Below are 71,610 nucleotides of genomic sequence, written 5' to 3'. Positions count from 1 at the left end.
GCTGGATATTTTCACAACCCACAGCAACCCTTTATCTCTGTGTATGCCAAGAACAGAAGCTACACACAGTTTTTAATGTATTTCAGTACAGCGAGTGCTGGGGAAAGTGTCATAAATATAAAGGGAAGGGTAAACCCCTTTAAAATCCCTCCTGGCCAGAGGAAAAATCCTCTCACCTGTAAAGGGTTAAGAAGCTAAAGGTAACCTCGCTGGCACCTGACCAAAATGACCAATGAGGAGACAAGATACTTTCAAAAGATGGGAGGAGGGAGAAAAACAAAGGGTCTGGGTCTGTCTGTGTGATGCTTTTGCCGGGGATAGAACAGGAATGGAGTCTTAGAACTTAGTAAGTAATCTAGCTAAGTATGTGTTAGATTATGATTTCTTTAAATGGCTAAGAAAATATCTGTGCTGAATAGAATGAATATTCCTGTCTGTGTGTCTTTTTTGTAACTTAAGGTTTTGCCTAGAGGGATTCTCTATGTTTTGAATCTAATTACCCTGTAAGGTATTCACCATCCTGATTTTACAGAGGTGATTCTCTTCTTTTTACTTCTATTAAAAGACTTCTTGTAAGAAAACTGAATGCTTTTTCATTGTTCTAAGATCCAAGTGTTTGGGTCTGTGGTCAGTTGTCACGGAGTGTGGGGGAGTCCAGGCCCTGCACCCCTCTTCCTGGGATTCACTGAGACTCTCAGCCAGCCAGTAAAACAGAAGGTTTATTGGACAACAGGAACACAGTCCAAAACAGAGCTTGTGGGTACACCCAGGACCCCTCAGTGAAGTCCTTCTGGGGGAGCAGGGAGCTTAGACCCCAGCCCTGGGGTTCCCTGTGTTCCTCCACCCAGCCCCAAACTGAAACTAAACCCACCGAGCAGGTTCCCTGCTGCAGCCTCCGTCCACATTCCTGGGCAGAGGTGTCACCTCCCCCTCCCCCTCCTGGCTCAGGTGACAGGCTCTCAGGTCTCCCGTCCCCAGGGCACATTCCCAGGTCAACACTCTCCCCTCCCTGCTGCGTCACATCGTCACAGGTCACCTATGCAAATTGGTGAGAATTTTTACCAAACCTTCCCCAGGAAGTGGGTTTGGAGGATTCTGGGGGGAAAGACGTGTCCAAACTCCGCTTTTTCAGGAACCCAAATAAAGTTTGGTGGTGGCAGTGGAAATCCAAGGGCAAAGGGTAAAATTAATTTGTACCTTGGGGAAGTTTTAACCTAAGCTGGTAAAAGTAAGCTTAGGAGGTTTTCATGCAGGTCCCCACATCTGTACCCTAGAGTTCAGAGTGGGGAAGGAACCTTGACAGAAAGTGAGTCTCTTTAGCATGAATACAGATTCTCCCCACACACTACTGGCTAAATAACTCTGGTAACAGCTGGAGGAGCTCTCCTGCTCCACTGAGAGCTGGAACTGATGCACAGAATTAGGATGAAGGTAAATGCCCCTGACTCTGCTCTGAATGTCATTTCTCAGGGTGGGGCAGGGTGGCAGCAGCTGAGCACGACGTTGCCCTAGCGTTTTCTCTGCGGAACAAACAGCTTGGGATCAGGATCACAGCCCCACGAGCAGGATGATTCTTCACCGTGCAATCTGCAAACACGTGCCCCAGCCTGCGGCCCCTGCTACCGCTTTCCCCTGTGGTTATCGACGTCCCCCAGCATCGCTAAGGCTCCATTTGTGGCTGGTGCTTCTACCCGTGACACTGGAGCTTTATCACAACGTAGAATCTGGGACTGACATACGTGGAGCACAGGGGGACAGCTGGTGTCTCAGCAGGTAGCAAGAGGACAAGTGGGGAGGCCGGTCCCCAAGGCCTGGGTTAGAATAGCTGCCAGCGGTCTCTGGATGTTGGCTGGCACAGCAGTTACTAGGGTGGGCTTTAGAAACCCACATGGCCCCAGCCAAACCAGGGCTATTGGCAGTGCTGCACTTTCTGATATAACAGCCAGGTCTGGCCAGCTCGGGTTTGTAAAGAGAAAGGGCCACACTGAGGCCAGGGGTAAGCAGTGCCCTGCCACTCCATTCATTGCCATAGATGTGCCCCCGCTCGCCCCAGCTCTGAATCCAGCTCAGAATTAGTGTCTCCTGGTGACCTGACATTTCCCTTAGAATCCTAGCACCTGATTCACCATTCATCTTCCAGAGCCATTCACCCCAATGCACTCCCTTTGCACTGCTGGGAATGGCTACACAAGGGGCAGGACAGCAGGGAGTCTGGCCCAGGGAGGAGTCTAAGGCAATGCAGAGGTTGGGAGTGTCAAACTCTCCTGCAGGGACTAAGGGGCCTGAGTCTCAACTTCAGCGCAGACTGTTAGGAGCCAGGGCACAAACCCCAAACTGGCTGTGAGTTCTATACTTTCAGCAACCTCTTACCGAGTGTAAACTTCTCAGGCACTGTAACACCTTACCATGGAGTCACATACAGTCCCTTTAGGTACGCTGTCTGTCTTGACACCTGCGTGAGCTTACCTTTGTGATAGATGGTCCCTTACACCAAGCATCAGAGCAATATGCAGGTTACTCCCAGTCCCAAAAGACTAGTCACTTACCCTAGATCAACTGACTTTAGATCTCACACCAAAGACAATGCATGTAGGCGATCCTATAATTAACTAGCTAAAGATTTAGTGTATAAGAAAAGGAAGCAAGAGAGTTTCTTACAAGGTTAAAGCAGGGAAAATATAGATACACACAAATGAGTTCCCAATCTTCAGTTTCAAAAAGTAATAGAACCTTCTATACTAAGCAAGCTCTGTGTGGCCTTTAGGGCTAACCCAGGCTAAACACTGGGATCTTTTTGCTTATGCCTAGTAATCCTTGACCCCTACCGTTCAAGGAGCATACAATTCCAGATCCTCCTAATTAGGGGGGTTTATTTATTCCCTTCTCTCTTCTGCTTTGAGTTGCAAACTCAGCTGATGGGAGAGATTCACTTGCAAGTTTCCTCTTCATGGTGTGTGTGGGGAGAGTAAACAATCAAGTCTTTGCTCCCTTTTAATCATAGAATCATAGAAGATTAGTGTTGGAAGAGACCTCAGGAGGTATCTAGTCCAACCCACTGCTCAAAGCGGGACCAACCCCAACTAAATCATCCCAGTCAGGGCTTTGTCAAGCTGGGCCTTAAAAATCTCTAGTGATGGAGATTCCACCACTTCCCTAGGTAACCCATTCCAGTGCTTCACCACCCTCCTAGTGAAATAGTTTTTCCTAATATCCAACCTAGACCTCCCCCACTGCAACTTGAGACCATTACTCCTTGTTCTGTCATCTGCCACCACTGAGAACAGTCTAGATCCATCCTCTTTGGAACCCCCTTTCAGGTAGTTGAAAGCAGCTAGCAAATCCCCCCTCATTCTTCTCTTCCGCAGACTAAACAATCCCAGTTCCCTCACCCTCTCCTCAGAAGTCATGTTCCCCAGCCCCCTAATCATTTTTGTTGCCCTCCGCTGGACTCTCTCCAATTTGTCCACATCCTTTCTGTAGTGGGGGCCCCAAAAATGGATGTAATACTCCAGATGAGGCCTCACCAGTGCCAAATAGAGGGGAATAATCACGTCCCTCAATCTGCTGGCAATGCTCCTACTAATGCAACTCAATATGCTATTAGCCTTCTTGGCAACAAGGGCACACTGCTGACTCATATCCAGCTTCTTGTCTATTGTAATCCCCAGGTCCTTTTCTGCAGAACTGCCATTTAGCCAGTCGGTCCCTAGTCTCTGGCGGTGCATGGGATTCTTCCATCCTAAGTGCAGGACTCTGCACTTGTCCTTGTTGAACTTCATCAGATTTCTTTTGGCCCAATCCTCCAATTTGTCTAGGTCACTCTGGACCTTATACCTACCCTCCAGCGTATCTACTAAATATTACCGTACAACATGGGACACAGCTGGTGTATGTGAGATGAATGCCGGCAGCAACTAACTCCGAAGCATTGAATAAAGTCTAAACCCTCAGCACAGTTGTATAATTCTAATACCTGTTTTAACAACCCTAACACCCAGGTGAGCCAGCCTGGTCCAGCTCTGTATTGTCAGTGGAGACATGGGGATCTTGGCAAGAGCTGGCCCCGGTCTGCAAGCACCATAGTCAGCCTGAGTGACAAGGGGGGAAATAATATTTCCAATAGTTCCCACGTGTTAAGGCCAGATGGGTCTGATCTCCTGTAAAACAGGCCAGAGAATCTCCCCTGCTGAGTGTGGCAGGAAGCCCATATCTTGTGGCTGAGCTAGAGCATTAAGGTGCTAGAGAAGGGGTGGGGCTGGAGGAAAGGTGGGGTGCTCCGTGAGGTGGCAGCAGGAAGAGATGTCAGAGAGACAGCTGGAGACTTGGGCTTGACTCGGGGAAGAGAGATAGGTGAGGAGTCACTGGCTGAACGCCAGACACCAACCATCAGCAAATATTGACCTGCTTTGCACTGCAGTTAAATCACGGCATTTGCCTACAGAATCTTCATCATTCCTCTGCTTCTCAGGGCTGATTATGCGGCTACCAGCCTTTCATAGAATCATAGAATCATAGAATATCAGGGTTGGAAGGGACCCCAGAAGGTCATCTAGTCCAACCCCCTGCTCGAAGCAGGACCAATTCCCAGTTAAATCATCCCAGCCAGGGCTTTGTCAAGCCTGACCTTTAAAACCTCTAAGGAAGGAGATTCTACCACCTCCCTAGGTAACGCATTCCAGTGTTTCACCACCCTCTTAGTGAAAAAGTTTTTCCTAATATCCAATCTAAACCTCCCCCACTGCAACTTGAGACCATTACTCCTCGTTCTGTCATCTGCTACCATTGAGAACAGTCTAGAGCCATCCTCTTTGGAACCCCCTTTCAGGTAGTTGAAAGCAGCTATCAAATCCCCCCTCATTCTTCTCTTCTGCAGACTAAACAATCCCAGCTCCCTCAGCCTCTCTTCATAAGTCATGTGCTCTAGACCCCTAATCATTTTTGTTGCCCTTCGCTGGACTCTCTCCAATTTATCCACATCCTTCTTGTAGTGTGGGGCCCAAAACTGGACACAGTACTCCAGATGAGGCCTCACCAGTGTCGAATAGAGGGGAACGATCACGTCCCTCGATCTGCTCGCTATGCCCCTACTTATACATCCCAAAATGCCATTGGCCTTCTTGGCAACAAGGGCACACTGTTGACTCATATCCAGCTTCTCGTCCACTGTCCCCCTAGATCCTTTTCTGCAGAACTGCTGCCTAGCCATTCGGTCCCTTTCTTAGAAACTAAGCTGCTGTTGATTTAAGGGGCACATGATCCAACCCTAAATCACCCCTAAATCAGCATTATGAACAATTTGACTATTGAGGATAGAATTTAAAACTCTATGGCCTCCCCGGCCATGTTTTTTACAACCATCACAACAATGTCCCATCCACGTGCATCTCTCTATTACGCTGTAATGCCTTTGAGGTCTGATTTAAGAAATCCTCAGCAGACAGCTCATCCCTAGTTCTTCTTACCGAAAACGAAGGGTTGGTTAAATTATGACTCTCCAAACGTAACGTAATCGTCAGGGGCTAGCCTACTGTTATCGTCAAGAATTAATTGTAGCCCCCTGTGTACAGCTTCAATGACCTGCTGAGCTGAATTTATTCGCTCAAGATTGACAAAATGAAATTCCTCACAATACACCGAACCCCCAAATCTAGGTAATTCCCGTTGCCACTTCTCACTCGCTCCATATATGCATCTTTTTGGGGGTCTGCATCTGCATTTTCAGTGTTACTTTGGGGTTCCTCTACGGGACCATCAGCTGGGTCTTCTATGTCAGACGCTACTTGCGAGTCAGACTCCGAGGGGCCACTGTGAGGATCATCAGGAGGAGACGGGGACCCATCTAGAGAGCTTTCTGAGGAATTTTCTAAATCAGACTCTCTCTGAGAATCACCACCGCCCAGCCGGAGCCCAGGGTCAGATTCCGCTTCCCCATTCTCAGACACACCAGTTTGAGAGCCTCCAATAGGGGGCATCTCTTTTTGTTTTTTTCTCCTCATCACCTCTTTAGCCTTTTTTAAATTTTTTACAGCAACCCTGGCCCGTAACTTTTGGGCAGCCATCCGTTTATCCCCCAAACGCTGTCCCCCCTTTTGTTTACGCCTGAACTGATATGGACCCTTGAGGGTGCCCCTTTTACCCAGGCCCCTTTCCACGACTAGTCAGGCTTGCTCGGAGCCCCCCTCTGGAAAAACTGAAGTGTTTTTCAAAAAGTCACCAGCTAGAGCTTTTGCATTTTGGATGTAGTTTCCAGTCCTCCTTTCTTTAAGAACCCCCAAGGTTACAGCTTCCATCAGCTTTCTGAACAAAGAATCATATTTTCCCCAAATCTTTTTAGAATACCGAAGAGCTGTGCCAAGCTTATTGTGTTGGGAGGATGGTTAGCAATAATTTTCAGATACTTCATAAGGAGATACCCCAGCATCCTTGGGTTTTTATTCACAACCCCTAAAGTGCGTGCTCCGGGTTTGTGAATGTATGTGTTTTCGCTCAGAATTTTCTCAGGGTTTGGGGTGGTGTCTACCGCTGAGGAACTGGAGTTGTGTTTGCGTTGTTGCTTTTTACCAGAGTCTTTTGCTTTGTCCTTAGGTTTGTGAAGCAAGGAGATTCTTTTCCCCAAGAATTAGGCAGGCACAGACAACACAGAAGAGGTTTATTTACAGTACCGGGAAGACTGATAAACAGCTTCAAAAATATGGTGCCACAGTGACCAATTATATACTTGTTTTTTATGACTTTATTTGCATTTGTTTTGTACTTACAGAGACAAACATTGTTTTAGAGAGAGAGAGAGAGAGAGATAACACTGAACATGATAATGACAGGAGCAGAACATACGCATAAAACTATTTTGATCACATCAATTATTTATAAAAAGAAAAGGAGGACTTGTGGCACCTTAGAGACTAACCAATTTATTTGAGCATAAGCTTTCGTGAGCTACAGCTCACTTCATCTGATGCATACTGTGGAAACTGCAGAAGACATTATATACACAGAGACCATGAAACAATACCTCCTCCCACCCCACTCTCCTGCTGGTAATAGCTTATCTAAAGTGATCATCAAGATGGGCCATTTCCAGCACAAATCCAGGTTTTCTCACCCTCCGCCCCCCCACAGACAAACTCACTCTCCTGCTGGTAATAGCCCATCCAAAGTGACCACTCCCTTTACAATGTGTATGATAATCAAGGTGGGCCATTTCCAGCACAAATCCAGGTTTTCTCACCCCCCCCACACACAAACTCACTCTCCTGCTGGTAATAGCTCATCCAGCAGGAGAGTGAGTTTGTGGGGGGGGTGAGAAAACCTGGATTTGTGCTGGAAATGGCCCACCTTGATTATTATGCACATTGTAGGGAGAGTGGTCACTTTGGATGAGCTATTACCAGCAGGAGAGTGAGTTTGTGTGTGTATGGGGGTGGGGGGGTGAGAAAACCTGGATTTGTGCTGGAAATGGCCCACCTTGATTATCATGCACATTGTAGGGAGAGTGGTCACTTTGGATAAGCTATTACCAGCAGGAGAGTGAGTTTGTGTGTGTGTGTTTTGGAGGGGGGGTGAGAAAACCTGGATTTGTGCTGGAAATGGCCCACCTTGATTATCATACACATTGTGAAGGGAGTGGTCACTTTGGATGGGCTATTACCAGCAGGAGAGTGAGTTTGTGGGGGGGGGGGGCGGAGGGTGAGAAAACCTGGATTTGTGCTGGAAATGGCCCAACTTGATTATCATACACATTGTAAGGAGAGTGATCACTTTAGATAAGCTATTACCAGCAGGAGAGTGGGGTGGGAGGAGGTATTGTTTCATGGTCTCTGTGTATATAATGTCTTCTGCAGTTTCCACAGTATGCATCCGATGAAGTGAGCTGTAGCTCACGAAAGCTCATGCTCAAATAAATTGGTTAGTCTCTAAGGTGCCACAAGTACTCCTTTTCTTTTTGCGAATACAGACTAACATGGCTGTTACTCTGAAACCTATCAATTATTTATGACTACCTTAAGGCCAAGGGGCGGGGTGGGAGTGAGCGTGCACAGATATCCGGAGAGCTGTGCGGGGGGGGTTGTACTGTTCTTTCTTACCGAGAGGCTGAGTTACTGGGCGGACATCTGGCCATGTAAGTCTATCAAGTGTTTACAGTGGCCACTGTCCTTGGGCCTCTGGTATTCCTGCTTGTTAGTTACGTGGGTTTCTGTCTCAGCTGCTAACTGAATTTTTAACTCCTGCCTAACAGGTTCGACGTATCTAAGCTTTGGACTATCCTGATGCTTCGTCTGGGCTCTTCTGCTGTTTTGCCTCGGCGTTGTTGTTAAAGGTCTCAGAGCAGATTCCTGGTTCTTTGGGGGTTCTGGTGGAGGTGTCCCGTAGCTCCAACTATGACTTCGTCAGGAGAGCTGCCCGTGCCTGATTAGGAAAAAAAACAGAAATGTTCCAAGTTACCGTCAAATAAACATTTTACAAAATTCACCAAAACATAAAGCTTAACTTTACCATCTTTCTCGCCCACACCTATGTATTTGCTTAAAATACAAAACCTCGTAAAATAACCGAACCAATAAGCAAAATATATTTACTGGGCTTCATCCATCCATCAGCCATTGATGCTGGTGAATTTTCCCTTTCAGCTGTCTCTTTCCTTTTTCTTCTGTGCTTGTTTACCCTCTGGTCTAAGGGTCTCTCATGTTTTGACCGTACTGTGGAGCAGACAGCATTATTATCAAATGCATGAAACAGTTTTGTGAACTTAAAAATAAAATACTCATTAGGGTGTTTTCCTATTTAAAAAGTCATAGCTTTAAACAAAATAATCCATTTCAGGCTGTTTTTTATACCATCCTAACTCTTTGTTTCAAACAAAAGTCAAAGTCTGTAGTTAGCAGGATGATTTGATCACTACAACTCTTAATTAATAGATACTTAAGGAATTTAGGCACTCCTCCCCAAACATTCTCTTTTGTGATCTGGGGGGTGAAATTAATTTGCCTACACAACTGGGATGCTTTTGGCTAATGTTTTTTCTTTCAGTTAGAATACAGTTTCCTCTTTCAATGAAAAAACAGAGCACTGTAGGGCCTTCTTACAGTATTAAACAGTAAATCACCATATACGATAATCCTTAATGTCACTGTACCCTCTCTTGAGTGGGGGCACCTTGTAGATATCAATGAATGTCTTGGGATTTTTTTTAAAACATGTGTCTTTCATGCTTAAAGTTTTGGTTTGTTTTGAAATAAAATGGATTTATCACAACCATAGTAAACCCCCTACAAATACTCAGAGCTTTTAAATGTTTGATTGTTCTTACATCAAACGCTTATTTTTATAAAAGTATGGTGGAGGTTTGCGAACCCTTGAAACATTTCAGTTTTGGGTTAGACCCTTCTTTATGTTTGTAAATATATTATTTTAAACTGACTTTGAGTTGCCAGAAAGACTGATGCATAGCATTCAACGAACTCCTGAGGTTATATATAAACTGTCCAATACTATTCTACAAACCCCTGGGGTTATATTTAAACTGTCCAATAGTGTCTACAAACTCCTGAGGTTTTATTTCATTAAATATTAATCAGAACTCATCATCCCCACCAACCCGTCAAACTTAATTACTGGTCACTAAAACGTTTTAACCCTGATGGAAACAAGGGTGGATAATCACATCTGGACCGAGACCAACAGACTCACTGAAGGCAGTAGTGGGAGGGTGTGTGTGGTTCAACAGGGTGAGTCAGTTCGATTGTACTCCAGCACACGTCTTGAACATCCCTGTTTTATACACAATACAGTGGCTTTTTTGCTTTATTTTAAACACATTTTTTTGGTTTTGTTTTCCCCCAGCATTCTACTACCCACAGTGCAGCTTTTTGCTGTAAACAGGTCTCTTTACACAAAGACACAAGAGCTGGGATCTCACAAACTTTAAAAGACATTCAGCCCCTTGAAAACAAACCAAGATGCTCCATCAAAACTTTTATTTTAGGGCCACACAGATCTTCTAACAGAAACACAGATAGTCACAAAGCCTTTTTCAATAGATATGTGTATTTACAGCTACGAAGTTTTACATCACGTGATTGTTCCCTCCCCATTCTCTACCTTAATCCTTTTAGATTGCTTACAAATAGTCTTTCTTAAGCAGGGGTCTGTAACTTTTTGTGCGGACCAGACAGTCAATGTAACACGCTAAGCAGGTATCCTCCAGTTTGGTCATTTTCTTTAAAACACTGTCAGGCTCTCAAGTGCTTTGCGGAGCACAACCTATGGCAATATCAACGTTTAATAAGCTTTCCAAAACCAGGTCAATGCACAGGTCCCGGAGCTTGCAGCCCTCACAATCTTCGAAAAGCTTCTCCCTAAGGCAGCGATTAAGGACAGCATAAACAGCAACATGTACAATCGATTGCATGACTTTTTTACGCTCACAACGTGGCACTGGAAAACGTATAAGTAACATCGGTGGATTTAAGTCTAACTTTTCTACGCACAGGGTTGTAGTTCGTGACCACCTCAGGTGCTCCAGCATGATGAGCCCTGGTACTGTTCATATGATCTAGACCAGGGATCTCAAACTCAAATCACCACAAGGGCCACATGAGGACTAGTACATTGGCCCGAGGGCCGCATCACTGACACCTTTTCATATAGATACAAAAGCCCCCGCCCTCTGTCCCCGGCCCTGCCCCCACTCCACCCCTTCCATGAGGCCCCGACCCTGCCCCGCCTCTTCCCCACCCCCATTCCAACCCCTTCCCCAAAGTCCCCACCCCAACTCCTCCCCCTCCCTGCCCCTATTCCAACCCCTTCCCCAAATCCCTGCCCCTGCCCCACCTCTTCTCCGCCTCCTCTCCCAAGCGCGCAGGTACCCACCTCTCCCCCCTCCCTCCTGGAAAGCCGCCAAACAACTGTTTGGCGGTGGGAAGCGCCTGGAGGTAGTCAGAGGAGCGGGGATGCAGCACGCTGGGGAGGGCGAGTGTGGGTGGTGGATTAGGGGAGCTTGGCAGCCACAGGAAATAACTCCAGGTGGGTGGGAAGCTTGGCGGACTACAGCAAATAACTCCGCGGGCTGTGTGTTTGAGACCCCTGATCTAGTAATTCAGGTATGGACGAGTAATAATCCCAATGTAGATTGAAACTCCGTGTCTTATCTCCAAAGGTGATTTCGAAACTGCCTTCTTCGTTGATACTGGGAGCTCTGACCAACGCCCACCCGCTGAGCTTCTGACCCCAATGACTCCAATCGCCCTACACCAGACTGTACCCGCTGGGGATCCCGCCCACTGACTTCAGTGGGGCTCCAGCTGATTTATACTCCCTGGGGATCTGCCTGGAACTTTTCACTTGACAAGATGGATGGGAGCAGTTGAGCCAGTCAGGACCAGGGCACGATAGCTCCCAACAGGGACACTGATCTCAGGGCTGACAGACGGTGGGGAGGGAACAGCTCTTATTTTGTCTGTTATCTGAGCCCTGCCAAGTACTTCTTCCTGGTCACCTCCCGGCTTGTGGCTTGGTCATGGCTCCTCTTATTTCTGTTTGCCTTGGAATTAAATGATTGTATCCGTCATCAGCACAGATTTGCATGTTTAATATTGACACCTGTTCCCCACCACTTCCCTGGACTGGTCTATAAATGCCCCAGGCACGGCCAGTGTCCCATGCAGGCTGCACTTGAACTGACCTTGCACCAGAGCGGCTACGCAGAGAGATAATCAGGTGAGACCCTGCCTTCCTCCAGCTTCTTCCTCCTTCTGCTCCGGGTGGCTGGTGGCAGCTGATCTGTCACAGGGGAGGGTGCCCTGTGTGTGTCCCCTGATCCAGGGCCATCTCTGTCTCACCCCTTCCTCCCACCCAGCACAGCACTGCACGAGGCACCCTACCGCCATGCGGAGCTGTGTCGAGCTCTCTGCCCCTCCCAGAGCTGGGCCCAGCCTCCAGTCCTGTGTCCAGTCCCCAGTGGAGCATCACTCTGCAGGGTGGCTCTCCCATTGGACCCCTTCTCCCAATCATGGTGCCACGGGGATCCCAACCCCCATCACGAGGTGCAGTAACTATCACCCCCCTCCCCCATCCCAAACACAGGGTGTTGGCTTCCCAGACACTCAATCTCCCTGGAAATGGAAGTATGAGTGTGATTCAAACACCTGTTAGTGGGGGAAAGGCCCTGGGGGTGGGGTCAGTGGGTGTTTTGTGTATCAGGTGCTGGGTGATAACATGAGAGGACTCCATGTTTCTAACACTAAATTGGCTCTCTAGTCAGAGAACTATTGCAGAGATGCTGCATCTGCAGCTGGCATTCCAGCCACGTGCACACAGACTGGCCTCCATCCTGGTGGCCCTGGTGCCTTTTCCAAACTCTTCCTTCCTCCCACCTGTGCTCCCCTCTCCAAGTTCCATGTAGGTGGCTACCATGGGGACCTGCCACCCCAGAACTGGGGAGAGAGGGACAGCAGGAGATGGCAAATGCCCCTTCTGAGAACCGCTTTGTTCTGCAAATGGGACCCTGTTGCTTGAGACCCGGCCTCCCTGCTGCCCTCCGGCTCCTCCCTACCTTAAGCCCTGGTTCAGGGAGTCCCTGGCGGTGCGGCTTGCAGAACACAGCCACTGAGGAGCTGGGTCCTGGCTCCCTGCTTGGTGTCCAGTTCTGTCCCTGGGGCACAGCTCAGTGAGGGCTAGAGGTGGAAGGGTCCTCCAGAACCAGGGACATGGGCTCCGAGCTGGGTCCCCCGGGGCTGGGGGAATGGGATCCCTCTTGGAGCCTTTCTCGCACAGCCAGGCCCTTTAGCAAACATCCCCAGCTCCGAAGCACTTCCCCCTGTGAAATGCCACACAGGGGATAGGGGTCTCCTGAGGGTGCATCTCAGGCTGTCGTGGCCCCATCTCCCTTGTGTGTTTTCTCCCCAGGGGGAGCACGAAGATGGGGCCAGTCGCCTACTTCAGCCTCTGCCTTCTTGGCTGCCTGATCTTTAACCCCTCGCTGGAAGGTGAGTCCCTGCCCGGCCCCTTGTATCTGGAGACCCCAGGATCTATTTTCCCTTGATGGGAAATGAATTTATTTCACCACTAATCCGGACCCCAGAGAGGCTGCTTCCCGCTGCCCCTGGCTCTGAGTGCCGGGGGAATCCCTGAGCCCTCCTGGAGCTGAGTGTGAGAGACAGGCTGGGAGCTAGACCCTCCCCGATCTCCTGCTGCAGCTTAGAGGGTGACTCTCCCCACCGGGGCAGAGGGGTCCCATCCCAACCAGGGAGCAGAATGTGCCAATAACATCCCAAACGAGTGACCGCCATCTCTTTTCAGGGGGCTCAAAATGGCACCTCTTCGTGAGCTCGATCCCTGTGCTATGGATAATCCAAACCCTTCCCCCCTCCTCCTGTGCCAAGAAGAGTCCTGGGACTCACAGACTATTTCTCTCCCCCGGCCCCCCCTTCCTTACTTATCCCCACCAATCTCTGCACTTACTCCACATGCTCCTAATCCCTCCCCCCACCCACCTGTCACTAGCTCCCTGCCTTCCCTGCCCTCTCTGGGCCCTCAGCTATCAGAGAACCATAGAAATGGGGGGCTGGAAGGGACCTGCAGAGGTCACCTTGTCCAGCGCCCCCCCCATGCTAAGGCAGGATCAAGTAAATCTACATCATCCCTGACAGGTGTTTGTCCAACCTGTTCTTAAAATCCTCCAGTGACAGGGAACCCACAACCTCCCTCGGAAGCCTCTTCCAGAGCTTAACTACCCTTAGTGTCAGGAAGTTTTTTCCCAGTATCTAACCTAAATCTCCCTGCTGCAGATTAAGCCCATCGCTTCTTATCCTACCCTCAGTGGATATGGAGAACAATTGTTCTCAATCCTCTTTATAACAGCTGTTCTCTGCTCACCCCTCAGTCTTCTTTTCTATAGACTGAACATGTCCATTTTTTTAAACTTTCCTCACAGGTCAGGTTTTTAAACCTTTTAGCATTTTTGTTGCTCTCCTCTGGACTCTCCCCATCTTATCCACGTCTTTCTGAGAGTGCGGCACCCAGACCTGGACACAGAACTCCCGCTGAGACCTCGCCAGAGCCGAGTAGAGCGGGACACTAACCATCTGTGTCTTCCATACAACACTCCTGTTAACGCACCCCAGAACGATATTAGCCTTTTTCTCAATTGCATCACACTGTTGACTCATATTTAACATGTGATCCACTAGAATCTCCAGATCCTTCTCAGCAGTACTACTGCCTAGCTAGTTATCCCCATTTTGTAGTTATGCTTCTGATTTTGCCTTTCTAAATGAAGTACTTTGTACCTGTCTTGATTGACGTTCTTCTTGTTGATTTCAGACCAAGGTTCCAGTTTCTTAATGCCATTTGGATTCTAATCCTGTCCTCCAAAGTACTGGCAACCCCTCCCGGCTGGGTGTCATCTACAAAAATTTATAAGCATACTCTCCACTCCATTATCCAAGTCATTCATGGAAATGTTGAATAGTACCAAACCCCGGACAGACCCCTGGGGGACCCCACCAGACATGTCTGCCCAGTTCGACAGTAAACAAGTACACCTCCCCAGTTACTCTTTGAGTAGGGTCTTCCAAACAGTTGTACAACCACCTTATAGTAATTGCATCTGGATCACATTTCTACAGTTTGCTTATGAGAACATCATATGGAACTGTCAAAAGCATTACTAAAATCAAGATACACCAAGTCTACAGCTTCCCCTCTTTCCAGGAGCCCCGTTAAAGAAGAAAATTAGGTTGGCTTGGCATGATTTGATCTTGACAATTCCATGTTGGCTTTTTCTTTTAACCTAATCATCCTGTAGATGCTTACAAATTTATAGTTTCATAAATTGGTCCAGTATATTTCCAGGTTTTGAAGTTAAGCTACTGGTCTATAATTTCTCAGATCTTCTTTGTTCCCCTTTTAAAAGACAGTTAATATGGTTGCCTGTCCTTCCTGAACAAGCTATAACTTTCTCTATATTCCAGTCATGAGATTTATCCCACCAAGTGCCGATTAAGTCATATACTAATACTTCCAGTTCTTCCATTTATTCCCCTTACTCCTTGCATTTGTGTATAGACATCTGAGATGCAGAGCAGATTCCTGCACTGTTATCTCTCTTCTTGCTCCTATGATTCAATTGTAATTTTCCATTTCCCTCCCAACATTTAGCCTTCTGATAAGGTCACCTGTGGGATTTTGTCACCTGCCACTTTTGAATCTACTTCAAAGCCCTCCTCACTAGGTTGGCAAATCGGTGTGTGGGTGTCCCTTCAGCATCTACTATACTCCAGTGCCCCCAACTTAACCTCTGCTCCCAGTCCCACCAGTATCCCCATGACACCCAGTGCTCTCCATCCTCATCCCACAGTCTCCTGTGTACTCTGACTCAACCCCCTTGATGCCCGTCCCCGTCAGGTTCCCCAGTGCTCCTGCACAGAAGATAGGAGGCGACCATCTTCCTTGAGGACAGCCCAGCTCCTGTCCCCTTGGAAGGGAGACAGTGGTAATTCTTACTAGGACAGCCTCACTGACAAAGGTGGCAAGGGAGGGGCAGCTGTTTTAACTGAGTGGCTTCAGCCCCACTGAAGGTAACAGGAGAAAGTGGCCATTTTGACAGAGGACAAAATTTCACAGCATTTTTGGAGATCCAAATAAGCTAGAATGACGGCAACTGACAGCTCTTCTCCCATTCTCTTCTCCAAAACAGCCTCTCCCCACAGTGTCCTCTCTCCCCGTCTGGGACCAGAAATAGGGGTCACACCCTGTCCTAGTAGCTAGCTGCACTACAACGACCACTGCTATGGGTTCTTCCCCAAAAAGATGACCTGGTCAGCAGCTGAGGTATGAGGCTCTTCTCAGGGATCCACAGAGTGGAGCAGGTTAGTTGGGAGGGGCAGGGCCTGAAGGGGTTTGGTGACATCACCTCTGGTCCCTGGGTGTATCCCTGCAAAGGTGGGGTGGGGAAGGCTGGTGCCAGGCCCTGGGGCTCGGGAAGAGGCACTGAGATGGGGCTCTCTCCCCTCACAGCCGTCCCTGCTCCGGCTGCAGCCTGGTGGGGCAGGACCCCACACCGGTGCCAAACAGCGTCCTCCTGCAGGGGGGTAACAGGCCTCACTGATGTCCCTGCTGCAGGTGCAGTGTCAGCTTCACCGCAAAGGGGCCCATCTCACCTCCATTCTCACTGAGGCAGAAAGGGACCTGGTGGCCCACTATATAGCCAAGTCAGGCTCCAAGGATTACGTCTGGATCGGACTCCATGACCCCAACAAGGTGAGTGCCCAGCGCCTGGTTTGCCTCTGGCAGTTGCGTCTCCCATTGGCTATTTCCCAGGGGCTGTGCAGAGACCCTGGCCCATGAGTCCTTCCTAGGGGCTGCCAGGCTCAGTTCCCTGTAGCCTATGAAGTGCCCCGCAGGCGCTCAGGGAACCCACCCGGATGGGACCTGCCATGGCCGGGGGAGGGGCACTCCTCCCCCAGCCCCAACTCAGCCCCAGACCTGCCTCAGCCAGGGGAGGCGGCCCCTCCCCAGGCCCCAATCCAGCCTCAGCCCTGGCCTTCCATGGCTGGGGGCAGGGCACCTATCCCATGGCCCCAGCCCCAGAGCTGCTGAGGGGAGGGAGAGCTGGGGCCATGGGATAGGTCCTGTGAACCAATATGGAGGTGATGTGTCACATATCACCTCCATATTGGTGCACATAACTGTGATGAAGTGGGAATGTTCTTAATGTTTTCTTTGAATATTGTGTGGGTGCCTCAGTTTCCCCTATGAATTTCTTAAGTATCCAAGTGATGAGATAAGGGTGTGTGATTGTTGCGGAGCCCTAGAGGGCAGGGGTGTGCAGTGGTCTACACAGAGAATGGCTAAAACCCTGTCTTGTGGCAACTGATGGCCTGGGCCCCTCCCCTGCCAGGTGCCAACTGAAGGTGTTGGAGAACAAAGAGACCAGGTGGCCTCCTTGCCCAGGAAAGAGACAAAGGCCAGAGGATGGGCTGGAGGGAGTTTCAGTTTGAAGCTGGCTGGGGAAATGGAGGGAGACCCAGCACTGGGGTCTGGGCTCCCTGCCCCCCAAGATGGACCTGACTGAGGGGTCCTGTTCTCTGTACCTACAAGCTCTGTTTTGGACTGTATTCCTGTCGTCTAAAAAACCTTCTGTTTTACTGGCTGGCTGAGAGTCATGGTGAATCACAAGAAGAGGCGGGTGCAGGGCCCTGACTCCTCCACACTCCGTGACAAGTGGTGGCAGAAGTGGGATGTACTGCACCCAGTAGATGGCACTTCCTGCAGTAAGTGACTGGGAAGCAGTAAAACAAAGGGGGATTAACAAGGACAAGGCGTGCTGAAGGCTCAGAAAGGAGTAGTTTCAGGGGCTGGAGGAGCTACGCTTAACCCCTGGGAGTGCGTGACCAGTGATACCCTGGGGACTGCGGTGAGTGGTTCCAAGGTCAGAGGAGTCTGCGGCTTGATCCTGGGAGAGAGAAGGGCTGTTGCAGTAATGGAGTCCCCCTGGGGACTCTGGCGAGCATTTCCAGGGGCAGAGGAGTCTGCTGCTTGGCCCTGGGAGAGAGGTGGTGACCTCAAGAAGGGCTGGCACACTAGGGGTTCTTCCTGGAAATTGTGGGGAGCTGAGAGCACACAGGCCTGCGAGTCCACAACAACTTGGGAACAGCAAAATGATGGCCTATCACCATCTCCTGAAGAAGGACATTGTAACCCTGTGCAAAAAGAGAGGGTTACGCATTGGAAAGTTCACCACAGTTAACCCTGCAGCTGGAGGATGATGACCGCTCCAAGGAGCAGATTCCTGACCCAAATGGGGCTACAAGAGGGTCTGGGAGCAGCTGGAGCAGTAGCCAGGCTTCCCCAAGACACTTGTCCCCGACCAGACGGGGGTCCTCACGATCGGGTTCCCCATCAGGTGGTCAGAGATGGATGGGATTGGAGCTGAGTCCGAGAGAGCTGGAGGACAGTGAGAAGGAGCGAGAAGACTGTGAGAGACAGCGAGAGCCCGAGAAAGAGCTGCAGAAGCAGCAGCAGCATGAATGGCGATGGTGGAGCGGAGAGGCATAAGGGACCTCCCAGGGGTGAGCAGGGATAGACCCTGGGGTGCCATTTCTGCAGGGAACCTCGATACTAATTTGCTGCCCCTGGTTAAGGGCGGGGGGATGTGCATGCCCACCTCACTGCCTTCAAGCAGGCTGGTGATTTGAACCAGGGGGGTCCTGCGGAAAAGCCCCGATATCTAGCTCCCTTGCGGGGTCCCAAGGCCATAGATGCCGTCAGCCAGATGGGTGGGGTGGTGGACAGGCTTCCACTCCTGGCCCCGGCCTATATGTCTGCGTGGACAATCCTGGGCTCAGGCCCCTCCCACCCCCCAGTGGGAGGAGAAGGTGATGGTCAATGGGGAGACATTCCTGGGGTGGTAAGACCCTGGGACACAGAGAACTGTTGTCAGGCCCCGGGTGGTGCACCCCCCCAGATGCTGCAGGGCTGAGAGACCTGGGTAAAGGTGCCAGGTATGAAGCCCCTCACCCTGCCTATGGCTCAGATCCCTGTGCAGTCCCAGGAGGGTCGGGCTGGCTGGTGGTTGGGGTTCTCCAGGATATCAGCTGTGAGACCCTGATGTGGGGTGACTGTGTCTCTTTGGGACAGGATCCAGGCCCGGCTCCTGTAACGGCCAAAGGTTTGAATTTGAATCCAGGGAACCAATTGGCAGAGAGGGAAATGGTCAGTGAAAATGCAGATGACCTGGCTGGCAGGGGGGAGGCGCTGCTAGGCTCGGGCTACCTGCCTGCCTGTAACCAGAGCCCTGGGGCCGAGTGGGACAGAGAGATGCTCCCCACCCCCCTGCACACCGGAGAGGGGGCTCACGCTGGCTCTGATGCTGTGACCAAAGCAGCGAGCTTGCTGCCTGCCCCCACGGGGACAGCCAGGGCAGCGCTGAGCATGGGGGGAGCTGAGACCCCAGCTGAGCGGGGGGACCCACAGGCAGGGCAGGTCAGCTGCCAACCAGGTTTGCCTTGTCCAGAGGCGCGGCTGGGAAGTGATCCCACGGCAGGGAGGGAGCGACCAGGGATAGGGCTCAGCGGGGCTGTGACCCTAGGCCCAGCCCGCGAGAGGGAGCAGGTCCCACTCCCTTCCCCAGCAGCTGAATCCCAGACCGAGCTGCAGAAGGATCCCTCCTTGGAGGAGCTGAGGGAACGTGCTGGCCACAGCGCTGCAAACCCCCATGGGGAAGGCTGCAGGGACAGATTCCCGTGGGAGAAGGGATTCCTGTACCAGGAAGGGGCTCCCCAAGGGGAAGTAGAACTGTGGGGGGTCAGGAGGCAGCTGGGGGTGCCCCAGAAGTATCACCGCAGGCTGTCGTACCTGGCCCACAATGTCCCTCGCTCGGGACACCAGGGGATCCAGGCCCCAGGCAGCAGCTGCTGCAGAACTGTGACTGGCCCGGAGTCTGGGACGCGGCCCAGCGGCACGGCAGGTCCTGCGACGCCCGGGGGGAAGGCCGGGATAAGGGAGAAGCCCCCTTGAGACCCCTGCCCATCACAGAGGAACCTTTCCAGAAGGGGGCTATGGACATAGTGGGGCCCCTCAGCAAGGCGACCCGGTCAGGGAAGAAATACGTCCTGGGGGTGATGGATTTTGCCACCCGCTACCCGGGGCGGTGGCTCCGTCCTCCACCGAGGCAGACACCAGGACAGACGCGCTGCTGACCATCTTCAGCAGAGAGGGGGTCCCCAGCAAGGTCCTTAAAGACCGGGGGTCCAATGACGTCAGCCCTGCTCCAGGGCTTGTGGGAGAAATGGGGGGTCTGGCCCACCTGGGCCTCTGCATGTCACCCTCAGTCCAACGGGCTGGTGGAGAGAGTTTATGGGACCCTCAGGATGATGCTGAGGACTATTATGAATCAGCATCCGCAGGACAGGGACAAGGACCTGCCCCACCTGTGGTACAGGGAAGTGCCCCAGGAATCCACTGGGTTCTTCCCTTTGAGCTGCTGTATGGGAGGAGAGTGAGGGGATCCCTGGACCCGGTAAGGGACAGTCGGGAGGAGAAGGGGGAAGACCCCTGGTGGATCTCTTCCCTGAGATGGGAGCCAATCCTCCCGTCGGGTGTGCCCCATTCAGAGTCCCCACTCAGCTGGGGTCGCATCCCACTGGAGCCTGCTCCTCCCATCCCAACACAAGACTGCTGCCTGGGATCAGGCTCTTGTGCGCAGTTGGGTGATTGGCTTCCCATGGCTGGAGCCGCCCGGCCCCCTTCCCTCCCCGGCCGCATGTCACCACTCCCACCCCCAAACAAGCCTGCCCCACCCCCACCAGTTCCTGCTCCCTGTGTGACCTGGGGCCAGCGGGCAGGGAGGAGGCACCGAGCCAGCTGGGCCACAGTGCGGCAGCGACGCGGGCAGCAGGTAGAAAAGGGCAGCGCAAGGGGCTCCCTGCGTCTGCCCATGCCTGTGTGGTGCTGCTTCACTTCAGGTGAATCCCAAGCGGTGGGGGATGGAGCCAGCCGCAGGGACTGGGGAGCGGGACTGTGGGGCACAGCGGCTCCCCACCCCTGTGCGGGAACAGCACCCTGAGCCCCACTGCTGGCAGACAGGCCAGCGGACGTCAGGCCAGGGTACCGGAGGGGATGGAAGACACTTGCCCCCAGAGGCTCAAGTCAAGACTGGGGACATCTGAGGTCTGTGCTGTGTTTTTTAAATACAATGTTGGCAACCCTAGCCGGCTGGGAGGAGTCACGCCAGCGCCCGACCCCACACCGCGCCTGGCTGGCTGGGGAAGGAAGCCACGGCTCCACACACAGGCTATGGTCCTCGGTGGGGATCCCACGGCCCTTGGGTGCTGAACGCACAGGGCCCAGACACACAGCTGAGCTCAAGGCATCTGGCTCCACCAGCCGTATACCCCTGGTACCCACTGGGCGTGCGCTACCATAACCCACAGCAGCGAGCGCCCCTCTGCCCTCCTCCTGATCGCCATGGGGGGCCACCGAGCTGTGAGCCCGCTGCTGGGGGCTGCCAGGAGGTGGCACCACGTGTGTCCCTGCTGTGAGGGCCTGGGGTAAGGGCCATGGTTCTAGCGGTTGCCGTGGAGGCCAGGAACCCCCTCCTGTCGCTGGGTTCTCTTGGCACAATCTACCTTTTGTAACCCATGTTGGATTCTATCCAATTACCATTTGCCTCTGTGTCCTTCACTACTCTCTCCTCAACATTTGTTCCAAGACCTTGCACACAGTTGAGGTCAAATTAACAGGCCTGTAGTTTCCTTGATCACCTTTTTCCCCCGTCTTCAAAATAGGTATTATGTTAGCAATGCTCCAGTCACAGGGTACGACCCATGAGTTTACAGATTCATTAAAAATCCTTGCTATTGGGCTCCCAATTTCGTGTGCCAGTTCCTTTAATATTCTTGGATGGAGACTATCCAGGCCCCTGATTTAGTCCCATGAAGACAGTGGTCCCTAATCTGTGGGGCACACCCCCTAGGGCAGGCATGAAGGAATGTTTGGAGGGCCGGGCCAGCCGCCATGGGAGCAGGGAAGCAGTGCCACCCAGCCCCACTCTGCCCTCTGTTCCGGCCCCGCCTCTGGCCCCAGCCGCACCTTCGGCCTGCAGCTCCCAGCCCCATTCCTGGCTGCGGCCCCCAGCTGCAGCTCTGGCCCCGGCTCCCAACCACGGGCCCACCCTGGCCCCAGCCCCAGCCCTGGCTCCGAACCACAGCTCTGGCCCCACTCCCAGGCCTGGCTCTGGCCCCGCTCCTGACCCTAGCTCCCGGTAATGGGGGCAAACCAATTTCATTACAGGTAAGGGGTGGCGAGAACTAAAAAGTTTGATGTATTAAGCTGTTTGACTTCCACCTTGGATGTGGTATTTTTGTATTTCTGTAACCTCGTTCCCATTGCCCCTACTCATTGCCTCTACCCCCAAGCTCTTCATTAGCCTCATTAAAAACTGACGCAAAGTATTTGTTTAGGTGTTGGGCCATGCCTAGATTATCTTTAATCTCCACCCCATCCTCAGTGCTTGGTGGTCCCACTTCTTCTTCCCTTGTTTTCTTTTTACTTCTAGAGCTATAGTACCTTTTACTAGTGGTTTTAATTTCCTTTGCAGGGTCACCATCCAACTCTGCTTGGCTCTTGGCAGTTCTCACTTTATCCTTACACTTTCTGACCTCCAAGAGGCCGCTTTCCTTGCTGATCCCTCCCTTCTTCCATTCCTCGCAGATCTTTCTGCCTTCTCTTTAGCATCACTTTGAGATGCTTGGTCTGCAACCGTTCCCTGTGAATTTTCTCCCCTTGCTTGGGATGCAGGCTTCAGATAGTTTCTCCAACTTTGACTTAAAGTAACTCCAAGCCTCCTCCACATTCACATCCTTGAGTTCGTCAGTCCAGTCCACTTCCCTCGCCAATTCCTTTCATTTTTTTAAGTTTACCCTTTTGAAATTTTTTAAAGTTTACCCTTTACCCTTAGTTGCAGATCTGTTTTGGTTTATCCTTCCATTTAGTTTAAACTGAATTAGCTCATGATCACTCAAACCAAGGTTGTCCCTGACAACCAGCTCTTCTATGGCTTCCTCACTACTCACCAATACTAAATCAGAAACGGCATCACCTATTTATAAGGTCTAAACACCAAACACCTTCTTACAACACTAATATCTGTCTTAACAACACTAACATACAGGCAAGCCAGACTGGTTCCAGCTATGTATTTCTCAGTGATCAGTGAGGCCTGGGGCCCAGGCATGAGCTGGCACCTGCTCGGCCAGCATCTCACCCACACTGCTTAATATAGCTCTCCTATCTGATGATTTACACAGTCACAGAGTCTTACAATGCAAATGCTGAAATATCGCCCTATAACATGGGACACAGATGGTGTATGTGAGATGAATGCTGGTAGCAACTCACGAGCGTTCCATACATTCTAAACCCTCAACACATTCTTATCATTCTAATACAGGAGCTCCTCACTTAAAGTCGTCCCGGTTAACGTTGTTTCATTGTCACGTTGCTGATCAATTAGGGAACATGCTCGTTTAAAGTTGTGCAATGCTCCCTTGCAATGTCGTTTGGCAGCTGCCCGCTTTGTCCACTGCTTGCAGGAAGAGCAGCCCATTGCAGCTAGCTGCTGGGGGCTTGGAACCAGGGTGGGCCGGCAGCCCCCCTATCAGCTCCCCACTCCCCTAAGTTCCCTGTGGGGCAGCCACCCAGCAGGCTATCAATTGCCTGCAGTTCAGCTGTCCCTCCCCCCACTGCCGTGTGCTGCTCCTGCCCTCTGTCTTGGAGCTGCTCCCCAAGCCTCCTTCTTTCTGGGGGAGAGGGAGGCTAATGTCAGGGTGTCCCCCTCCCCCTTGCTCCTGCACCCCGTGTACCCCATCTCCATAGAGCAGGGGGACACATGACAGGGCTCAGGATGGAGGGAGCTTCCTGGCAGCAGCTGTGGTCTCAGCTTGCTGATTAACTTAAAAAGGCAAAGTACTTAAGAGTGGGTCAGCATACTTAAAGGGGAAATGCGCATCTCTCTCTCTCACACACTCACACACAGTGTGTGTGTGTCTCTGTCTCTCTCTGCCAGGCTGTCTCCCCTCCCTCCATTCGTGCTGCCTTGTAGAGTGTGAGGCTACAGTAACAATGTGTTAACCCTTGAGGGCTCAGCCGAGGGCTAGTTCATCATTTAGCAGTAAGGCGTTCCCTGGGAAACATCCCGCCCTCTGACTCCTCAACCAAGCTTCACAATCATCATTGCTGTGTATAGTATAAAATTGTTTGTTTAAAACTTATACTCTGTGTGTGTGTGTGTGTGTACATATATATATATATAATATAGTCTTTTGTCTGGCAAAAAAAAAATTTCCCTGAACCTAACCCCCCTATTTACATTCATTCTTATGAGGAAATTGGCTTAACATCGTTTCACTTAAAGTCGCATTTTTCAGGAACAGAACTACAACGTTAAGTGAGGAGTTACTGTACCTGTTTTAACGACCCTAACACCCAGGTGAGCCGGCCTAATTACAGCTCTGTATTCTCTGGGGATCTTGGCATGAGCTGGCCCCTGGTCTGCCAGCATCACAATCAGCCTGAGCGACAAGGGGGGAAATAACATTTCCAATAGTTCCCATGTGTTAAGGCCAGATGGGTCTGATCTCCTGTAAAACACAGGCCAGAGTATCTCCCCAGCTGAGTCTGGCAGGAAGCCCATAGCTCATGGCTGAGCTAGAGCATGAAGGTGCTAGAGAAGGGGTGGGGTGGAGGAAAGGTGGGATGCTCCGTGAGCTGGCAGCAGGAAGAGATGTCAGCGAGATAGCGGGAGAGTTGGGCTTGACTGGGGGAGGAGAGGTAGGTGGGGAGTCACTGGCTGAATGGCCAGAGACCAAATCATCAGCAAATATTGACCTGCTTTGCATTTCAGCTGGAGCAGAGCATTTGCCTACAGATTCTTATCATTTCTTTACTTCTCAGGGCCGATTAAGTGGCCACCAGCATTTCTTGGAAACTAAGCTGCTGTTGATTTAAGGGGCACATGATCTTGCCCCAAATCAGCATTCATCCCTGCTGCGGGGACACTGGTGCTCTGCAGGCAGCCCATGGGGAGAATCAGTGAGAGGCAATGGGGGTGCAAAGGGAAGGACCTCCCTGCTCACAGACACATTTGCCATGCTCCAGATAATTGCATTTAGCTGGCATTGGGGCAGTGCAGTGTCGGGGAGGGATTGGACCCTAGGACCGGCCTGAGGCTCAGCAGAGCAGCTGCTTCCTATCAAGGGCTGCCAGGGTGGGGAAGTAGACATTCAAGCCTCCCCAAAGTAACGTCACCCCGACCCTGCCCACAATGCATCCCCTGCATCCCCTCCCCAATGCAGACGTCATCAGCTGCCTCCAGAGCCCAGATGCCCGCTCACCCCTTCCGGCTGGGCAATGGCCGCCTCTGCCCCTTCCCCAGCAGCCAATAGTCCCCACCCCTTCCCTCACCCCTTCTGCAACGCAGCAACATGCTGCCAAGCCAGCGCCCTGCACCAGCTGGGAAATCCGGGGCTGGGGCTTAAAACAGAGGGAATCCGAGTCTGAGAGGAACAGGGCGAGGATGCTGGTTCTTCACTTTCCTGCTGAATTCAACGGAAACCTGCGTTTCCGAGAGACCGGTGACTCTGCCACCGAATCTCCAGCCTGTCCCACAGCAGCGCTGCAGAAAGTGAGGAGGGAGGAACCTTGCTGCAGATTTTACTGCCAGCTTGGCCCTGAGGATGGGGTAGAGACGTGCAAATCATCAGTATTTTGGTTCAGTGACTGAGCTGAAAAACCAAAAGGAAAAAAATTGAGACTCTGGCAAAAAGAAAACATTTTGTTTCGGGTCAAAGAAATGTTTCGTTTCATTCTTGATGTTTTCAAACCTTTTTAAAAGTTTCTGTAAAATAAAACTCAATGCAATGCCAAAATGGCTTTCTCAAATGGAAAGTCAAAATGTTGCGTTTGAGAAAGGCCGAGACAAACCATTTCGACATTTCCAAAATGTGTTCATTATAATCCAACAGAACCATTATCCAGAATCGACCTGAGTTCAGGAATTGTTGCAGTTGACCTGCATCTGCATTTTTCAGCACAAAAATAATTTGTATAAAAAATTCTCTATACACAGGGTCCTAGCCAGAGTTACCATGGGGTAGTGCTGATCGGTGTTCATGAGTGGGTCTCTCTTAAGAAGAGACCATGGTATAGCGGTATCTGAGAGCTGCTGCCCCACACCCCATCCTCTCCTACAGCCCCCTGTTCCCAGGCAGCACCCACGTGGGCATATGGGCAGAGCTGAAGGCTCAGCCACGCAATCCCCCTCTCAGTGTTGAAAGAGAACTGGAGCAAATGAGTGAAACTGCAGCTCTCAGCCAGACCTTCTATGTGAGAAGAATACGGACCCCTGAAGAGCCCACTTTCCCCACCCTGCCTGGGACTGCAGGTGCCGGGGGTCCCACAGTGAGGCCCAAATTGTTTAGATATTTTGGCTCTGCCCCCTCCTTTGGTGCCTTTCACTGAACTTCTGGGTGTTTGACCATCCCTAAGGAGGGTTCAACAGCTGCAAAATGGGCCAGTGGGCAGCTACTGGCTTCTGGGGGTTGATCATAATTATTCTATAACATGTGATAGTCAGGGTGAGCAATAAAGCTGGCTACTATATGTGCAGGGGCTGATAACAGGTTCCAGAAATGGCAGTAAACTGTGAATCAGTGTTTGCTGAGGGAAACATTTCTGAGGCAAACCTTTGGAGACGAGGATGTTAATTGTATTTGATGTCTGTTGCAGGAACTGGTAAATAATGAAGAGGACAGGTCATTGGTATGTGTTTTAGTACAGCTAAATGGAAATGTAGACATCTAGGAACAAAGAACATAGGCCAGACTTACAGGATGCAGGACTCTGCCCTGTAAAAGATTTGGGGGTGGGGATGGATAATCAGCTGAACATGAGCTCCCGGTGCGACACTGTGGCCTAAAGCGCTCATGGGATCCTAGGATACATAAACAGGGGAATCTCATTTAGCAGTGGAGAGGTTATTTTTTCCTCTGTGTTTGGCAGTGGTGCCACTGCGGCTGGAATCCTATCGCCAGTTGTGGTGCCCACAGTTCAAGAAAGACGTTGATACCTTGGAGAGGGGTCAGAGAAGAGCCACGAGAACAATTAAAGGATTAGAAAACCTGCCTTATTGTGATAGATTCAAGGAGCTCAATCTGTTTAACTTAACAAAGAGAAGGTTGGGGTGACTGGATCATTCTATCAGTACCTACATGGGGAACAAATATTTAGTGATGGGCTCATCAGACTAGCAGACAAAGGTGCAACACAGTCCAGCGGCTGGAAGTTGAAGCTAAACAAGTTCAGACTGGAAATGAGGCATGAATTTTTAACAGTGAGGGTAATTGGAACAACTTACCAAGGGTCTTGGTAGAGTCCCCATCACTAGCAATTTTAGAATCAAGATTGGATGTTTTTAATAAGCTCTGGTCTAGGAATGATTGTGGGGCAGGTCTCTGGCCTGTGTTTTACAGGGGGTCAGACTACATGATCACAATGTTTCCTCCTGGGAATGGAATCTATCCATAAAATTCGTATTAGGAGTCGGCTGGTGCTTGGAAATGAAATGAGTGAAGTTACCCTTGTCATGAATTCACAGGGTCTGGTCTATGCCCGACCTTTTTAAACAGTCTCTGGAGCACAACCCCTTTGGTCTGTTGGACCCCAAATGTCCAAGCTGTTGCACAAGGGCAGGCCCATGACTTCAATGATTCCAAGTCTGGGCTTTTGGCTCCAGCAGCCCCCGTGTCTGTCTGTGGCTCCCTGCAGCAAGTCCACCTGAAGCCAGACTCCTGAAAGGGACATTTTACCCCTTCCGGGTCCAATGCACTTCAGTGTTTGCAGCAACACTGGGCAGCCTTCTCAAAACATGGTAACGTTTATTAGTCACCGGAAATCCAGCAGCTGGGAGAGTCTTTAGGCCTGCGTGAGCGGTAAGCTTCAGACAGAATTCACCTTGGAGAAGCCAGGGCTTCGCCATACCCTGCTTCTCTGACCTCCTTCTTCTCTCTTCCGCTCTCTGAGTCCCAAAATGAAAGCTGCTGTGTCTGTGAACCCTGCTGTTAACACGGGCCCCTGACACCTGCAGTCCATTGTCCTCCTGCTGCCAACCACGCTGAGTTCACATGTTCAGCCTGCCTCGACTTCCCAGTCATGAAGTGTTAGTGGCCTGGTCTTTGGCTCTTCCTTCGTGACGCCCGATCCTCCTCTCACCTGTGCAGGTTCTATTCCGTTCATGTTCATGATTCTGGTCTCCAACCTGAGAGCCACGTGAGTCAAACACCTCATCCCTTCCCTCCATTCCAGGGGAAGCATTTTAACCCCTCTGTGCCCAGTGAGTAACAATACAAAGGCCAGTGGGTAAACTGAAATGCACAGAGTTCATAAAAACGTTACAGACCATTCCCAGTTCTGTCACACCAGGAGAGAACAGAGGCCCAGTGTGGGGATCATTTGTTTCGGACTGGATCTCCCTTATTCCTGTCATGACAGTGTAGGGACTAAGGCCCCCAAATTATGATTCATTGTTATTTAAGCTTTGGCTACGCATCAGGGCCTTTTAGTAAAGATAGGACAAAGGCCCAAGAGAATTAAATAAAATCCTCAAAGTCTAATGGCAGGGTCTTCAGAGTTTCTGAAGCCTTCCACAAGAGTGCAACACAGCCCAGAACTAACCTGTCAAACTAACTTGAGATTTTTTTTTTTATGCAATCACAAATTTGGTTGATAAAGGTAACAGGGTTGATGTAAGATACCTGACTTCTGCAAGGCATTTGACTTGGTATCACAGGGCATTTTGATTAAGAAGCTAGGACCATACAGACTCCACATGGCACACTCTGCGCCAGAGCCCAGTAGAAACCTGACCCTGTGGCAAAAGCCACCGCACGGTAACAGGAGCCATGATGACCATATCAGAGAGTCAGTAAATATCCCCAGATATAACCTGCCAAACCACAGACATGTGAGAACAGAGTCTCGTATAGTGCAAGTCTTACACCGCTTTCATCTTGCTATGGTCAGCACCTAGATACCAGGGTAACGGGCTCCCTGGAAATACAGTAGAGACGGACACTAGGGAGCGTGGGGAGCCCATTACAGGGCCAATACCTCGGCCACAAGCAGCACCCTCCAGTTATATTCCAGTCCTTGCGGGCCTGATTTTCCCGTCTGAACTTGTTTAGCTTCAACTTCCAGCCACTAGATTGTGTTGCACCTTTGTCTGCTAGATTGATGAGCCCATCACTAAATATTTGTTCCCCATGTAGGTATTTATAGAATGATCACTCGTCACCCCTTCACCTTCTCTTTGTTAAGCTAAACACATGTCACCATATGCACTAGGTGCAAAATGCCGCCCAGTCAGGACAGTGCATTTCCCAGTCTCTGCACAGATGTAAAGGACAACACCCAGTGCAGGGCGCTGACTAGCCAAGCACAGGGTGCGTGATGGGCTGAGTGGCTCCCTGGGCTTGACGGTCGGGAATTGGAAAAGTTTTCATTTTACCCTGCACTGATGGGGGCCAGGTCCCAGCTGGTGTGACTCCATTCACTCCAGTGGAGCTACGGCCAGTTTACACCCGCTGGGGTTCTAGCCCCAGTGATTCCAATGGAGCTCTGAGCAATGCCCACCCGCTGGGGGTCTGACCCCAAGGACTCCAATCGCCCTACACCAGACTGTACCCGCTGGGGATCCTGCCCACTGACTTCAGTGGCACTCCAGCTGATTTGCAAACAGAGGAGTGGCCAGCAGAGGGAGTTTGCCTCGGAGTTCACCTGCGGGGAGTTCCCACAGTCTTTTTTTGCCTTTCTGGCTTCTGTGAGCAGTAAATACAACATCTGAAGAGGCTCTTAGAAGGAAGACAATATGGATAGTGTGCTAGCAGCTGTTGTGACCTGCACAGGATGTTCCATGTTTGTCTTTCTCCCAGACAATAGAAGCAACTTTGTCTGTACGAAGTGCAAGATGGTCTCCACACTGGAAGAGAAGGCTAAAGGACTAGAGACCCAAGTATCAACCCTGCGTTGCATCAGGGAGAACTGGAAGTCCTGGCAAAGTCAAGGAATTATGATGTGATTGGAATAACAGAGACTTGGTGGGATAACTCACATGACTGGAGTACTGTCATGGATGGATATAAGCTGTTCAGGAAGGACAGGCAGGGCAGAAAAGGTGGGAGTTGCACTGTATGTAAGAGAGCAGTATGACTGCTCAGAGCTCAAGTATGAAACTGCAGAAAAACCTGAGAGTCTCTGGATTAAGTTTAGAACTGTGAGCAACAAGGGTGGTGTCATGGTGGGAGTCTACTATGGACCACCGGATCTACTATAGACCACCGGACAGGAGGATGAGGTGGACGAGGCTTTCTTCCGGCAACTCGCAGAAGTTACTAGATCGCACGCCCTGGTTCTCATGGGAGACTTCAGTCACCCTGATATCTGCTGGGAGAGCAATACTGCGGTGCACAGGCAATCCAGGAAGTTTTTGGAAAGTGTAGGGGACAATTTCCTGGTGCAAGTGCTGGAGGAACCAACTAGGGGCAGAGCTGTTCTTGACCTGCTGCTCACAAACAGAAGGATTAGTAGGGGAAGCAAAAGTGGATGGGAACCTGGGAGGCAGTGGCCATGATATGGTAGAGTTCAGGATCCTGACACAAGGAAGAAAGGAAAGCAGCAGAATACGGACTCTGGACTTCAGAAAAGGAGACTTTGACTCCCTCAGGGAGCTAATGGGCAAGATCCCCTGGGAGAATAACATGAGGGGGAAAGGAGTCCAGGAGAGCTGGCTGTATTTTAAAGAATCCTTCTTGAGGTTACAGGGACAAACCATCCCGATGTGTAGAAAGAATAGAAAATATGGCAGGTGACCAGCTTGGCTTAACAGTGAAATCCTTGCTGATCTTAAATACAAAAAAGCAGCTTACAAGAAGTGGAAGATTGGACAAATGACCAGGGATGAGTATAAAAATATTGCTCGGACATGCAGGAGTGAAATCAGGAAGGCCAAATCACACCTGGAGTTGCAGCTAGCAAGAGATGTTAAGAGTAACAAGAAGGGTTTCTTCAGGTATGTTAGCAACAAGAAGAAAGTCAAGGAAAGTGTGGGCCCCTTACTGAATGAGGGAGGCAACCTAGTGACAGAGGATGTGGAAAAAGCCAATGTACTCAATGCTTTTTTTGCCTCTGTCTTCACGGACAAGGTCAGCTCCCAGACTGCTGCACTGGGCAGCACAGCATGGGGAGGAGGTGACCAGCCCTCTGTGGAGAAAGAAGTGGTTCGGGACTATTTAGAAAAGCTGGACATGCACAAGTCCATGGGGCCGGATGCGCTGCATCCAAGAGTGCTAAAGGAGTTGGCGGATGTGATTGCAGAGCCATTGTCCATTATCTTTGAAAACTCATGGTGATTGGGGGAGGTCCCGGACGACTGGAAAAAGGCTAATGTAGGGCCCATCTTTAAAAAAGAGAAGAAGGAGGATCCTGGGAACTACAGGCCAGTCAGCCTCACCTCAGTCCCTGGAAAAATCCTGGAGCAGGTCCTCAAGGAATCAATTCTGAAGCACTTAGAGGAGAGGAAAGTGATCAGGAACAGTCAGCATGGATTCACCAAGGGCAAGTCATGCCTGACTAATCTAATTGCCTTCTATGACGAGATAACTGGCTCTGTGGATGAAGGGAAAGCAGTGGACGTGTTGTTCCTTGACTTTAGCAAAGCTTTTGACACGGTCTCCCACAGTATTCTTGTCAGCAAGTTAAAGAAGTATGGGCTGGATGAATGCACTATAAGGTAGATAGAAGGCTGGCTAGATTGTCGGGCTCAACGGGTAGTGATGAATGGCTCCATGTCTAGTTGGCAGCCTGAAACAAGTGGAGTGCCCCAAGGGTCGGTCCTGGGGCCGGTTTTGTTCAATATCTTCATAAATGATCTGGAGGATGGTGTGGATTGCACCCTCAGCAAGTCTGCAGATGACACTAAACTGGGAGGAGAGGTAGATACGCTGGAGGGTAGGGATAGGATACAGAGGGACCTAGACAAATTGGAGGATTGGGCCAAAAGAAGTCTGATGAAGTTCAACAAGGACAAGTGCAGAGTCCTGCACTTAGGACGGAAGAATCCCATGCACTACAGACTAGGGACCGAGTGGCTCGGCAGCAGTTCTGCAGAAAAGGACCTAGGGGTTACAGTGGACGAGAAGCTGGATATGAGTCAACAGTGTGCCCTTGTTGCCAAGAAGGCCAATGGTATTTTGGGATGTATAAGTAGGGGCATTGCCAGCAGATCGAGGGACGTGATCGTTCCCCTCTATTCGACACTGGTGAGGCCTCATCTGGAGTACTGTGTCCAGTTTTGGGCCCCACACTATAAGAAGGATGTGGAAAAATTGGAAAGAGTCCAGCGGAGGGCAACAAAAATGATTAGGGGACTGGAACACATGAGTTATGAGGAGAGGCTGAGGGAACTGGGGATGTTTAGTCTACAGAAGAGAAGAATGAGGGGGGATTTGATGGCTGCTTTCAACTACCTGAAGGGGGGTTCCAAAGAGGATGGCTCTAGACTGTTCTCAGTGGTAGCAGATGACAGAACAAGGAGTAATGGTCTCAAGTTGCAGTGGGGGAGATTTAGGTTGGATATTAGGAAAAACTTCTTCACTAGGAGGGTGGTGAAACACTGGAATGCGTTACCTAGGGAGGTGGTGGAATCTCCTTCCTTAGAAGTTTTTAAGGTCAGGCTTGACAAAGCCCTGGCTGGGATGATTTAATTGGGGATCGGTCCTGCTTTGAGCGGGGGGTTGGACTAGATGACCTCCTGAGGTCCCTTCCAACCCTGATATTCTATGATTCTATGATTCAGTATCCTATTAATGATACTTCATCCATAGATCCCAAAGCACTTTACAAAAAGACAAAAGGAAGACTTTCTGGAGAGAAGTCAGCGTTTGGTACTGCAGGCACAGCATGCTGAAGAATCAGAGAGCATAGTGCAGAACGGGGAAGAAAATTGGCAGCATGTGACCTGCCGAAGAAGAAAGAGGAGAACCCATGTACCCCCAATGCAGATATAGGTAAGAAACCGTTGTCAGGCTCTCTACACAGGAAGCACAGCGGAGAATGGTTTGAAAGAGTCAACTGAGGGAAGGGATCAGAAGGAGACCCCATCGACCAGAAGGCATGGGATGCATTGTCCTAGGAGTGGGGGATCCACGACCACCACTCCCAAGAGGAGGAGATGGGTGGTGGTGCTCGGGGACTCCCCCCTAAGGGGGACAGAGTCATCCATCTGCCGTCCAGACCGGGAAACTCGAGAAGTGTGCTGCTTGCCTGGAGCTGGAAATCAGAATGTGATGGAGTGTCTGCTGAGACTGATCAAGCCCTTGGACCACTACCCTTTCCTACTTCTCCCATGTGGGCACCAATGATACTGCCAAGAATGACTTTGAGTGGGTCACTGTAGACTACGTGGCTCTGGGACGAAGGATAAAGGAGTTTGACGGGCAATTCGTGTTCTCATCCATCCTCCCGTTGAAGGAAAAGGTGCAGGTAGGGACTATTGAATTGTGGAGGTGAATGCGTGGTTACACAGGTGGTGTCGGAGAGAGGGCTTTGGATTCTTCGACCATGGGATGTTGTTCCCGGAAGAAGGATTGCTAGGAAGAGATGAGATCCACCTAATGAAGAGAGGGAAGAGCATCTTCGCAGGCAGGCTTGCTAACCTAGTGAGGAGGACTTTAAACTAGATTCACCAGGGAATGGAGACCTAAGCCCTGAGGTAAGTGGGGAAGTGGGATACCGGGAGAAAACACAAAGAGGAGGGTGCAATAGGGGAGGCCTCCTGATTCAGACTGAGAACATAGGGCAATTGGCTAGTTATCTTAGGTGCCTGTACATGATCGCAAGAAGCCTGGGAAACAAGCAGGAAGAATTGGAAGGCCTGGCACAGTCAAGGAACTCTGATGTGATTGGAATAACAGAGACTTGGTGGAATAACTCACATGACCGGGCAGCCTCACCTCACCTCACCTCAGTCCTCAGAAAAATCATGGAGCAGGTCCTCAAGGAATCCATTTTGAAGCACTTGGAGGAGAGGAAGGTGATCAGGAACAGTCAACATGGATTCACCAAGGGCAAGTCATGCCTGACCAACCTGATTGCCTTCTATGAGGAGATAACTGACTCTGTGGATATGGGGAAAGCGGTGAATGTAATATACCTTGACATGAGCAAAGCTTTTGACATAGTCTCCCACAATATTCTTGCCAGCAAGTTAAAGAAGTATGGGCTGGATGAATGGACTATAAGGTGGATAGAAAGCTGGCTAGATCATTGGGCTCAACGGGTGATGATCAACGGCTCGATGTCTAGTTGGCAGCTGGTATCAAGCGGAGTGCCCCAGGGTTCGGTCCTGGAGCCGGTGTTGTTCAACATTTTTATTATTGATCTGGATGATGGGATGGATTGCACCCTCAGCAAATTCTCAGATGACACTAAACTGGAGGGAGAGGTAGATACACAGAGTGACTTAGACAAACTGAAGGGCTGGACCAAAAGAAGTCTGATGAGGTTCAACAAGGATAAGTGCAGAGTCCTGCACTTAGGAAGGAAGAATCCCAAGCACCGCTACAGGCTGAGGACCCTACTGGCTAAGTGGCAGTTCTGCAGAAAAGGACCTCGGGATTACAGTGGATGAAAAGTTGGATATGAGTTAGCAGTGTGCCCTTGTTGCCAAGAAGGCTAACGGCATCTTGGGATGAATTACTAGGAGCATTGCCAGCAGATCAAGAGAAGTGATTATTCCCCTCTATTCAGCACTGGAGTACTGCATCCAGTTTTGGGCCCCCCAAAACAGAAAGGATGTGGACAAATTGGAGAGAGTCCAGCAGAGGGCAATGAAAATGATTAGGGGGCTGGGGCACATGATTTATGAGGAGAGGCTGAGGGAACGGGGCTTATTTAGGCTGCAGAAAAGAAGAGAGAGGGGGGATTTGATAGCAGCCTTCAACTACCTGAAGGGGGGTTCCAAAGAGGATGGAGCTCAGCTGTTGTCAGTGGTGGCAGATGACAGAACAAGGAGCAATGGTCTCAGGTTGCAGTGTGGGAAATCTAGGGTGGATGTTAGGAAACACTATTTCACTAGGAGGGTGGTGAAGCACTGGAATGAGTTACCAAGGGAGGTGGGGGAATCTCCACCCTTAGAGGTTTTTAAGGCCTGGCTTGATAAAGCCCTGGCTGGGATGATTTAGTTGGGGATCAGTCCTGCTTTGAGCAGGGGGTTGGACTAGATGACCTCCTGAGGTCTCTTCCAACCCTAATCCTCTATAATTCTATGATTTACACTCCCTGGGGATCTGCCCAGAACTTTTCACTGGACAAGATGGACGGGAGTAGTTGGGCCAGTCAGGGTCAGGGCATGATGGCTCCCAACAGCAACACTGATCTCAGGGCTGACAGACGAGGGGGAGGGAACAACTCTTATTTTATCTGTTATCTGAGCCCTGACAAGCACTTTCTCCTGCTCACAGCCCAGGTGGCGGGTGTGTCAGGGCTCCTCTTATCTCTGTTTGCCATGGCAGTAAATGATTGTATCCATCATCAGCACAGATTTGCATGTTCAGTATTGACACCTGGTCCCCACCACTTCCCTGGACTGGTCTATAAATGCCCCAGGCACGGCCAGTGTCCCATGCAGGCTGCACTTGAACTGACCTTGCACCAGAGCAGCTACGCAGAGAGACAATCAGGTGAGACCCTGGCTTCCTCCAGCTTCTTCCTCCTCCTGCGCTGGGTGGCTGGCAGCAGCTGATCCGTTACAGGGGCGAGTGCCCTGTGTGAGTCCCCTGACCCTGGGGCCGTCTCTGTCTCACCCCTTCCTCCCACCCAGCACAGCCCTGCATGTGGTACCCTTATGCCCTGCAGAGCCGTGCCGAGCCCTCTGCCCCTCCCAGAGCTTGGCCCAGCATCCAGTCCTGTGTCCAGTCCTTGCTGGAGCATCACTCTGCAGGGCAGCTCTCCCATTGGACCCCTTCTCCCAGTCAGGGTGCCACGGGGGTCCCAGCCCCCATCACCCCTCCCCTCCTTTCCCCGCCCCAACCACATGGTGTTAGCTTTCCAGACACTCAATCTCCCTGGAGCTGGAAATATGAGTGTGATTCAAACACCTGTCAGTGGAGGAAAGGCCCCAGGGGCGGGGGCAGTGGGTGTTTCACGGACCAGGGGCTGGGTGGTAACACGAGAGGACTCCATGTTTCTAAAACTAAACTGGCTCTCTAGTCAGGCCATTTAGCAAACAGCCCCAGTTCCAAAGCACTGAAATGCCCCATGAGGGATGGCAGGGGGTTGCTCTGGGGCGCATCTCAGGCTGTCATGGCCCCATCTCCCTTGTGTGTTTTCTCCACAGGGGAAGCGAGAAGATGGGACCAGTCGCCTACTTCAGCCTCTGCCTCCTCGGCTGCCTCATCTTTAACCCCTCGCTGGAAAGTGAGTCCCTGCCCGGCCCCTCGGAGCTGGAGACCCCAGGCTCTGTTTGCCCTTGATGGGAAGTGAATTTATTTCACCCAGGGCCCCCAGCCCCACCATGTGGAAGCAGCCAACAAAGCCAACCCCAGCCAGCCGCTCAGCCCCTGCCCAAGGGGCGAGGCTGCTTCCTGCTGCCCCTGGCTCTGAGTGCAGAGGGAATCCCTGAGACCTCCTGGGGCTGAGTGTGAGAGACAGGCTGGGAGCTAGACCCGCCCCATCTCCTCTTCCTGCTTACGGGGTGACTCTCCCCACCGGGGCGAGGGGGAGGCATCCCAACCAGGGAACAGACTGTGCCAATAACATCCCAAACGAGTGACCGCCATCTCTTTTCAGGGGGCTCAAAATGGCGCCTCTTCGTAAACTTAATCCTTCTGCTTTGGGATAATCCAAACCCTTCCCCCCTCCTCCTGTGCCAAGAAGAGTCCTGGGACCCACAGACTATTTCTCTCCCCCGGCCCCCCCTTCCTTACTTATCCCCACCAATCTCTGCACTTACTCCACATGCTCCTAATCCCTGGGAATAGAAATTGTATGGGGGGCCATGAATGTTCAGAAAATTTGGTTTGGGGTGCAGGAGGGGGTGAGGTCTCTGGTTGGGGGTGCACGCTCCAGGGTGGGGCCAGAAATGAGGAGTTCAGGGTAAGAGAGGGGCTCAGGGCTGGGGTGGGAGAATAGGGTGCAGAGGGGATGAGGGCTCTGGCTGGGGGTGCGGGCTCTGGGGTGGGGCTGGGGATGAGGAGTTTGGGGTGTAGGAGGGTGCTCTGGGCTGGGACCATGGGGTTCAGAGGGTGGGGAGAGGGATCAGGGATGGGATAGGGGGTTGGGGTGCGAGGAGAGGCTAAGGGGTGCAGGCTCCAGGCGGCTCTTATCTCAAGGGGCTCCCGGAAGCATTGGCCATGTCCCCACTCTGGCTCCTACACAGAGCCACGGCCAGGTGGCTCTGTTCACTGCTCTGTCCGCAGGCGCCGCCCCTGCAGCTGCCATTGGCTGCAGTTCCCAGCCAATGGGAGCTGTGGGGGTGGTGCTTCGGGTGGGGGCAGTGTGCAGAGCGGAGTCCCCTGGCTGCCCCTACACATAGGAGCCAGAGGGGGCCATGCCACTGCTTCTGGAAGCAGGATGGAGCGGCTCCCAACCCTACTCCCCAGCTGGAGCGTGGCAATCCCCAGACCCTGCTCTGCAGCAGGAGCTTGAGGACTGGATTAAAATGGCTGGTGGGCCAGATCCTGCCCATGGGCCATAGTTTGGCCACCCCTTGTCCTGCCATCCAGCAGACACGGAGAACAATTGATCACCATCCTCTTTATAACAGCCCGTAACAGGTGTGAAGACTGTTCTCTGATCACCCCTCAGTCTTCTTCTCTCTAGACTGAACAAGCCCAGCTTATTAACCTCTCCTCACAGGTCAGGTTTCCAAACCGTTTAGCATTTTTGTTGCTCTCATTTTCCGGACTCTCCCCATCTTATCCACGTCTTTCTGAGAGTGCGGCACGCAGACCTGGACACAGAACTCCAGCTAAGACCTCGCCTCATGGTCACTTTCACCCAAATATCTTCAGAGTTCAGATTTGCAACCAAATCCTCCCTGTTAGTCAGAATGAAGTCTAATGTGGCTCTTCCCCTTCTTACTTTCTCCACCTTAGGAAATAAGAAGTTATCCCCAATACATTCTAAGAACGATTTGAAAATTTTATGTTTTGCCATATTGCTTTTCCAACAGATATCTGGGAAGCTGAAGTCCCCCCATTAGCACCAGATATTGTCTTTTGGATATTTCTGTTCTTTGTTCTAGAAATACCCTATCCACCTCCTTCTCCCCGAGATTTGGTGGACTATAGTAGACCCCTAACATAACATCACCCCTCTTTTTTCCCCCTTTTATCTTTACCCAGAGACTTTCAGTTGGTCTGCCTCTCACCTTCTGGACCTCAGAATTATATATTCTTGATGTATAATGGAACACCTATTCCTTTTTTCTCTGCCTGTCCTTCCTGAACAAGCTATACCTCTCTCTACCAATATTCCAGTCAGGAGATTTATCCCCCCGGGATGTTAATTAAGTAATAATTTAGCTTAAATACTAATACTTCCAGTTCTTCCATTTACTCCCCATACTCCTTGCGTGTGTGTATAGACATCTGAGATGTACAGCAGATGCCCGCACTGTTCTCCCTCTTGTTGCTCCTATGACCTCATTGTAATTTCCCTTGTCCCCCGCCAACATTTGGCCTTCTGTTAAGGTCACCTGTGGGATTTTGTCACCCATCCCTTTTGAACCTAGTTCAAAGCTCTCCTCACTAGGTTAGCAAATCAGTGTGTGGTGTCCCTTCAGCCTCTACTATACTCCAATGCCCCCAACTTCCCCTCTGCTCCCAGTCACACCAGTGTCCCCATGACACCCAGTGCTCTCCATCCTCACCCCCACAGTCCCCTGTGTACTCTGATTCAACCCCCTTGATACCCCTCCCTGTCAGGTTCCCCAGTGCTCCTTCACAGAAGATAGGAGGAGACCATCTTCACGGAGGACAGCCCAGCTCCTGTCCCCTTGGAGAGGAGACGGTGGTAATTATTAGTACGACAGCCTCACTGCTCCTGACAAAGGTGGCAAGGGAGGGGCAGCTCTTTTAACTGCGTGGCTTCAGCTCCATTGAAAGTAATAGGAGATAGTGGCCATTCTGAGAGAGGGCAAACGTTCACAGGATATGGGGAGAACTGGAGAAGCTGGAATGATGACAGCCGGCACCTCTGCTCCCATTCTCTTCTCTGAAACAGCCTCTCACCACACTGTTCTCTCTCCCCATCCCATCCCCTCTCTCGGATCAGGAATAGGGGCCACGTCCTGTTTCCCTGAATGGCTGTTCTACCAAGGCCACTGCTATGGGTTCTTCCCTGAAAAGGTGTCCTGGTCAGAAGCTGAGGTACGAGGCTCTTCTCAGGGATCCACGGGGTGGGTTAGTGGGCAGGGGCTGAAGGGGTTTGGTGACATCACCATTGGCCCCAGTGTGTACCCCTGCAGAGGATGGGTGGGGAGGCTGCAGAAGTGACGTGGCTGGTGCAGAAGCGGGCCAAGGAGGAGTGGGAGGAGCCAGGGTTGAGCTCAGGGGTGAGGGGCTCCTAGAGGCTGGCCGAGGGCAAAGCCCGGCACAGGGTGTGTTTTATTCAGCACTCAGCAGGGGTAAAACACGCCCGGCTCCCTCCTTTAGCTGTGCGTTCCTGTGACTGGGCCCTGCCCTTCCTTGTTGCCTGCCAAACAGCATCCTCCTGCAGGGGGTAACAGGCCTCGCTGATGTCCCTGCCGCAGGTGCAGTGTCAGTATCACCACAAAGGGGCCCATCTCGCCTCCATTATCAATGGTGCAGAAGGGGACACGTTGGCCAGATACATCACCGAGTCAGGCTCCAAGGATCATGTCTGGATCGGACTGCACGATCCCCGGGAGGTGAGTGCCCGGAGCCTGCTTTGCCTATGGCAGTTGTTCACCCTCTCCATGACTCTGTTTCCCAAGGGCTGTGCAGAGACCATGTCCCATGAGACCTTCATAGGGGCTACTAGGAGCTCCCTCCCCCTCTCCTACACCCTTCCCCTGTCATGGGCACCAGACTCTCCCATGTGCACTCCATCTTTAACCCCTGCCCTCCCGCACCCTTTCCATCTCCATCCTTCCGTAGGTTCTGACTCCCCTTTGGCTTTTCCCTGCTAAATACAACCAGGCCCTGGTCTCTCTGGTCATCAAACCAACCTTTGACCAGCATCTGCCTCTCCAACTACTGCCCCATCTCCCTTCCCCCTTGCCAGCTCATGCAATGTGCCGTGCCCTCCCGCTGCACCCCGCATCCCGTCTCCACTCCACTCTGACCAAGTTTTCCAGCCACTTTTTCCTGCCCAAGACTTGAGCCTCTGCTCCCCCTTCACCTCTAAGTTGCCCCGACACTGCTGGTCGCTCCCTCAGCTTGGGGATCCCGTCCTCACCTGGTTCTTTGTAGGAGAGCCCCCAGCTCCTTAGGGCAGGGAAACAAAGGGGGAGCCGTCACAGGCTGGGAAGGAGCCCCAGTGGGGGAAGGAGCCATTATGAACAGGGGACTGGAAAGAACCTCTCGGGTCACCGAGTCCAGCCCCTGCTATGGCCGGCAACCCCCTCACACCACCCCCTTCGTAAACTTACCAAGCTCCACCTGAAGCATTGTCTCCAGGCGTTTTCTTTCCCTCCCCACCGCTAGGGAGGCGCTGGGGTCCGGAGGCTCCCCGAACAGCATGCACAGACTCAGGCCCTGGATCCCCCGCCCCAGACCGGAGGCTAGGTTGGACTCTGAATGGGAGGAGTGACAGGCTCTGTGTCCCATTCTCTAGTCTCCTCAGCCATCCAGCTCCCCCCAACCTGGCAATAGATTGGAACTAGTTCTCTGACCCCCGAAGCCAGCTAGTCCCCCCATGAGCTGAGGCCAGGCCAGAGCCAGCACCCCTAGAGGTGAAAGGCCCCATGTCCCCTTCTCTGATTCTACTGAGCTAGCCAGTCCTGCTAACCTGGGGTCAGACTGGTGCTGAGCCCACTAGAGGGGAAGAGGCCCCGTGTCCCATTCCCTGATCCATCCAGCATCTCCATCACAGACGCCCTTTTATTTTGCTTAAGCAGGAGGAGATCACCCACCTTAAAACCACTAGTGCCCCCCGGCGGGTCTTGCCTATGGGGTTTAGGGACTAGAACACACTCCAGAGTGACTCTGCTCCATCACCAGGTAATTCATTAATTCAAGCGACGGGCTTGGAAGGCAGAAGGTGACGTTCATGTGCTGTGTTACTATTAGATCAGCGTCTCCAGGTCCTGTCCCCCCGAGCTGGTCTCTCCCCACCCGCTGCCCCACGGCCCTTCCCCGACTCTCTCCCACTGCCTGAGTAGGGCACTTCTGTGTTGGGTTTAGGTGTTTGTAGGGTGCCTTGTCACCAAGGTCTCTTCTCCGCGGGACCCCACAACCTTTCTCCCCTGTCTCTGCAGAACAGACGCTGGAGGTGGACAGATGGCTCCCCGTATCGCTACAAAGCTTGGTACCCCGGGGAACCAAACAATAAATATGGTGTCGAGTACTGTGTCGAGCTGCTGAGCTACAGTGGTAAGCAGATGGTTCAAACACACATGCACCAACAAAGAAGCCAAGACACACACCCTGGCCACACACTCCAGCTCTATCTGCGGAGATGGCCTCCTGTCCTGTCACCCTGCCTCTCTCCCTCAGCTCACACTGCCACTCTCTCTCCCCTCATCTCACCTGGTAACTCCTCCTGCAAGCATCCCAGTTTGAGACTCAGCTCCAGTCAGAGGAAGGCCATCCAGTACATTTGGCGCCAGACGATCAGTTGAAGGGAAAGACCAGAGCAGAGCTATTGCCCACTAGGTGCCATGTAGGTGGGGTATGGGTCCTTCGGTTGGTGCTTTGGTGGCTTTTGGCACTCTAATTCTGAAGACAGCAAGGGGACTATTTGGGCCCCAGGAAAATTTAGAGCAACCTCAGGACTGCTCTGACAGTGGCAGTAACAAACTGGACAGCCAGAGCACAGGGGCTTCGGACACACCCCAGCCTGTCCCCTATGTTGAGGAGGCCAGGGCTGGGCAGGGCAGCTCTCTCTGCTGGGCTCCCCTATGTGAGAAGAATCCCCAGCTGGCCATTAAGGCAGCTTCCTGCTGTCCGTGTTGCTGGAGTGAAATAGGGGGGTGGAGCGGGGCTGAAAGTCTCGTCTCATTCGCTGGCAATAGGACGGAGAGCTGCGTGAACAGGGGAAGCTCACTCGCTAATTCATGAGTGACTCATTCTTCATGGGCCATGCTAGTCACACGGACTCGCCCACCCATCCGATGCTCACGAGTCTGAGTGTTCAGCAGCGTTGGTACGAACGCTCCTTTCCCCACAAACTCACACTGGGCAGGACATTTCCCCCCAGTGTCCCCTACTTAAAAGTGTCACTCGTCCAATCCTGGAGCGGGAACAGTGCCATGTGACCTGCATGACCAATCACACACACAGCTAATAGTTGAAGTGAAAACTACTGCAAAACCAGTGTGGGAACCGTTTCTGAATAGCGCTCCCGGGGCTGTGTGGCTCTGCGAATGGGGAAGAGGGTGAAATTCACAGCAATTCATCAAACCGAATCCTTAGTGCTGTCCGCTGGGAAGAGATGCTGCCTCTGGGCCATGCCCAAACCCAGATGTGTAGGAGATGGAGGTAGGGCCGGCTCGTTCAGCACAGAGCAAGCCAGATTCCCTCTTCCTGAGCTTGTCTCCCCGCTGGCACCTGGCCAGGGCTCTGCGCTCTCCTTTCTGGCCTTTTGAGGGGCGTTGGTGGGGAGGTAACAGCAGTCACAGATTGAGAGGCAGCCTGGTGTAGAGGACAGGTAAGGGACTGTGACACAGGAGACCTGGCTGCTATTTCCAGCCCTGTCACTGATCTGCTGGGTGACCTTGAGCAAGTCATTTCCCAACTCCATGCCTCAGTTTCCCCTCCCACCTCTTGTCTATTTAGACTGTGCGCTCTCTGGGCAGGGATACTCTGTCAGTGTGTGTGGACACAGCACCTAGCACCAAGAGGCCCCGTCCTGCTCTCATCAGACACTTTCCAACACAATAGAAGAGGGTCTTCCATGGTTACGCTGACTCAGGGTCCCTTAGGGAACGATGGAGCTGTCCCTGTCTGAGGCACATGGGCCTTCATCTCCAGCCTCCTCATCCTCGCAGCCTCATTCACGGGGGCTGGGGTCTTCTCTCAGCAGGGTGCAATGAGGGGGGTTGTCACTGTAAGGGCAGGAATGGCCCAACTTGCCCTTCCCCTGCCCCAGTGATTTCTGTTTTGCCTTCTAGATTTTAAGAACTGGAATGATAAAGACTGTCATACGAAAAACGCCTACGTTTGCCAGTATGAACTCTCGTGAGGGGAGTCGCTCGCCTGCGCCTGAAGGGGGAGCTCCGCACCTGGGATGCAAAAGAACTGGGCTCCTTGGGCACGATCAGGCAACATCCCAGACTTTCCGATGCTTTTGCTGTATCAAGGGACAGTCCTCTCCCCCCCTGAGAGGCCAGATCTCACTTCCCCAGCTGCAAACTCTCTTCCCCGAAGTGTGTCTGTTCTAGTTACACTCCTGCCCCTTCCCCTCAGTGGCTGCAGCCCACAACAAGAATAAACTCTCCTGAGCATGCAGTTCTGTGTGTGTCTCCTCTGTCCCAATCCTGGCCCCTGCGTAGATTCGTCCAGCCAGCCCCCTCTGACTGTGTCCTGAGCCGCCCAGATCCCACTCGAGGAGAAGAAGGGAACCCCCCGAGGGAGGCAGGATGGGCCTGGCCTTTTAGACAACAGACAAGACTTGTTTCAGAGTAGCAGCTGTGTTAGTCTGTATCCGCAAAAAGAACAGGAGTACTTGTGGCACCTTAGAGACTAACCAATTTACTTGATCATAAGCTTAAGACGTAGGACAAGACTTGGTTTACTTCCAGATAACTGCAATACCCAGAGTTTCCTCTCTCTTCTGGCCCACCCATCTCCTCCTGGTCCCATCTCCACGCAGACACCGAGCTCCTCCAAGCAGGGTCGTGTCTAGCTGTTGTGTGAACATCAGGGTGTGGACGTCTGAGCCTGCACAACCGTAGCTGAGAGCTGTAGCAGACTCCTGGGGATCCGGCACTGAGAGGCAGGGGCGCCGGAATCGGGAGGGCTCTTCCCTCCCCCTTTTTAACACGAAGAAACCGGCCTCGGGGGCCGGCGAGAGCAGGGAGCGCCGTCTCAGCAGCGCCAGCCCCTGCTCAGCCAGGACCGGCAGGCGCCGTGGGTGGCTGCGCTTCCCAGCCTGGACTCCGCAGGCGGGGGAGGAATCCAGCTGGGGGCCAGTTGACGTGTTGGGAGACAATCAGGGAGGGGATGGACAGAGTTTGGGCGGGGGGCTGCATGGGGGTCACGTGCAACTCCCCCCTGCCCCAGCAGAGGGGGCTGGATGGAGCTGCTGTTCTCCTGCTGGGTGCTCTGCTCTGCAGCAGGACATGGCCTCCTGGGTCCCAGTGCCCACCCTTTCTCTGCGCAAAGGTGAGTGCCCGGGGGGGGCGGGGAGGCAGGGCAAGAGGTGCTGGGGGAAGGGGCATGGGGGGGAAGAGACAGTGGGGAATGGGGGTGGGATAGGGCAGAGGGGAGAGAAGGGGTTGGGGCAGGGGGCAGTGAGGAAAGGAAGGGGGATGGGATGGGGAAAAGAAGGGGATATGGGAATGGGGCGGGGAGCAGGAGCCTGGCGTGCGCCATCCCCTCAGCAGCAGAAGCCGCCCCGAGAGGAAGGCAGCCGCAGCAGCACCAGGAGGCGCCGGAGCAGCGGCATCTCTGCAGCAGCTGGTGCTGGAGTGGCCGCATCGTGGCGGCAGCAGGGGGGGCTCCCCCGATAACCTGGCCCATCTCCCCGCCTGCCCCGCTCCCCAGCACCGGCAGCCCAGGTACCACTCCAGGCAGGGGGAGAGAGCCAGGGAGCCAGGGGAAACGGCTTCAGTGCACACCTGCCCCAGCAAATATAGTAGGCAAAGTATGCCTACGGGGGACGCACCTACCCGAAGGGGCTCACCTCGGCTCTCGCTGCCCTTTAGGCAGCGTTTCAATCCGCAGCTCATCCGAGCTCCCCACCCCGGTCATAAGAACATAACAACGGCCATATTGGATCAGGCCAAAGGTCCATTTAGCCCAGTCTCCTGTCTTCCGACAGTGGCCAGTGCCAGGTGCCCCAGAGGGAATGAACAGAACAGGGAACCATCAAGTGATCCCTCCCCTGTCGCCCATTCCCGGCTTCTGGCAAACAGAGGCTAGGGTCACCCTCCCTGCCCATCCTGGCTAATAGCCATTGATGGTCCTATCCTCCAGGAACTTCTCTAGTTCTTTTTTGAACGCTGTTATAGTCTTGGCCTTTACAACATTCTCTGGCAACAAGTCCCACAGGTTGACTGCGCGTTGTGTGAAGAAATACTTCCTTGTGTTTGTTTTCAACCTGCTGCCTATTAATTATTTGGTGACCCCTAGTTCTTGTGTTATGTGAAGGAGTAAATAACACTTCCTTATTCATTTTCTCCACACCTGCCCAGACAGTATAGCCCTCTATCATATCCCCCCTTAGTCATCTCTTTTCCAAGTTGAAAAGTCCTTGTCATTTTAATCTCTCCTCATACAGAAGCTGTTCCATCCATCTAATCATTTTTGTTACCCTTCTCTGTTCCTTTTTTAATTCCAATATATATTTTTTGAGATGGGGTGACCAGATCAGGCCAGAGAGAGGGACCCAGGTGACATCACCTCCTTTTGGGGCTTTGGCTGAATCCCAAACACCACCTGGGATTTGAACCAGGATTAGACTTTAACAACAGCACCAACGCCGGCTCCAGCACATTGTACCTAACGTCTTCTTCCCCAAAAGGACAGTTATTACCACCTTTCATCCCACCGCAGAGACTGTCACACGGGGGGGAGGGGACCTTTTACACGCTCTCTGCTGCTAAGAGGAAAGGGAACAAGGGTGAAGATAAAAGCCTTGCTTAACACTACATTTCAATGCTCCTGGCTCCCATTTGAGTTTTTTCCTTTTTGTGTTTTGGTCAATCCATTTCTAACTCTGCTCGGAATTTTATAATGTATATGCCACAATGCTAAACTGGCTGAGGTCGCTAAATACCCACCGCTGGACCTTGTTTAACACTGTTCAGTGCTGGACAGCTACTGGGTTATGTTAACACCTTTGGCCTATACATTCCATCTAAATTAACACAACAGGCCCTGGCATGGGTGGGGCCTCTAGGCATGGCCTACCACAGTGTAACTTCACCCTTCAGCCAGGTGGAGTCGGCAGCACCCACAGACAGGTTCAATACCTAGGGGTTCCTCTTAACACTGCCACAAAGAACCAGCTCAAGGCCCCACCCAGTAATCTGGGGAAATTAAGCACCATACTGGGACATTCATAACCATCCCGGAGGCTTCCCCACTCACAGGCACTGAGTCTGTGTGTAACCAAAGAGAACTGCTGTTGAAAGGGAAAGGGAACCCAGCATTAGTTTGGGAAAACATCACATCCACATTCAAACACATGTGATCATAAAACAACCCGACCCCAGAGTACTCTGGGCAGTGTCCTTTGCCTCAGTTTCCCACCTTGTGGTTGGAAAGTCTGACAAACAAATGTCCCGTTAGCACATTCCTCCCCTCTCCCTCCACTGCACCCTACTCACAGTTGGCCGTCCTTGGTCATCAAAGACCCAGAGTTCAGAGGGGCCTTAATTTGGGTTCACCAAACACCACCAGGACGTGCATCGAGCACAACTGACCCTGCTGCCACCATTCGCTCTGCCACCATCAGTCACTCCGGCGCTGCTGCTGTGTTATTTTGGATTTAAGGGAAGTGTGTACCTTAGAATGTAACTAAGCTAACTGGAGCCGTATTATGTGCATTTAATAAAATAAAAAACTACATAGTTAAGGGTTAATTAAAAACAGGCTTTTAAAGGCAAGGTTAAAACTAGCTGGCAGTTTTTGCTAATGAAAATAAAAAAACCGTCAACAAGTATAACTAAAAGCCTTGATCAACAAAAGACTTTTAAATCTGGGCACCTTCAATATAAAAGTTTATTGAAACTTAGGAAATGTAATAATTTAGTAGGGGTCATTATGACCTATGTGTTTTGTGAATGTTAATTATAAAAAACTAGTTAATATAGTGTACTATACAGCAGTCCTCTGAAGCCATCTTCAGAGACTTTTTCCTGACACCTTTTCTCCCTGGTGGGCGAACAACTGGCCGTTGTGTACCCGCTGTTAATTTACTCAATACCATTCCAGATTTTAGGAAAATATCTGAACTGTTCGAAACCTATTGCTTCTGTCTGTGTCCTTAAATCTAATAAACTGCAGTTTTAAATAAAGCAGGCTTACTTGCGTTAATCTTTTATCGGACGGAATTGCTACGTTCCCATTGATTTATTCGTGACACCGCCTAACATGAAAGAGTTAAGTTGCCCCTGCTGTGTTTTCTGAAAACCCTGGGTAACGGACTTGGGCAAGCCAGCCAGGAGTGGTGTAGAGGAAGGGAGTTTCTTTGTTTGTTGCACTAGGTGAAGGGGGCAGTAGAACAGGGTCGCAACCTATAATTCTCCACGCCATAGCCTGTGAGTTGATTTACAGTCCCATTCCGTTGTTGAGTTACAGGCTCAGGCTGAAAAGCCTGGTTGAGTAAAAGGTATGTCAGAAGGACAGAGAACACCTGGAGAGAAAGAAAAGCTGGAAGTAGATTTGTGTAATAGCTTGGCAGATTTCATGCAGGAGCATGATAATGGTTTCGGAAGCCTGGGAGCTGTACCGGTCCCAGAGCCTTCCTGCAGCTTTATAAGTAGATGGTAGAATTAAAGATAAAAATTAAGAAGTTAAAAAAAATTAAAAAGACAAAGAAATACCCAGACTAAGGGCAGCTCAGATAGTGGTACTGCAGAAGCTGATGTGTGACAGTAAGAGAGAGAATAGAGCAGGCTGGAGCAGAAAGTGTTTGGATTGAATCAACAGCAAACTAAGAGTGGACTTCGCATGGAGAATCAGGGCTGGTGCGTTAGCTGGTATGTTGTGAGGTCCATGGTAGATCAGGGCTCTCTGGAAAGACAAAGGCCAAAAGTGCCACCACGAGGGATTTTGGTTGCACAGGCTGGCTTTGAACTCCTGGACCATCAGGAGTCAAAGATTATTGCCATGGCCATTGGAATGGTAACTTAGGTGCCTAAGTACCATGGTGATGGATACTAGAGAGAGAGATTCTTCCCTTAGTGTGTGCCCAGAGGCACTCTGGTCCTGTGGTGACACTGGCTGTATAAATACCTGCTTAGGTACACGTTAGTAAAAGAAGGATTTGTCCAGCGACCTCTAGGTCATGGGATGTTGCAGCTCTCCCTCTACAAACGTACAGCCTTGAGTACATTTGCTGGAATATCTTGGATGTAAATGGTGACAGTTCTGTTCCTGGGATGGGGGATGGATCCAGTGGCCAAAGAGGTCTTTGTCATCCATCATGTAATGAGTTCACTAACGTTTGTCATCCCCATCTGAAATGTATGATATGCAAGTGCCAAGCATTGTGATTGCTGTTACTGGATAAAACACAGGGAGCGCCCATCTCCGATATTTCCTGCAGAGACTCCAGTTTCAAAACAATGGTGTTGATTCCCCCCGTCATAAATATAAAGGGAAGGGTAACAACCTTTATGTATGCAGTAACATAAAATCCCTCCTGGCCAGAGGTACAGAATCACTTTACCTGAAGGGGTTAAGAAGCTCAAATAACGTGGTTGGCACCTGACCAAAAGGACCAATAAAGAAAGAAGATACTTTCAAATCTGGGTGGGGGGAAGAGAGGTTTTGTTTGTGCTCTCTTTGTTGTTCCCTCTTGGACAGAGAGAGAGACCAAGCAGGAAAAACATCTCCTGAAAACATACATCTAAAATTACAGAAGTTGTAAGTAAAGCAAGGAAATGCATTAGATTATCTTTTGTTTTTGCTTGTCAATTTTCCCTATGCTAAGAGGGAGTTTTATTCCTGCTTTTTGTAACTTTGAAGCTGAGCCTAGAGGGGAATCCTCTGTGTTTAAATCTTTTTATTACCCTGTAAAGTTACCTTCCATCCTGATTTGGCAGGTGTGATTCTTTTACTTTTTTCTTTAAATAAAGCTCTTCCTTTAAGAACCTGTTTGATTGTCAGCATCCTAGGGACAAGGGGTCTGGTCAGTACTCACATTATTTTCAAGCCTCCCCAGGAAAGGGGGTGAAAGGGCTTGGGGGAATATTTTGGGGAACAAGGGACTCCAAGTGAGCCTTTTCCTGAATTTTTGTCTAAATCACTTTCTGGCGGCAGCAAATACCGTCCAAGGACAAGGAAAGGATTCGTGCCTTGGGGAAGTTTTTAGCCTCAGCTGGTAAAAATAAGCTTAGGGGGTCCCCACAGCTGTACCCCAGAGTTCAGAGTGGGGAGGGAACCCCGACATGGTGGCAGCACAGTGGGATCATTTTGAACCAGAAGCACAGACCTCAGGATTTTAAAAGGACACATTTTTTCTTTTGGCTGCTTGAAAACCAGGGAGGGTGTTTTTGCTTTTTTAAAAGGACAATTTTTTAATTTTTTTTTTTTTTTAGCTGAGAGCAGCTGGAGTTTTTTTTCTTTGCTTGAGGGCAGAGTAGTTAAGTTACAGCAAGGGAATTCACAATCTGTTTTTTTCTTTCTTTCTAGCTGTCATAAATACAAAGGGAAGGGTAAACCCCTATAAAATCCCTCCTGGCCAGAGGAAAAATCCTCTCACCTGTAAAGGGTTAAGAAGCTAAAGGTAACCTCGCTGGCACCTGACCAAAATGACCAATGAGGAGACAAGATACTTTCAAAAGATGGGAGGAGGGAGAAAAACAAAGGGTCTGTGTCTGTCTGTGTGATGCTTTTTCCGGGGACAGAACAGGAATGGAGCCTTACAACTTAGTAAGTAATCTAGCTAGATATGTGTTAGATTATGATTTCTTTAAATGGCTGAGAAAATAGCTGTGCTGAATAGAATGAATATTCCTGTCTGTGTGTCTTTTTTGTAACTTAAGGTTTTGCTAGAGGGATTCTCTATGTTTTGAATCTAATTACCCTGTAAGGTATCTACTATCCTGATTTTACAGAGGTGATTCCTTTTCTACTTCTATTAAAAGTCTTCTTGTAAGAAAACTGAATGCTTTTTCATTGTTCTAAGATCCAAGGGTTTGGGTCTGTGGTCACCTATGCAAATTGGTGAGGATTTTTACCAAACCTTCCCCAGGAAGTGGGGTGCAAGGGTTGGGAGGATTTTGGGGGGAAAGACGTGTCCAAACTACGTTTTTTCAGGAACCCAGTTAAAGTTTGGTGGTGACAGTGGAAATCCAAGGGCAAGGGGTAAAATAATTTGTACCTTGGGGAAGTTTTAACCTAAGCTGGTAAAAGTAAGCTTAGGAGGTTTTCATGCAGGTCCCCACATCTGTACCCTAGAGTTCAGAGTGGGGAAGGAACCTTGACACTAGCTCTTGGGTTAGGCTAGGCTAAGCGCAGGAAGGCTGGGATGATGGAAAGTGAGGTCCAGAAAAATTGGGAATTAGCCAGATTGAAGGCTGAACAAAAACAGAAAGAACATGAGAGACAAATGGGTTTAAAGCGCTTGGAGTTGGAAGCGGAGGAGAGGAAAGAGGTGAAACGCTTGGAGGCAAAAATGCAGGCAAAACGCTTGGAGACGGAGTTAGAGCTGAAGCGCTTAGCTCTGGAAAGGGTAAGCTGGGTCTACCAGACAACCCTAACAATCCTTCTCCAGGTACCGCTCCCCATTCCAAAAAATTCCCCACCTACAAAGTAGGCGATGATACAGCGGCCTTCTTAGAAAATTTTGAAAGGGCCTGACTTGGGTACAGCATCTCTACAGACCAGTATATGGTGGAGCTGATACCTCAGCTCAGTGGACCCTTAGCAGAGGCGGCAGCTGAAATGCCAAGGAACACAAGAACAGCTACAAACTTTTTTTAAAAAGGCCAGAATTAGAATGGAGCTAACACCTGAGCATGCCTGTCAGTGGTTCAGAGCCCTAACGTGGAAACCAGACGTGGCATTTTCCCGACACGCCTACCACATTGTGAAAAATTGGGATGTCTGGATATCAGGAGCAAGCGTTAAATCTCTGGAAGATCTGTCTCTCCTAATGCAAATGGAGCAGTTCTTAGAGGGGGTTCCTTAGGGTGTTGTCCTGCTGTTAATTGATTTGTCAGCGTGGGGAGGGAACCTTGACAGCTGCTGTGTGGATTATGTATCAGCTGTGAACAAGGAGCAGGAGATTTGGAAACAGGAGAAGGAAAGTTTGCAACAGGAGCTGGAGAAGCTGAGATGGCAAAATGAGGGGATGAAAAGAGATCTGCAAACTGCTCTGACGCAAAATGTAACTAACATCCAGCAGATGGCCGCTTTCACTCAGATTTGTCAGGAACTGGCATGTGATATGGATGCACAAACTGAACAGGCTACAAAGCCACCTGGAAAAGAGCATCATAAGAAATGCATTGAAGTGATTAAAAAGATGGAATCTGCTTTGGTGGCTAGGAAAACTATGTGCAGCATGGTTTTTGAACATAATCCCTGGGACGAGGAGGATCAGGAAAATGCTGTGACGGAGCGGCAGAGGGGAAAAGCACAAGACAAGGAGGAGGAATATGTAATTCCAAGTGCCCTACCACCTCCACACGAGTATATGAAAGAGGAAAAGAAGGGCAAAAAGGGGGGTGGTCATTATGGCCTGGCAAAAAGTATGGGAGTGAAGCAGCCATTCAGCCCACCTACCATAACATTGATATACCGATGTGAGCAGAGTCAGGATGAGCTCTACCCTGACATCTGGTGGCGAGTCATGGTGGGTTGTGGAAAAGAACTTCAGGGCCTGATCTCATTTGCATAGACACACCCACCCCACCTAGATGGTCACTTTGGCTGCTGTAGGAGCATTAGTTTCTCTGTTATTGGGGCAGGAATAAACTGTTATTATCCTGATTATGTGAATCAAGGACAGTGGAACTGTACTTGGCCTTTTGTTATGATGGAGGGACTCACCATCAACTAAGCAGCACTCGCTAGGCAAGGGTCATGGGTTCCAATTCCCAGTGAATGGAAAATGGCTGGGGATAGGTATTGATACCTGGTGGTATGAGTCTCCTGGTGAGGGCCTTATGTGCTAATTGCACTTTCTTCACTGTAGAATATCAGAGCTAATTTTGATTCTATTAGGAGTCTAATTACAGGCTGCTGAGCTGAATTCACATTGGGCCAATGGTGCACTAGCACTGAAGCTTCTCTACTACAAGCTGAAATCCCAAAAGAGCTAAACTTACTAAGAGCTGAAATCCCTGAGTGTTGTGTTAAGTAGTGGGGAAGCCTGAAGAAATAGTGCGGAGCAGTTTGTGGGACAGCTGGCAGAGCAGAGCAGCTGGTGGAGTGGAGCAGTTTGTGGGATGCCTGGAGCAGCTCATGGGGGCGGCTGGCAGAGCTGAGTGATTTGTGGGACAGCTGGTGGAGCGGAGTCCCATGGAGAGGTGGGGTGATCGTCTTTGGACCATGTAAGGTGCCCCTTAACCCCACTCCATCTCCACCCAGGTTGGGAGGTAAAACTCTGCAGATAAACTTTCAAACTCTGGGGCTGCACTGAACAGGGGCAGAGACTTGGGTTGTTGGACTTTTGGGACTTTGGATGATTTTGGGTTGCTGGACTCAAGAACCAAAGGGAAAGGACTTGGCCCAATTTGCTTGAGGTGGGTTTTTTGCTCATGGGTTGCGTTATGAATCCTGTTGGGGGTGTTTCCCCAACATAATGCCACATTGTTTCTCTCTGTTATTAGAAGGCTTTTGCTACACTCAGACTCTGTGCTTGCGAGAGGGGAAGTATTGCCTCTTGGAGGCGCCCAGCGGGGGTGGTAACAGATTTGTTATATGATGGTTTCAGGGAACCTATTAAGGTGTTTATAGGATCTCGAGAGGAGTTGGATTGATTAACTGGCCCGGGAGGCAGAAAAGGTCGTAAGCAGAATAAGTGGCTGCTCCTGGAAGGCAGTCAGCGAGGTTTCTTAGAGCAACCAAGCAGGCTACAGGGGTCCTAATCATGCCGGTATGGGACATGGAGTGGGACGATCCAACAAAGGACGGGGCGGGTCCGGTGGAGGATCAGTGTGAGCACCAATATGGGCTTTGCTCCAGGAGAAAGGCGCGGATCTGGTTCGTTTAGATGGACAGACTTGAGAGGCTTTGTTAAATGCTGTGAGTGATTTGGCAGGGAACAAGTCACAGCCTGTGCTACAACCTAGGGCTAAGGCTGTTGAGATTGTGGGAACAGGTGCGGAGATCTGAAGCCTTACGGCTTGTTATCCCAGGAATTGGCTCAGATGGACGTGGCAGCTTCCCATCAGGGTAGCTCCACCTCTCAGTAGCGTTGCCTCGCCCTTAGCAACCCCAGCCCCCAAGACTGGACATTAGTGGCTAAATTGCAGCCCCATCTAGACCTTAGGTGGAAGCGGGGCAGGTGGGGGCGGGAGGAAACATACAATGGTTGCTAGTATTAATTGATACAGGAGCGGATGCAAATCTGATGAAATCGGGGCAGGGGGATGTGCAGAAAGGACAGACTATTCCTTTATTTGGATTTCAGGGCACAGGAGTGAAAGGGATTTTATTAAAAAATCTGTCATGGATGATAGGACACAGTAAGTTTTGGACAGATGCAGTGGTCTGGAACAGCATGACCGAAAATGCCATCTTAGGTGCAGATGTGGTACAGCAGGAGAAACGGATAATTGATCTGGCAGGAGGTTGGCTGTAGAAAAGGGAGACCAGGATTGTGAGTGAGCAGGTGATTTCAGGAGGATTACGGAAAGGAGTCTGCAAAGCCATAGCAGCTGTGGCGTTACCAGATAACGAATGGACACAGGAGGTCCCTGTGGTGGGGGCCGAGAAGAAATCCGAATTGGGGCATACAAGCAGCAGTGGAAATCGTAGGAGACTTTGTAAAACCAGTTCCTCAATATCCCTGTCCTGCAGAAGCTGTTCCGCATGTAGAAGAATTGCTACAGGATTTAAAAGAACGAGAAGTGGTGGTGGAGTGCCAAAGTCCGTACAATTCTCCGCCCTGGCCTGTGCGGAAAGCGGACAGAAGGTGGCGCCTCACAATTGATTATAGAAAAATCAAGGCTGCTATAGTCCCGAGGGCACCAGTCGTAGTAATCTCCCAGCTATACCGGCTGGCATAGCGGCAGCTGCTAAGTGTTTCTCTGTATTGGATAGTGCTGACTGTTTCTTTGCCGTTCCGTTAACCCCTGAGAGTCAGTCTCGATTTGCTTGTACATTCCAGAACAAACAGCTGACATTTCGACGTGTCCCCGTGGGATACCACGATGCTCCAGCTACAGCACATGCAACGTGACAAGGGTGAGGGCTCAACTCCCTGATTCGGATAAGCCGTGGGTTACTTCTTATGTGGATGACATACTGATAACAGCCGTTTCCCAGGAGGAGTGTAAACATCGAACTAAGCTGGTCCTGGGAATAGTGGAGAAAACAGGCTTTACATTCTCATGGGACAAGGCACAGCTGGTACAACAAGAAGTTGAATACTTAGGTACTCTCTTGGGACAGGAGGGTCGTACTATCAGTAACCAAAGAGTGGAAATCTTAAGTACCGTCCCAAAGGCAGTGGAAGTGCATTCAGTTAGAGTGTTATTAGGAGCTATGGGATTTGTTCAGGATTTTATACCAAATTTTGCTGAAATTTGCAGAGCCCTGTGGTCCCTAATAAATAGAAACCGACAATGGGCCTGGGGCCCAGAACATGATGAGGCATTCAGAAAGTTAAAGGAAGCAGTTATGACTGCGCCAGCATGAGCATATCCAGATCCAAGGAAGTCTCTTTAGTGAATGGCATTGCACAGCGTGGGAGCTGCAGGTGCCGTACTGCTGCAGGAAAGCAGCGCCCTGTTGCTTATGGAAGCCGCAAATTAACACCCCATGAGTCCAGATTTTCCAAGAACAGAGGGGCGGTTCACACCTCGTCAGGGCATGGATGGGACAAACCCAGCCCAGCCTCACAGGAACAATGGACACTGGCTTAGGCAGCAACAAAAGAATGTGAACTAGAATGCTTGGCTATTATATGGGCCTTGCAGAAATAGAAATAGGACAGGACAAGCACCTAGTATTGTAACCACAACTGTGACCAATGAAGAGGCGGTGGGAGTAGCTCCCTTTGATGGACAGCCAGCCAGCCCGTTAGCTATAAAATCCCTCTTGGTCTGTTCTCTGCTTGCTTTACCTGTAAAGGGTTAACAAGCCCACAGGTAAAAGAAAAGGAATGAGCACCTGACCAAAAGAGCCAATGGGAAGGTAGAACTTTTTAAAATGGGGAAAGAAACTTTCCCTTTGTCTGTTGCTTTTTGTGCTGCAGAGACCGGCAGCAGGAATGCTGTGTAAAGTTTGAACCAGATATGAAAACCATCAGATCATATCTAGAACTCCTTTTAACAACCCAAATATGTGAGTAAATTAGGGATGTTTAGGAAGACACAATTAGGTTTATTTCTGTTTATTTTGGCTTGTGGATCTCCTCTGTGCTAACCCCTGATGCTCTGGTTGCTTGTGTCATAAATATAAAGGGAAGGGTAAACCCCTTTAAAATCCCTCCTGGCCAGCGGAAAAATCCTCTCACCTGTAAAGGGTTAAGAAGCTAAAGGTAACCTCGTTGGCACCTGACCAAAATGACCAATGAGGAGACAAGATACTTTCAAAAGCTGGGAGGAGGGAGAAAAACAAAAGGTCTGGGTCTCTCTGTATGCTGCTTTTGCCAGGGACAGAACAGGAATAGAGTCTTAGAACTTTTAGTAAGTAATCTAGCTAGGTATGTGTTAGATTATGATTTCTTTAAATGGCTGAGAAAAGAACTGTGCTGAATAGAATGACTATCCCTGTCTGTGTATCTTTTTTGTAACTTAAGGTTTTGCCTAGAGGGATTCTTTATGTTTTGAATCTAATTACCCTGTAAGGTATCTACCATCCTGATTTTACAGAGGGGATTCCTTTTCTACTTCTATTAAAAGTCTTCTTGTAAGAAAACTGAATGCTTTTTCATTGTCCTAAGATCCAAGGGTTTGGGTCTGTGGTCACCTATGCAAATTGGTGAGGATTTTTACCAAACCTTCCCCAGGAAGTGGGGTGCAAGGGTTGGGAGGATTTGGGGGGGAAAGACGTGTCCAAACTACGTTTCCCAGTAAACCCAGTTAAAGTTTGGTGGTGGCAGTGGAAATCCAGGGGCAAAGGATAAAATTAATTTGTACCTTGGGGAAGTTTTAACCTAAGCTGGTGAAAGTAAGCTTAGGAGGTTTTCATGCAGGTCCCCACATCTGTACCCTAGAGTTCAGAGTGGGGAAGGAACCTTGACAGCTTGTAACCTTTAAGCTGATCCCCCAAGAAAGCTATCTTGGGTGCTTAATTTTTGTAATTGTTTCTTTTAAGATCTCGCAAAAAGCTAAGTTCCAGATTGTAATTTTTTTCCTTTTTGTTTTTAATAAAATTTACCTTTTTTAAGAACAGGATTGGATTTTTTGGTGTCCTAAGGGGTTTGTGCATGTTGCTTGATTAGCTGATAGAAAACAAAGGAAATTAGCTGTGGCTTTCTCAGCTCTTCCCCGGAGGGGGGATGAAAAGGCTTGAGGGTACCCCACAGGGAGGAATTCCCACGTGCTTCTTCCTGGGTTCAAAGGGAATGTTTTTGCATTTGGGCAGTGGCAGCGTTTACCAAGCCAAGGTCAGAGAGAAGCTGTAACCTTGGGAGTGTAATACAAGCCTGGAGTGGCCAGTATTAATTTTTTTAATCCTTGCGGGCCCCCACTTCCGCACTCGGAGTGACAGAGTGGGGATCAGCCTTAACAACAGCTCACACCCCTTGTGAAGCTGATTCTGCAAGGGAAGACTTCTGATATTAGAGTAAGTCATCATCGCTTGGCTAAGTGGGCTCTGATTCTACAGAACCGCAGGCTTGTGGTGACGAAAGTAAAAGAACCCCCACTACTTCCATAGGCTCTAATAATGGAAGGGGAGCAACATGAATGTCCTATGCCCATGCAGACACCGCACAAGGGGCCTGTGCAAGCAGCTGGCGATCTGCTACAGGAAATATTGGATCACAAGTGGGTGTGGTTCACAGGTGGATCTAGGAGACAAGGAGAGTCAACTTGGCTGTGCAGCAGCAGCTGTTTGTTTGTTTCCAGAACAAGAGCTGGCGATCCCATGTGAAGGAATGTCAGCCCAGGGATGGGAAGTGGCAGCAGTCAAGCGAGCATTTGAAGCAACTCCCTTGGGCTGTGATGTGGTCATAAGCTCTGATTCTCAATGGACTGTGCAAGGAGTGAGCATGTGGGCACCCATATGGGAACAGCAGGAAGGCAAAGAAGTTGCATACTGGGATTACTGGAAAATCATTATTGATATGATTTGGACAAGGACTGGTTCCACAGAAATCTAGCATGTCAAGGCTCATCCTAAACAATATACTCTGGAAGGGTACTTGTGACACTGTGTACCCCAGGGGGAACACCCTACACCCTCATGTTCATCTTTATCAAATGATTGTGTGGTAGCCAATGGAAAGTTTGTCACGTTGGGTGTCTTCGGAAGGCTCATAATGCACTGAGCATGGTTGTTACAGTGATGTTATAGTAATCGTTACAGTAATGTTATAGTTAGGTTACAGGTTATAGTTTCATGCCTATAGTTATGAGGCTGAAAATGTATCCTCATGGCTTAAAGCAAGCCCATGCAAAAACTCTCCAAGAACAGAGGGGCGGTTCACACCTCGTCAGGGCATGGATGGGACAAACCCAGCCCAGCCTCACAGGAACAATGGACACTGGCTTAGGCAGCAACAAAAGAATCTGTTAGACCCTTGAGAGAATCACCCCCTTCCTTTGGTCAGTTTGGGACAGCCATGAGGTAATGCTCACCTGACTCTGAAGAGGGAGGGGCAAAGCCAAGAGGAAAGAAAGGACATGATAAACGGGAGAGACATTTTGCCATGCTCTCTCTCTTCCACCTACATCTACAGACACCACCACCACCACCACCAAGCAACTGGAGCTCTGATCAAAGGGGAGAGCCTGGCTGAAAAGTAACCAGCCAGCCTGTGGCAAGAAACATCTAAGTTTGTAAGGACATTGAAAGTGTTAAGAGCGGCTTAGAATGTGGTTTTGCTTTTATTTCATTTGACCAAATCTGACTTGTTATGCTTTGACTTATAATCACTTAAAATCTACCTTTAAAGTTAATAAATTTGTTTATTCTATCTGAAGCAGTGTGTTTGGTTTGAAGTGTGTCAGAGGGTCCCCTTGGGATAACAAGCCTGGTACATATCAATTTCTTTGTTAAATTGATGAACTTATATAAGCTTGCAGCATCCAGCGGGCATAACTGGACACTGCAAGACGGAGGTTCCCAGGGTTGTGTCTGGGACCAGAGATACTGGCTAGTGTCATTCGCTTGCAAGTAGCTGGGAGCAGCTTACATGCCAGAGGCTGTGCGTGAACAGCCCAGGAGTCGGGATTCTCCCAGCAGAGCAGGGTAAGGCTGGCTCCCAGAGTCAAGGACTGGAGAGGCCTGGAAGATCACTGGTCCAGACAACACCAGAGGGGAACGTCACAGAACTACAATGCTAAAGTGGATGAGATGGCTAAAGAAGCAGCAGCTGCAGCATCTTCTGCAGTTCACAGTGACATCAAAGCGGTAACTCGATCTCAAATGAAAGAAGAAGCAAATCCAGGAAAACTGCAAACAAACACTGATATAGCTGATCCAAAACTTCTGGAACAACACAGAGCATTCCTACAGTATGAAGAACAGGAATGGAAACAAGTGGGACAAAGGATAACAGGAGTAGAAGGGGAATGGCAAATAACAAAAGAACAGGATGTGATCAGAGCAAAACAAGGAGATCAAGAAAGATGGGTACCTCCAGACAATATAGAGAAGAAAGAATCCAATTTGTACATGAACAAGGACATTTTGGGGCTAAGAGAACATGTAAAAAAAGTAGTGTGGTGGCCAGGACTGGACATACATATTAACAGATTTTGTCAACAATGCTTGGTGTGTGCCCAAGTTAACCCTAAAAGCAGGAAGGACAAAATACTGAGACACCAACCTGACACTAAGGGCCCATGGCAAAGATTACAAATGGATTACACTGGACCTTTGAAAAGAACTCCTACAGGAAAAACCCTTTTGCTTGGTGGTCATAGATGATTTTTCAGGATGGGTGGAAGTAATCCCCACAACAGATAACACAGCTCAAACTACAGCTCAGGCTTTATAGACCCCAATACTAAGCAGATGGGGTATACCCCTGATCATGGATAGTGTCCAAGGACCTCACTTTCTGGGAGCAATGGTAAAAGCATTATTATTGATGATGGCAATCAAACAGACATGGCAGATAATCTACCACCCACAGAGTGCAGGAAAAGTGGAAAGGAAGAATAGAGAAATAAAAACAACCTTGACCAAGCAAATTAAAACACAAGGCCAAGATTGGGAAATTGCTTTACCTGCAATCCTGATGACCATGAGAGCTTTGGTACAAGCTGGAAGTAATACTCACCTTTTGAGTTAATGACAGGTCGAGCTATGAGGACTCCTGAATTTCTACTCCGACCTAGATACCTGATGGGTGCAGAAGGAAGTTTGGATAGCAGATTTGGTACAAACATTTGAAGAAATTTGGGCACAAGAAAATCCGCAAAGACAAAAGGAAGAAGAGAGAGGACCATCTGGGTACCGATGGAAGAAAGGAGACAAAGTGATGCTCAAAGAATTGGTAAGTAAAGGTAAGCTAAAACCCACATGGAAAGGACCATTCCCTGTGAAATATGTGGCCAGTCCTATAGTGGTTCTGGTAGCCACTCCAAATGGGGATGTATGGAGACATTCTGATCAAATCAAAATGTATCCATCAAGAAAGTAAGTATAATAGTTCATGAATATATAGCGTAGATATAAAATAGTATATAGTCATATAAGATGTACTAACCTATAAGGCCCGGTTAGAGGCCTGTGCTTTGTTTGTTTATTTGTTTTCACAGAGTGATCCATGGAAGCAAGGAACACTGTTTCGTTTGGTCATCTATGGGCTCGTCTGCCATGTGGTTACTGGATCACCATCCATCTGTCCCACGGGAGAGGCGACCAGAGGCTGTGAGATCAAGCAATTCCAACAGCAACGGGGGCTTATACCAAGGATAAGTACAGATTTTCTCCTTTGAATTGGGGGTACTAATCTTGAATGGGTTAAGGAACGAGAGATAGAACTGAGTCACCCCTCGTGGAGAGGTGATTAAAGCAAAGGAAAGATGTATGACTTGGGACTGGAATGTCACAAGACTATGGAATAGGGGTCCTGTGTGGTGGACCTATCCCCGACCAGGAAGAAGTTCTTGTGAAGATGGTCTCCAACTTATTTGGAGATGCATGGAAAAATTTGAAGCAGTATTTGTAGAACCAGGAGACTATCTGTAGAGGAGGATAGAATGGGGATTCTGATATGAGCATCCATTCACCTTACTTCCACCTTTTATAGGACGCAGAACTATAACAGGATCTCCGCCAACTGAAAAAGCAAAAGGGGAAATTCAGAGATGGTCCCTAACTGCTGAGGATAATATAGATTTAGGCACAGTTCCAACTGGCATGAACTTTACTATGAATAAACAGTTCAGAGCTGTCCTCTGTAGTATTGTCCAAAGGTTATGTTTCAACAATGCTTATCTCCCCAGAATTAAAGGAAAAGGAGAACACACAACTTTTTATCCAAGCAGCTGATTTCTCGGTTCAGAGATTGGAAAGAGTGGTCAGGTTTGGTAAAGGTTATAATGAGGAAGAAGAACTAGATGTGGGAGATGGAGAAGCTTGGCACTGTATGGTAACAGAAGCTGTTAATCCCTTTGGGGCCAAAAAAAAAGACACTCAAGGAATATGGACCTTTCATGTAATAAATAGAGCATGTGTTTCTGTATGGATACAAGAGTGAAACTCTAAAATATTGACAAAAGGCTGGCTAGGAACACCAAAAGAATACACTTTGGTAGTTGAATGGGAATATGATCCAGATAGTAAATGATGTGTATGGATCTCAAGTGTAACTAATTGTTTACATAAGTCAGGAATTCACGAATACCAAATTATCGATACTAGAAGTGGGGAACTATGGAAAACAGATGTACCCCAAGAAAGGTCCTTTGAACCAAAGCACCCCAAGAATGTAGAATTCAAGGAGTTTGGTTTGAAAATGGGACTGAGGTTCCTGCCATAGATATAGGCGCAAGTGTGAAATTGTATAACATCGCTGAGAATATGGACATATATGTCAGTGGGACTGTAATTGGTTTAACCAGACCACGTGTTCATTAGGGTATGGCAGTGAATCCGTGTTCGAATGGAAATTAGGAAATGAATGGATAATGGTGAAGGGACATTGCCATAACACCCGATTTGAGGGATGGGAAATATCTAGACGAAAATGTTCTGAGGAACATCAATGTGCTTTAAGATGCCATGCCTCATATACAGGGAGTATACAACATATAAAAGGTAAAACATGGGTTAATAACACTAAAGTGACCCAGGAACATCCTAATGTAACCAATTGTTCCCCAAACAAGCTTTGCGGAAAACTTATAAGATTGAGTTGTTGAATTATGCAACTAATAATTGTAAAACAATGCTTTAAGTTTTACAGAAACCAGAAGAGGAGACACATGATCTAATAGGTCGCGTACAAATTGCTGGTATGATTGATGTGATATTACAATTATCTTTGGTAATTGAATATCGAATGGGGGACTGCTGGGGTGGTGCCAGATTGGTGTGGCCATGCTGAATGAATGGTGTGAGCGTAACTTGATGTGACTTAAACATGGCTGAAGAGCTGCAGAGGATCCTGGGAGAAGGGTCCCTTTAAGCAGAAGCAGATTTGATAAAGGATTGGCAAAGCCTGTGTGTGCGGTCAATATTGAACCTATTGGTCGGCAAATATGGGCCCATGCAAAAGTAAATATCACATGCATAAAGTTCCAGCGTGGAGCTCAGGCCGACCTAGTTATAGTGACCCTACAGCAAGGACACCACGCAGAGAGCCAGAGTGAATGATTGATGAGTGAGTAAATGTGGAGTGATCTGCATTCGGTATCACACCACCCAGCTTCTTCTAAAATACTAATCAGATCAAATTAATAACCACATGCCCACTGGGCATGTTTTTGAGACATGTGACTCCTTGGAGGAAAAAGAGTATAAGAATCAAGCAAAGTAAATGACTGGGACTCTTGAAGATGCTGCTAGACAGAGTAGCCAAAACTCTGCCCCATGGGCTCGAGTAGGACTGTGAACTAGAGGGGTTTCAGGGCAGCCAAGGCCTTGCCTTGAGGGAATCCAAGACAGACCAGAGGGCTGAGGAGACCAGACCTGGAGAGAAGAAATTGTCCATAGAATTTGGTAACCACCTTCTCTGTGAACCAGGAACTGCGTGAGGTTAGCGCAGGGCCTGTTTGGGTATGTTTGTGAAAGAGAGACTCATTAAGAGGAATGTATAGCTTTTAATGTATACTTCTTAATGTCTAACGTAGGAGTTATGTGCTTAATGTAACCTTTTACCACTTGTGTAATTCCTTCTCGAATAAACTGCAGTGCATTGAAGATAATTACTGTGGACCTTTTTCACTGGTATGACAGTAATCTGCTCCACTGGGAGCCAGTAAAGATCCATTTCAGGGGTAGTAGCGTCTCCTGGTGCCAACAGTGGATGGCCCCAAACTGGACACAATACTCCAGGTGTGGTCTCACAGTGCCGAATAGAGGGGACTAATCACCTCCCTCGATCTGCTGGCAATGCTCCTACGAATATAGCTCAATCTGCCGTTGGCCTTCTTGGCAACGAGGGCACACTGCTGACTCATATCCAGTTTCTCATCCGCTGTAATCCCCAGGTCTATTTCTGCAGAACTGCTGCTTATCCAGTCAGTCCCCAGCTTGTAGCAGTGCATGGGATTCTTCCTTCTTAAGTGCAAGACTCTGCACTTGTCCCTGTTGAACCTCATCAGATTTCTTTTGGTCCAATCCTCCAATTTGTCTAGGTCACTCTGGACCCTATCCCTACCCTCCAGCGTACCTACCTCTCCCCCCAGTTTAGTGTCATCTGCAAACTTGCTGAGGGTGCAATTAATCCCATCATCCAGATCATTGAGAAAGATGTTGAACAAAACTGGCCCCAGGACTGACCCCTGGGGACTCCACTTGATATCAGCTGCCAGCTAGACATCAAGCCATTGATCATTACCCGTTGAGGCTGACAATCTAGCCAGCTTTCTATCCACTTTATAGTCCATTCATCCAATCCATACTTTTTTAACTTGCTGGCAAGAATACTGTGGGAGACCGTATCAAAAGCTTTACTGAAGTCAAAATATATCACATCCACCGCTTTCTCCATATCCACAGAGCCAGTTATCTCATCATAGACAGCAATCAGGTTGGTCAGGCATGACTTGCCCTTGGTGAATCCATGTTGAATTCCCTGCTATTGGTCAAATCTCCTCTCGGGGTGGTCCTATGGGGGCAAAACCCATACTGCTTGGTAGAGGGCAATGGGAGGAGTTATTAGAGGGGTCACATGACACCCCTTGCTTCCAGTCATGTGTCCATCTTGACCCCGGAAGCAATACCTCAGGGGGGCAGGTCTTAGGGTGACAGTTGGGCAGGGCCTGACAGGTCAGTGGGTGGGGTCAAGGTTTGATTGATGATATGCCCCTTATGCTACCATTACTCTATCCAGTTCTGGTGTCCACAGTTAAAGAAAATTGTTGATATATTAGAGGGTTCAGAGAACAGTCACAAGAACAATTAAAGGATTAGAAAACCTTCCTTATGGTGATAGATTCAAGGAGCTCAATTTATTTAGCTCAACAAAAAGAAGGTTAAGCCGTGACTTGATTAGTCTATAAGTACCTGCATGGCATTCCCTGCCTCAGAGCCCAATAGAAACCTGACCCTGTGGCAAAAGCCCCGCACTGTAACAGGAGCCATGATGACCGTATTCAAGAGACAAAAAATATCCCCAGATATAAGCAGCAAAACCACAGACATGTGAGAACACCGTCACTTCGGGTGCAAGTCTTACACCGCTTTTACTGGGCCATGGTCAGCACCCAGATACCAGGGTAATGGGCTCCCTTGAAATACAGTGGAGAGACGGACACGAGGGAGCGTGGGGAGCCCATTACAGGGCCAGTACCTCAGCCACAGGCAGCACCTTCCAGTTATATTCCAGTCCTTGTGGGCCTGATTTTCCCCTGGCCACACACGTCACCATTTACACCAGTGCCCAGTCAGGATGGTGCATTTCCCAGGCTCTTTTCACAGATGTAAATAGCAACACACAGTGGATGGAATTGATGAACCAAGCACAGGGCGCATGATGGGCCACGTGCCTCCCCGGGGCTTGAGAGCTGGGAATTAGAAACGTTGCCATTTTACCCTGCACAGATGGGGGCCAGGTCCCAGCTGGTGTGACTCCATTCACTCCTGTGTAGCTCTGGCCAGTTTACACCCAGTGCGGTTCTAGCCCCGGTGATTCCTGCTGCACTCTGAGCAATGCCCACCTGCTGGGGGTCTGACCCCCAAGGGCTCCAATAGCCATACACCAGACTGTAGAGAATCATAGAATATCACGGTTGGAAGGGACCTCAGGAGGTCATCTAGTCCAACCCCCTGCTCAAAGCAGGACCAATCCCCAACTAAATGATCCCAGCCAGGGCTTTGTCAAGCCTGACCTTAAAAACTTCTAAGGAGGGAGATTCCACCACAGCCCTAGGTAACGCATTCCAGTGTTTCACCACCCTCCTAGTGAAAAAGTTTTTCCTAATATCCAACCTAAACCCCCCCACTGCAACTTGAGACCATTCCTCCTTGTTCTGTCATCAGCTACCACTGAGAACACTCTAGATCCATCCTCTTTGGAACCCCCTTTCAGGTAGTTGAAAGCAGCTATCAAATCCCCCCTTATTCTCCTCTTCCGCAGACTAAACAATCCCAGTTCCCTCAGCCTCTCCTCAGAAGTCATGTGTTCCAGACCCCTAATCATTTTTGTTGCCTTCCGCTGGACGCTTTCCAATTTTTCCACATCATTCTTGTAGTGTGGGGCCCAAAAATGGACACAGTACTCCAATGTCGAATAGAGGGGAATGATCACGTCCCTCGATCTGCTGGCAATGCCCCTACGTATACATCCCCAAATGCCATTGGCCTTCTTGGCAACAATGGCACACTGTTGACTCATATCCAGCTTCTCGTCCACTGTAACCCCTAGGTCCTTTTCTGCAGAACTGCTGCCGAGCCATTCGGTCCCTGCTCTGCAGCGGTGCATTGGGTTCTTCCGTCCTAAGTGCAGGATTCTGCACTTGTCCTTGTTGAACATCATCAGATTTCTTTTGGCCCAATCCTCTAAATTGTCTAGGTCCCTCTGTATCCTATCCCTACCCTCCAGCATATCTACCACTCCTCCCAGTTTAGTGTCATCTGCAAACTTGCTGAGGGTGCAATCCACACCATCCTCCAGATCATTCATGAAGATATTGAACAAAACCGGCCCCAGGACCTTGGGGCACTCCACTTGATACCGGCTGCCAACTAGACATGGAGCCATTCATCACTACCCGTTGAGCCCAACGATCTGGCTAGCTTTCTATCCACCTTTTTGTCCTTCATCCAGCCCATACTTCTTTAACTTGCTGGCAAGAATACTGTGGGAGACTGTGTCAAAAGCTTTGCTAAAGTCAAGGAACAACACGTCCACTGCTTTCTCCTCATCCACAGAGCCAGTTATCTCGTCACAGAAGGCAATTAGATTAGTCAGGCATGACTTGCCCTTGGTGAATCCATGCTGACTGTTCCTGATCACTTTCCTCTCATCTAAGTGCTTCAGAATTGATTCCTTGAGGACCTGCTCCAGGATTTTTCCAGGGACTGAGGAGAGGCTGACTGGCCTGTAGTTCCCAGGATCCTCCTCCTTCCCCTTTTTAAAGATGGGCACTACATTAGCCTTTTTCCAGTTGTCCGGGACCTCCCCCGATTGCCATGAGTTTTCAAAGATAATGGCCAATGGCTCTGCAATCACAGCCGCCAACTCCTTTAGCACTCTCGGATGCAGCGCATCCAGCCCCATGGACTTGTGCTCATCCAGCTTTTCTAAATAGTCCCGAACCACTTCTTTCTCCACAGAGGGCTGGTCACCTCCTCCCCATGCTGTGTTGCCCAGCGCAGCAGTCTGGGAGCTGACCTTGTTCGTGAAGACAGAGCAAAAAAAGCATTGAATACATTAGCTTTTTCCACATCCTCTGTCACTAGATTGCCTCCCTCATTCAGTAAGGGGCCCACACTTTCCCTGACTTTCTTCTTGTTGCTAACATACCTGAAGAAACAATTCTTGTTACTCTTAACATCACAGGTGTGATTTGGCCTTCCTGATTTCACTCCTGCATGCCTGAGCAATATTTTTATACTCTTCCCTGGTCATTTGTCCAATCTTCCACTTCTTGTAAGCTGCTTTTTTGTGTTTAAGATCAGCAAGGATTTCACTGTGAAGCCAAGCTGGTCGCCTGCCATATTTACTATTCTCTCGACACATCGGGATGGTTTGTCCCTGTAACCTCAAAAAGGATTCTTTAAAATACAGCCCGCTCTCCTGGACTCCTTTTCCCCTCATGTTATTCTCCCAGGGCATCCTGCCCATCAGTTCCCTGAGGGAGTCAAAGTCTGCTTTTCTGAAGTCCAGAGTCCATATTCTGCTGCTCTCCTTTCTTCCCTGTGTCAGGATCCTGAACTTGATCATCTCATGGTCACTGCCTCCCAGGTTCCCATCCACTTTTGCTTCACCTGTTAATTCTTCCCGGTTTGTGAGCAGAAGGTCAAGAAGAGCTCTGCCCCTACTTGGTTCCTCCTGCACTTGCACTAGGAAATTGTCCCCTACACTTTCCAAAAACTTTCTGGATTGTCTGTGCACCGCTGTATTGCTCTCCCAGCAGATATCAGGATGATTGAAGTCTTCCATGAGAACCAGGGCCTGCGATCTAGTAACTTCCATTAGTTGCTGGAAGAAAGCCTCGTCCACCTCATCCCCCTGATCTGGTGGTCTCTGTTATTCCAATCACATCATAATTCCTTGACTGTGCCAGGACTTCCAGTTCTCCCTGCTTGTTTCCCAGGCTTCTTGCATTTGTGTATAGGCACTTGAGATAACTTGCTGATCGCCCTTCTTTCTCAGTATGAGGCAGGAGCCCTCCCCTCTTGCGCTCTCCTGCTCATGCTTCCTCCCGGTATCCCATGTCCCCACTTACCTCAGGGCTTTGGTCTCCTTCCCCCAGTGAACCTAGTTTAAAGCCCTCCTCACTAGGTTAGCCAGCCTGCTTGCGAAGATGCTCTTCCCTCTCTTCGTTAGGTGGAGCCCGTCTCTGCCTACCACTCCTCCTTCTTGGAACACCATCCCATGGTCAAAGAATCCAAAGCCTTCTCTCCGACACCACCTGCGTAGCCATTCATTGACTTCCATGATTCGACGGTCTCTACCCCGGCCTTTTCCTTCCACGGGGAGGATGGACGAGAACACCACTTGCGCCTCAAACTCCTTTATCCTTCTTCCCAGAGCCACGTAGTCCGCAGTGATCCGCTCAAGGTCATTCTTGGCAGTATCATTGGTGCCCACGTGGAGGAGCAGGAAGGGGTAGCGATCCAAGGGCTTGATGAGTCTCGGCAGTCTCTCCATCACATCGTGAATCCTAGCTCCTGGCAAGCAGCAGACTTCTCGGTTCCTCGCAGCAGAGAGGCTAACAGAGGGGGGATCCCACCCACTGACTTCAGTAGGCCTCCAGCTGATTTACACTCCCTGGGGATCTCCCAAAACTTTTCATTGCACAAGATGGACGTGAGCAGTTGGGCAAGTCAGGGCCAAGTCATGAGGCTCACAACAGGGACACTGATCTCAGCGCTTACAGACGGGTGCGGGGGATAGCTTTTATTTTATCTGTTATCTGAGCCCTGCCAAGTGCTTCTTCCTTGTCACTGCCTGGCTGGTGGCTGGGTCATGGCTCCTCTTATCTCTGTTTGCCTTGGCATAAATTACTGTAACCGTCATCAGCACAGATTTGCGTGTTCAGTATTGACACCTGGTCCCCCCCTTCCCTGGACTGGTCTATAAATGCCCCAGGCACGGCCAGTGTCCCATGCAGGCTTCACTTGAACTGGTTTGCATCAGAGCGGCTACGCAGAGAGACAATCAGGTGAGACCCTGGCTTCCTCCAGCTTCTTCCTCCTCCTGCGCTGGGTGGCTGGCAGCAGCTGATCCGTTACAGGGGCGAGTGCCCTGTGTGAGTCCCCTGACCTTGGGGCTGTCTCTGTCTCACCCCTTCCTCCCACCCAGCACAGTGCTGCACATGGCACCCTAATGCCCTGCGTAGCTGTGCCGAGGTCTCTGCCCCTCCCAGAGCTGGGCCCAGCCTCCAGTCCTGTGTCCAGTCCCTGCTGGAGTATCACTCTGCAGAGCAGCTCTCCCATTGGACCCCTTCGCCCAGTCATGGTGCAGCGGGGATCCCAACCCACATCACGAGGTGCAGTAACTATCACCCCTCCCCTCCTCCCCCCACCCCCAAACACAGGGTGTTGGCTTTCCAGACACTTGATCTCCCTGGAGACGGAAATAGGAGTGTGATTCAAACACCTATTAGGGAGGAAAAGGCCCCGGGATGGGTCAGTGGGTCTTTCGTGTACCAGGTGCTGGGTGATAACACAAGAGGACTTCATGTTTCTAACACTAAACTGTCTCTCTAATCAGAGAACTATTGCAGAGGTGCTGCATCTGCAGCTGGCATTCCAGCCACGTGCACACAGACTGGCCTCCATCCTGGTGGCCCTGGTGCCTTTTCCAAACTCTTCCTTCCTCCCACCTGTGCTCCCCTCTCCAAGTTCCATGTAGGTGGCTACTGTGGGGACCTGCCAGCCCCAGCACTTGGGAGAGAGGGACAGCAGGAGATGGGAAATGCCCCTTCTGAGAACCACTTTGTTCTGCAAATGGGACCCTGTTGCTTGAGACCCGGCCTCCCTGCTGCCCCCGGGCTCCTCCCTACCTTCAGCCCTGGTTCAGGGAGTCCCTGGCGGTGCGGCTTGCAGAACACAGCCACTGAGGAGCTGGGTCCTGGCTCCCTGCTTGGTGTCCAGTTCTGTCCCTGGGGCACAGCTCAGTGAGGGCTAGAGGTGGAAGGGTCCTCCAGAACCAGGGACATGGGCTCCGAGCTGGGTCCCCCGGGGCTGGGGGGATGGGATCCCTCTTGGAGCCTTTTTAGCACAGCCAGGCCCTTTACCAAACATCCCCAGCTCCGAAGCACTTCCCCCTGTGAAATGCCACACAGGGAATAGGGGTCTCCTGAGGGTGCATCTCAGGCTGTCGTGGCCCCATCTCCCTTGTGTGTTTTCTCCCTAGGGGGAGCACGAAGATGGGACCAGTCGCCTACTTCAGCCTCTGCCTTCTTGGCTGCCTGATCTTTAACCCCTCGCTGGAAGGTGAGTCCCTGCCCGGCCCCTTGTATCTGGAGACCCCAGGATCTATTTTCCCTTGATGGGAAGTGAATTTATTTCACCACTAATCCGGACCCCAGAGAGGCTGCTTCCCGCTGCCCCTGGCTCTGAGTGCAGGGGGAATCCCTGAGACCTCCTGGAGCTGAGTGTGAGAGACAGGCTGGGAGCTAGACCCTCCCCGATCTCCTGCTGCAGCTTAGAGGGTGACTCTCCCCACCGGGGCAGAGGCGTCCCGTCCCAACCAGGGAGAAGAATGTGCCAATAACATCCCAAACGAGTGACCGCCATCTCTTTTCAGGGGGCTCAAAATGGCACCTCTTCGTAAACTTAATCCTTCTGCTTTGGGATAATCCAAACCCTTCCCCCCTCCTCCTGTGCCAACAAGAGTCCTGGGACCCACAGACTATTTCTCTCCCCCGGCCCCCCTTCCTTACTTATCCCCACCAATCTCTGCACTTACTCCACATGCTCCTAATCCCTCCCCCCACCCACCTGTCTCTAGCTCCCTGCCTTCCCTGCCCTCTCTAGGCCCTCAGCTATCAGAGAACCATAGAAATGGGGGGCTGGAAGGGACCTGCAGTGGTCATCCAGTCCAGCTCCCGCATGCTGAGGCAGGATCAAGTAAATCTAGATCATCCCAGACAGGTGTTTTTCCAACCTGTTCTTAAAATCCTCCAGTGACAGGGAATCCACAACCTCCCTCGGAAGCCTCTTCCAGAGCTTCACTACCCTGAGGGTTAGCAAGTTTTTCCTAATATCGAACTTAAATCTCTCTTGCTGCGGATTAAGCCCATTCCTGCTTGTCCTGCCATCAGTGGATATGGAGAACAATTGATCACCATCCTCTTTATAACAGCCCGTAACAGGTGTGAAGATTGTTCTCTGCTCACCCCTCTGTCTTCTCCTCTCTAGACTGAACAAGCCCCATTTTTTAACCTCTCCTCACAGGTCAGGTTTCCAAACCTTTTAGCATTTTTGTTGCTCTCATTTTCTGGACTCTCCCCATCTTATCCACGTCTTTCTGAGAATGCGGCACCCAGACTTGGACACAGAAGTACAGCTGAGACCTCGCCAGTGCCGAGCAGACCAGGACAATGACCTTCTGTGTCTTACACACAGCACTCCTGTTAACACACCTATGACAAAAAGAAAAGGAGTACTTGTGGCACCTTAGAGACTAACCAATTTATTTGAGCATAAGCTTTCGTGAGCTACAGCTCACACCTATGATAGTCCTCACTCGCAGGTTGCTTGGTAGGGGAGCATGCCCTAGTGGTCAGGGTTTAGACCCGTGACTTGCAGGGGGTTTGTTGGCAGGGAAGCCTTGGCCCTCCCACTCCACCAGGCTCCAACTCAGGGTCCTTTGAGGGTTATCAGTGGTCTGACAGCCAGGGCTGCTTAAGACTGCCCTCCCTGGGCCACTTTGTACCACGCCCCTGCAATAGGCCCAAGGTCAGTGTCCGGGTTTGGGCAGCGTCAAGGGTGTCTGCTCACCACGGGCACCTTCTGGTGGCTGCATGTAGCGTGGTAGCTCTCTTCCTCTCTCAGGTTGGCAACTGCCTCGTCCTGCAGTGGGGCCCCCAACCTGGGCCAGATCAGCCCTAGGGCCTTCCCCTTCTAGGGCTGTCCAAGCCAAGTTCAGGGGAATTAACAAAATAGAAGAGGGAGAGGGGAATATTCCCCTCTCAGGCTGCCTCTGGAACAGGCCCTCCCTTCCCTCAGGGAGCGACCTTTGGGCAGGTGTCCTGGAGAGAGATTCTGCCTTTTCCTCAGCTCAGCTCCCCTCTGCTGGAGCTGCAGGTCTGCTCTCTTCCCTGCTCTGCCATCAAATGAGCTGCTCCCCTGCCTTTTAACTCCTCCTTCAGTTGAACCATTTCCTACAAGTGTGGCGGGGCGGCATGTCCTTAGCCCTGGCTGCCCAGTGTGGGGTTTGTATACCCCGTTACAACACCCCAGGCTGATATCAACCTTTTTCTCACTGCATCACATTGTTGACTCATATTCAATTTGTGATCCACTATAAACTCCAGATCCTTTTCAGTCGTTCTACTGCCTAGCTAGTTAATCCCCACACCATAGTTGGGGATTTGATTTTTCCTTCCTTAATGAAATACTCTGCACTTGTGTTTATTTAATTTCATTTTGTTGATTTCAGACCAAATCTCCAGTTTGTTAAGGCCATTTGAATTCTAACCCTGTATTCCAAAGAGCTAGCAACCCCTCCCAGCTTCGTGTCATCCACAAAATTTACAGGTGTAATCGCCACTCCATTATCCAAGTCATTAATGAAAATGTTGAACAGTACCAGACCAATGACAGACCCCTGAGGGACCCCACTAGATCT

At 50.2% G+C, this 71,610-nt stretch overlaps 1 protein-coding gene and 1 pseudogene across 1 annotated transcript; both read left to right on the top strand.

Annotated features, from left to right (window-relative positions):
* The first annotated feature begins 12,916 nt into the window (after positions 1-12,916).
* Positions 12,917-20,000, top strand: LOC141992615 (regenerating islet-derived protein 4-like; annotated as a pseudogene).
* A 15,205-nt stretch (positions 20,001-35,205) lies between these two features.
* Positions 35,206-42,975, top strand: LOC141992561 (regenerating islet-derived protein 4-like). The gene is given in 6 exon segments (XM_074961839.1): positions 35,206-35,288; positions 35,945-36,024; positions 38,833-38,978; positions 39,362-39,499; positions 41,051-41,165; positions 42,905-42,975. Coding segments are annotated over 6 exon segments (633 nt in total).
* The last annotated feature ends 28,635 nt before the right edge of the window (positions 42,976-71,610 follow it).

The sequence above is a fragment of the Natator depressus genome, chromosome 1, assembly GCF_965152275.1.
Source record: "Natator depressus isolate rNatDep1 chromosome 1, rNatDep2.hap1, whole genome shotgun sequence".
In the NCBI taxonomy this organism is placed as follows: domain Eukaryota; kingdom Metazoa; phylum Chordata; order Testudines; family Cheloniidae; genus Natator; species Natator depressus.
This window is presented reverse-complemented; position numbering and strand designations above follow the sequence as displayed.